Source organism: Doryrhamphus excisus, linkage group LG20, assembly GCF_037039965.1.
Source record: "Doryrhamphus excisus strain RoL-2023G ecotype Guam linkage group LG20, RoL_Dexc_Guam_v1.1, whole genome shotgun sequence".
NCBI classification, from domain to species: Eukaryota; Metazoa; Chordata; class Actinopteri; order Syngnathiformes; family Syngnathidae; genus Doryrhamphus; species Doryrhamphus excisus.
The window spans coordinates 10,701,259-10,773,347 of NC_136376.1; the positions used below are offsets into that span (position 1 = coordinate 10,701,259).

The 72,089-nt window shown below is 40.1% G+C and overlaps 2 protein-coding genes across 4 annotated transcripts; both read left to right on the forward strand.

The window, feature by feature from the left end:
• Positions 1-10,379: 10,379 nt before the first annotated feature.
• On the forward strand, positions 10,380-35,028 carry klhdc3 (kelch domain containing 3). 2 transcript variants are annotated; one of them, XM_078787207.1, is made up of 11 exons: positions 10,380-10,459; positions 11,749-11,994; positions 13,441-13,617; positions 14,528-14,643; positions 14,728-14,799; positions 15,901-16,114; positions 16,241-16,327; positions 18,633-18,741; positions 29,717-29,790; positions 30,809-30,926; positions 31,981-35,028. In XM_078787207.1, exons 2-11 carry the CDS (start codon positions 11,841-11,843, stop codon positions 32,045-32,047), a joined length of 1,188 nt encoding a protein of 395 aa, XP_078643333.1. In that variant the 5' UTR covers positions 10,380-10,459; positions 11,749-11,840; the 3' UTR covers positions 32,048-35,028. The 2 variants fall into 2 exon arrangements, with proteins under 2 accessions (XP_078643333.1, XP_057914145.1); XM_058058162.2 differs by having other exon boundaries at positions 30,809-30,887.
• Positions 35,029-41,162: 6,134 nt separating this feature from the next.
• Positions 41,163-48,774, forward strand: npas4l (neuronal PAS domain protein 4 like). 2 transcript variants are annotated; one of them, XM_078787205.1, is made up of 9 exons: positions 41,163-41,893; positions 42,298-42,461; positions 42,557-42,696; positions 42,780-42,885; positions 43,702-43,960; positions 44,048-44,157; positions 45,132-45,273; positions 46,448-47,580; positions 47,658-48,774. In XM_078787205.1, the coding sequence occupies exons 1-9, from the start codon at positions 41,769-41,771 to the stop codon at positions 47,684-47,686; spliced, it is 2,208 nt and encodes a 735-aa protein (XP_078643331.1). In that variant the 5' UTR covers positions 41,163-41,768; the 3' UTR covers positions 47,687-48,774. The 2 variants fall into 2 exon arrangements, with proteins under 2 accessions (XP_078643331.1, XP_057914144.2); XM_058058161.2 differs by having other exon boundaries at positions 41,163-42,461; positions 47,658-48,773.
• The last annotated feature ends 23,315 nt before the right edge of the window (positions 48,775-72,089 follow it).

Consider the following 72,089-nt stretch of genomic DNA (forward strand, 5'->3'; position numbering starts at 1 on the left):
ATGTTGATACCAAATCAAAAGGGAAAGTTTAACAAACATAATAAAGCAATATCCAAACTACAAAAATCCATCAACCAACGATAAAACCTCATTTTCGGCGGAATCCCCACTCTCTCAACCCGACATAAAATAAATCTTAAGGAATAAGCACTCGTAATGCACAATATAATCATCAAACTGATTTATATAGATCACACAGAGTAATGAAAAACTTCATTACTTCATTTTGCTCTGACAATGTGAGGCATTCAGGTGCACTCGTAATTGTGAGTGTTTTTCATTTTTATTCACAAACCCCCCCTGGGGTGTACATAGCCCGCTTTGGGAAGCTGGACTCTCAAGGACACACACAAACACACACAAACACACACACATACTTTGTTGGAGCTGAGTTCCAAGCAACCCTCAGGTGGCGCTTCATGCAGGCGGTATGAGATCATACCATCATGTAACAGCATCGGTTCCCATGGTAACAGTGTTCCAGCAGCAGGAAGCAATCTGCTCATATCAAAAGGTTGAATAACAGAAGACGGCTGTGTCTCAGTTTTTGCCTTCTCCAAAGGTATCAATCACCGTGAGAGGGAGGCTTAACCTTTGACCTGTGATGTCATTCCAGCGGAAGGTTAGCGGCCTCCAAGCCTTACAATGTGGAAGCTGCTCTGGTGTGATGTATTCAACACATTTACTGTGATCTCCTTTGTATCGCCACACTTTGCAAAGGAATGGAATATTCATTTAAAAACAGAAAATTAATGCATTTATGTTGACAAAATTACTAAACATGATGGAGGTAATTCTTCTTTGTCATTTTTTATGTAGGAGTAAATTAAAAAAATGAGTATGCCTCATAATTAACACACCCTTTTTGAAATGTAGTCAAATTTGACCTCACCGCAGAAGACAACTTTGAAGTTCATCTCATCACAGCCTGGGTTTAATTTAAAATACAAGGTGGCCTCGGGGGCATTACATAACACGTTGGACCCACCTGAGAGTCGGGCTTTATTGTTTGCCTCGCTCATGTCGCCTCCCGTTAGAGGAATGGATGAGCTCATTGCTGACAGCAGGTTGAGCTATGCAGCCTTGTCGATGCAAAACGTCAGTTGACAACGGAATATTTGTGACAAAGAAACAAACAAAAAACAACACATAAAATGTGTTACTAAATAAAACAGTTATTTTCACAAAGTTCTAATACAATAACATTTTATTATCATTAAGTGACCAAGTGCGTCTGCTTCTTCAAGTACACTTTCATTATTTTCCATCTTGGTTAAGTCATAAGTATTCTGTGTAAATAAATACATAAATAAACATAGGCTTGTAAAAACATTACAACTCAACGGTAATTAATTTGACCTTCTTCTACCTAAACATTACTCACTGTCTCGGTTTGAGTCATTTGTGTTTATGCAGCTTACACTTTAGAACCATTAAAAGCAAAATGTTTCAAATTTCAACGCATAATTATCTTCAGTTTATGCCCGTGCTGAGTACTGTTTAACCATGAACCCTTGACTGCAATATTACAATAGTGATGGCGATGTCCAAAATGTACTTAAATAGGTATTGGCTGCACTGAGGACGAGTGGTTGGGGCCGCAGACCTCACAGCTAAGAGACCTGAGTTCAATCCCACTCTCTGCCATCTCTGCGTGGAGTTTGCATGTTCTCCCCGTGCATGCGTGGGTTTTCTCCGGATACTCCGGTTTCCTCCCACATTCCAAAAACATGCTAGGTTAATTAGCGACTCCAAATTGTCCATAGGTATGAATGTGAGTGTGAATGGTTGTTTGTCTATATGTGCCCTGTGAATGGCTGGCCACCAGTCCAGGGTGTACCCCGCCTCTTGCCAGATAGCTGGGCTAGGCTCCAGCACCCCCGCGACCCTCATGAGGATAAGTGGTAGAAAATGAATGAAAGGGCTCGGTATCGACCATGCATGGGAAAGAACTAGTACACTACTAATTTGTCAATTAAACAGTTTAATGTACTGTAAACCTAGCCAACTTTTGTACGTTAAATTGGTTCCAGACCGTGATAAGTGAATTTCTGTGAAGTAGGATTCAATATTAATAAACTGAATATTTATATTATATAATATTTAGAAAACTTCTTTATGACTTTCCAAATCAGTTTTTACCATTATTAGAGCGCTGTAGATATGAGAAATAACACCCCTATAGTCACCTTTACACTTTGTGCAGGCTACGGGATCACTGCAGGGACACAAGAGATGGCCTCGGCTTTAAGCATAGCATGCTAGTGAGCTAAATAGTTAGCCTCAAATTAGTTTATACTAAACTTAAGAGAGTTTCAAGCAGAGTGGGGAAGAAGGACAACATAAGAGAGAAAAACTTACCACTTTCACACTGAATGGGAGGAGATCTGTTTCACACTCACCATGTTGGACATACTGTGGTTGGGACGTAAGCAGCACTTTTGTAATAGTAATAATAACACAGTGAAGTGTGGCTTGACTTTTCAGACAAAGAAAATATACCAAAATACCAAAATATTTTGGTATTGATCCACCCATGAATGTAGCATTAATGCAGCAAGAAAGGACAGCAGAAGCATGGGCAAGTGTCTTGAAAGCACACTTGGAATAACAATTGGGTTTCAAACAGTTGTCATGCAATCATGTAGCAATGTCCCAACTGTTTCGGGGGAAGGAGGGTGAGGTGCGGCTGCCTTTGGGCAAAAATAGAAAGTGAGCCACATAATTAAAGCGGTTCAGGAGAAAATGCTACCAGTTGTCTCTCCTGTTGCAGTCAATCTGAAGGGCTGGTACGTGTCGAATGTATACAGTGGGGTTTAAAGTCTGCATTTTATTACAGTTGTAAATATAAAATGGGTCTTAAAACGTTGAGGAAATGTAAAAAGATCATTGTAAAGAAAAAAGTGTCACATTTTGAAGGGTGAGTACAGTTTAATGATAATGCACACGTGGCAACAGCAACATTATGTCTAATTTAGCTAAAAGCTCTTGCACACCTGAACATTTTTTGCACAAATTAAACACAAAAAGGAGCTTTTTTTCTTTGAAAGTCGGTTAGCAGGAGCCAGAAAGGCACCACTTGCACTAAACAACTTCTCCCTGGGATGTCTAACAGTGGAATAAACTCCAAAGAAGACAAGCCACAGAGCCGCATTTGTATGGTAAAAAGTAAATGGAGTTTTTTTTCAATGTATTTTTATTATTTTAATTTTCCACCTCTGTGGTGCTTTTCAATGCCTCATTGTAATTACGGGTAGTCACACACATACAGTATTCATACACTGACAGGGACATTTAAGGGGACTTTGGATAAAGTGTTGAAACATGTTTCTCACTGTAGTATTGTTAGCATGTGTGGTTTACTACTTAAAAATGGATTTGGGCAGCTATCCCCTCAACTGACCCCAATCTTTTAGAACCAATATGGAAATCATTATACACTGACTTAGTCAATTGTTAAAATTTTTTGTTGAATAAATAAAAAAAGGTATGATTTTCTTATAAAGCACAGCCTGTTAGTTCATCGATAATTGGACACACAGCAGGGTCAATAAAAACCTGATACAAAGTACTAATTTTTTCTTCATTTTAAGGAATTTAAGTGAGCCGCAAGTAAGAAAATGACCCAAAGCGCATACCGATCCTCATCTGAAGAAACTCACAAAGAGCTCTGTTCATTTAATAAGCCCCGAATTAAAGGAAAATGCATGATTCAATCATCTGGCCACAGAATTAGATCATCTTCTATGACATCATTCTGGACTGCTCGTAGCTGTTGACTTTATCCAGCTATTGCGGAAGTCAAATCAGAGTCTTTAACATCTTGGGAATATGCATGCACTCTCGTAGTGCACATTTTGTAGCGCTGGTTCCTTCAGTGTGATCGTATAAGCAGACACGTTGACTGTGTTCTGCAGCAGGACGGCTTACCTTATTTTGGGATTATGCAATGGAAACGACGCATATTTGGAAGTAATCTCAGGAGAGGATCAATCATGATGTAGAATTTGAACATAAATGAATCAGTCAAGTTCAATAGAGCTTGCAGGTTCGTAAAGATTGTGCAACAGTGAATACAGATAAAGCATTTCACAAAGCTGCTTTTGCTTCTTATAGCAAGATTTATATATAAGATTTATATAACGAGTGCTGAAGAAAAAAGTGAAGCAACTGAGCCAAGCTATATTTCTCTCTCTGCCCAAAAGCATTGCAAAGCTCTTCTCATCTTGGTTCCTACCCATAAAATACCAAACAGCAGTTGGTTCTAGCAGTTGTTGTTGACATGGAGCTGTTCTGCAGTTGGACAACTCCTGTTCTCCATGTCATACCTAACAACAGACACCACATGTGTTGGCGGCTGTAAAGTTTGTAAAACACACAGCTAAGCAAATGTGTCAGAGTGGCTCAGCAGGATCAGATGGATGACGCAATGTGTGCAAACGCTGACAGGTGGGATGAGAGGCCAAACCCTTTAAATCGGTTGGAAACTAAACTTTCACTGACCACCTCAATAAGGCAACGTCCACACAAACATGGATATTCTTAAAATAACAGATAATTTTCAGATAATGAGGTTGCGCATTTGGAAGTGAGCCCTGAAAGAAGTATGGGATGGCTCAGAATGCTCAGTTTCAAAAGGCGTGGTAAAACGGACCCTTTGTGATGTCACAGAGGGGAGGGACGGGCTGCGGGTGGAATTTGTCAGGAAGCACAAATCATACGCGCTCTCCCCACATGAGACTAGTGGTGAGCGATACTGCATAATTTGGTGTCGGATACCAAGTACTGTACAGCTCAACTATTGCCTATGGCGATACGTTACTTCAACAACTGATTGAATGATATTGTGACTTTTTTATTCCTTTGTTGAATTATATTATATTATAAACAGAACACAAAACATGGCAAACATTTTAGGCAAACAAAAAACATATAATCAACTTAATTGCGAAAAGTTGACATGCATGACATGCTGGCGTGGTAAAACTGCCACTTTGTGATGTCACACAGGGGAGGACTTCCTTATATGGTTCATAGTTAGGAAGCACAGCGGAGTGGGCATGCTCGTAGACGGACCATGGGTGGAATTTGTCAGGAAGCACAAATCAAAGAAAATACAGCTTGAATAGGTGCAGATTCTGGAAAATCTAAAACGTTTTATATGTGTAGCTGCTCTATAGGAGATCACAACTCAATACAAAGGGTCGAAAAATCCAAGCCAACTGTGACAAATTAAATTGAACTTTACATTTTGGTGGAAATTGTACAGTAAAGTCTCGTTATATCGATATTGTCGGGAGTCGGAAAAAATATCGATATAACCGGACTGTCGATATATCCGATCCTGCGCCAAACTGCATTAAAAGTGGGCAATAATGCACTTAATCAATCTTTGCTTAAGGATTTCAATACCAAAAAAGAACACGGCGAACGGCTGCTTCCAGTCAACTTTATTTTTCACATTTCCACCACCAGAGCGCAGCACACACACCGATTCCCACACTTCCTGGTTCACAGGTCATGCTCAACCCGCCCCACATAGCTGGCCAAACACATGCCTGCAACAGAAGAACCAACTGCGTTCGTGGTTTCTCTCGTGTGTATAGAATCTATACACACGAGAGAAACCACGAACGCCAGCATGTACATATGAAAAACAGTGATTATTGCAAGCGATAAAAAGATATCTGAATACAACACAATTAAATACATGTATTTGTACTCTTGTGTCTTCGTTGGAATAGGTGTGTATGCTATATCAGTTGGTTCTTCTGTTGCAGGCATGTGTTTGGCCAGCTATGTGGGGCGGGTTGAGCATGACCTGTGAATCAGGAAGTGCGGGAATCGGTGTGTGTGCTGTGCTCTGGTGGTGGAAGTGTGAAAAATAAAGTTGACTGGAAGCAGCCGTTCGCCGTGTTCTTTTTTGGTATTGAAATCCTTAAGCAAAGATTGATTTAAGCTGCTTTTGTATCGATATAAGCAGACCAAATTGGCTGGCAGGAGATGAAAAGGGCATCGTAGTAACCGGATTATCATAATAACCGGGTATCGTACTAACGGAACTAATTATATCATAAAAGACTAGAAATTTGTCGGGAAATTAAAATAGTATCGTAATAAGCAGTAATTCGTTATAACCAATATCGATATAACGAGACTTTACTGTATATATTAAAATGAATGGGAAAATCCATAAGATGTCCTATAGGGTATACTGTGATTATCTGTAACTGTGCCTTAATAGTCTGTAAGAGAGAGGTTGATTCAATATAAATGTGGGAACAACAGTGTGTGAATGCCTCGGTATCAATTCCCATTTCCCAGCTCATTGAGTTAAATGAGGCTTGCGTGTACCAGGTCACAAGCAAAACAAGCGACCCAGACACATTCATTACACTTGCCCAAGTCACATCCAAAAATTCTTGGGACTCCCTCCAGGCAATAACATCATCTAACTGCAATTGTGTAATACCAACAGTGTGAGAAAGTACTGCTGTGTGGACAGGTTTTGGGGAGTTTGAGTGATCATGGTTTGTATAAGCTTCTTTGTGTGTATTTTAGCAGTCACGATTGAGAAATATTAGAGAGAAAACCCATTATTTATTTATCTAGATTGAGTTTCATTCGCCTAAGATCCTTTCGGGTTTGTATAGTTTTTGTTTGCTTTTGTCCATCTCAAGTATGTAATCACCTATGAGAGATCCAAATGGCAACTACTGGCAGCTGTCACTTTGCACAGTCCTGCTATTGTGCATGACAAGCAGCTGGCACGGGGATGGAATGCCTGCAATACAATGGATCAATCAAAGCGCCCCTAAAGAGGATCAAACCTGGCTAGTGATGCAGGCAGCTCCTTGGCAGCTGTAACTTGTTTTCTCAGTGGCATAATCCTTTGACAAGTCTCTACTTTCACTTTGACCTGAACATCTGAGACCTGGTTGATCAGTGTAAACCCAACCCTTGCAACTTAATGCTTCATGAAGTGAAAGCACTAAATGCAGTATGTGTTATGTACTCTATAACAGGTTCTCAACCTGTCTGAGACATTTTCCCATGGTTATGAAGTTATAGAAGTCAATCCAAGTACACCCAATATCTTTATTTCTTTCCCCTTTCTGTGCATTCTAAAGTGAGTAAATGAGTTAACATGATGGCACCAACAATGGACGTCATGGGAGCCAACTATTTTGACGATAAAGCCCTCTAAAAAAAACCCTAACAACATTTTATCACTTTATATCCAGGCTGTGATCATGTATGAACATGTACATTCTTTCGTCAAAATAGGTGGGTCCCATGAAGTTGTTTTGTCTTCTTCGAACACACAGACAAGGGAAGGAATATGTTTCACATAAGGATTGAAATTCCCAAACTGTTTTGGCAAATATTCCTTTAAGTTACCAATAGTGGCTGCACTCAATATTTTTCACAATTACAAATTAAACTGCATAAAAATTGTTGTTAATTTTTGTTAGGCCTAAATAAAATAACTGCAAATCAAGGCCACCGTCACTCATATACAGTGGAACCTTGGTTTGCCCATACCTCAATTATTGTGTTTTTTAAATTAAACATTGAAAATGTACACTCAAATTTGTAACTTACTGGTTTGCGTACAATATGTGCACATCTTGTGTTATTAACTCATTCGCTACATGTTTTTTTTTCAACCTGAACACCCGAGCCCCAAGACATATGGATATATATATAGAGATATAGATAATAGATATGTATAGATATATATAGAGAGATATAAAAAGTAGAAGATCAGGTCGTTTGTAAGAAGATGACACTTGTTAAAAGTTGCATCAAACTATGTACACCTTTAAAAAATATCAAAAAGTTGTATTAAAAGACAATATATATATATATACAGTAAAGTCTCGTTATATTGATATCGGTTATATCAAAGTACTGCTTATTACGATACTATTTTCATTTCCCGGCAAATTTCTAGTCTTTTATGATATAATTAGTTCCGTTAGTACGATACCCGGTTATTATGATAATCCGGTTACTACGATGCCCTTTTCATCTCCCGCCAGCCAATTTGGTCTGCTTATATCGATACAAAAGCAGCTTAAATCAATCTTTGCTTAAGGATTTCAATACCAAAAAAGAACACGGCGAACGGCTGCTTCCAGTCAACTTTATTTTTCACACTTCCACCACCAGAGCACAGCACACACACCGATTCCCGCACTTCCTGGTTCACAGGTCATGCTCCACCCGCCCCACATAGCTGGCCAAACACATGCCTGCAACAGAAGAACCAACTGACATAGCATACACACCTATTCCAACGAAGACACAAGCGTACAAATACATGTATTTAATTGTGTTGTATTCAGGTATCTTTTTATCGCTTGCAATAATCACTGTTTTTCATATGTACATGCTGGCGTTCGTGGTTTCTCTCGTGTGCATAGAACAATGTCGAGTGCATTATTGCCCACTTTTAATGCAGTTCGGCGCAGGATCGGATATATCGACAGTCTGGTTATATCGATATTTTTTCCGACTCCCGACAATATCGATACAACGAGACTTTACTGTATATGTCTTAGCCAAAATGGAATGGAATGGAATGGCCTTTATTGTCATTATACAAGATGTACAACGCGATTGGAGAGCTTCTCCTTTCAGTGCAGTAGTCAAGTTAAAAAAAAAAAAAGTAGAAGAAAAGTAGTAAAAAAGTAGAGTAAAAAAGACAATTTAACAAGGTATATACAAGATATATACAAGATATCCAAAATATACACATAGTATTGCACAGGAGCATATGCAGGAGCAGACATATTGCAGATATATTAATTTTAGTGCAATGATAAATGGGTCATAGTGCAAATAATGACTGGTGTATACAGATGAGTAAAGTCACATATGAGTGTATTGTATTGGGTTGTTAAATAAATAAATATGATTGAGAGTATGATGCAAGTGCACAAAAGCAGAGTGAATTAAATTAAAGAAGTACAATACATTAGTCCAAGAAATAAAGCAACATTTGAAATAATAACAGAGCTATGGAATGGGATGAAATGCAACAAACGCTAAAGCCAGTATGTTTAAGTACATACTCTATATGAACATGAAACTTCTCCAAAGACTGTCCAACTGTTACTTAGAGGAAAACAACCCCCCATGAGACCACTCTTAAATAAAGTCATGCTTAATTGACTTGTTGACTGACAGCTCCAGGCATGATGCTGCAAATGGATATAGCTCCAAGTGAAATGTCCAACAGTAAGATATGATCCAACTAGCTTTTCTGTTCCTGTTATATGTACAGTATGTTCAATACTAACTAGTGTAACAATATATTACAGCTACATACTACGTATTTTTGAGCCACTGTCATTCTGCTATTGAATGATAAATTGGAGGGCGCCATCTACTGATGCAAACGAGAGACAGCCTTTTCACTTCATTTGAATTTTTGCACTTATGACCAATTCCCTGACATAGACCATGACTGTCACTAATCTACCTAACACTGCTTTTGTAATTCTGTTTTTTTTGCATTGACGTTATTGAACTTCAGTCTAAGCTGAGCTGAGTTGCCTCCTTTTGTAATCACTTAATGTATTTACTTATTTATTTATAATACACCGTGTTATGGAATGTGCCAATGTTTTGCTGTATTTTACATGTTTCATTTTATTTGTATGTTTTTCTTATAGCTGTGTATCACCGCTTAACAGCTTAATTCTCGGCAATGTCTCAGTTCGCTATTATATACTATTACACTATTATATTTAAAATTATAAATAGTATACTCAACTAACTAAGTAACAAGCAAATCAAAAGTATTCCTCTCTTGACGAAACCAACACGTTAGACAGGTACGACACCGGTATTGCACGTTGGGGGCTTGCCGTGACGCTCATAGGAATGTGGCAGAACTTCCTTCAGGTTGACACCGTCGATAGGGGGCGCTCTCTCGTTACGCGAGACTAGTGGTGGGCGATACTGCATATTTTGGTGTCGATTGGATACCAAGTACTGTACAGCTCAACTATTGCCTATAGCGATGCATTACTTCAACAACTGATTGAATGATATTGTGACTTTTTTTTATTTCTTTGTTGAATTATATTATATTATAAACAGAACACAAAACATGGCGAACATTTTAGGCAAACAAAAAACATATAATCGACTTAATTGTGAAGAGTTGACATGCACAATTTTGCTGTATAGCCATTGTTCAATGTAACACTATCCCACATTTTGTAACAGTATGACCATATATAAAAATATCAATAGTGCAACAATATGAACATCGCACCTAAAAACAGGTATTCGGATAACTTACACACTTATATCGGTGCAGCACCGACATCATCTTTGTTATCGTAACTATAGAAATGTGGATCGCCCTCCAGCCGACACGTCACGAGGTCGCTGCCAGTGTCTGAAAACATCAGTACTGAACCACCTCCGACTCTGCTCCAAGGTAGCTATACTCTACTACTAATTGTTCATTAATTGCCGATAGCTTTCCACTAACCAAGTTGCCCAGTTTTAAAAATGACATACCGTTGTTTTATCCCGTGTCATTTCCTATCCGGCTCAGGCATTTCGCTGACGCTAAATAAGGTATCGCCAGATTAGCTTTAGCATAGCATACTGGGCAACACTGTTCAGTTCCAGTGTGCTAAAATTGCAAGTCTACCGAAAATGGTTCTGATAAAGTTGAGGGTGTGATGTGAAACCCCATGCGGGCGTTGTCCCACAGAGACGTGACATAAAACCGACTCCTTTTAAAAGCTAACGCGGATTTAGCTAGAGTGTGAGGCTGTAAGAAGGTTGCAGGAGTAACTGCTCAGTACCACATCTAAATTAGCATGAGTTGGCGATATCTATCTATATTCCTATATAAACTCTAGCTACTTTTTGTATACACTTTGGTCTGTGCATTGAGAAGGGGAAGAGTATGCCCTCTACTCGGTAAACCTCACCCCTAAGGTTGTACTTAGAAAACACGCTGCAAATATACATGCTGATTGCCTACTCGTAGTGACTTGCCTTGCATCAAGATATACTAAACACATTGAAGAACAATATGGCATAGTAAAAGGAGTACTTGAATACATCAGATTGTTTGATATTGCCAAGTCGTGTTGAGAAATGTGGGCTTGAAATAGATATGTCTATGTGAAATCTCTCACAGGGTCTCTTAGGGATTTATTTTTAAGAGCAAACATAGGTTGGAGGTCAATAAGAAAGTGGGTCAATGAAATAAGATCAGGAAGGGCAAATGTTTTGCTCAAATGTGGCTGACCCTTGGTGTATAAGGTCAGCATTAATCTGTTAAATTAGCATTGTGTTAGTTTGATTTACTCATATTTTTCCACATTTTGCATGACAATGAAATAATTTAAAGTTCAGGTGGTATTGTTTATTTGCCAATACAATGAATTCTATATCATTATACTGTGCAATGGAGTCAATACAGTATACGACTTAAATGTAAGCAAAATGAAACATGTGAAACATTTCCGGGGGGGGGGGGGGGGGTATCAGTGAGCAGACAGAAAGAGGAGTGGTAGGTGTCGGTTTAATCACATCTTAAAATACACCACTAAGATAATACAGGGGCTTGTGAGCTTGTCAACAGAGCTAAGCACCTCCAAGTCCAGGACGACAACGACCAGTTCTCCACCATGACCTGCATTCGCCTTTCTCATTTAACCCTACTGCTGCCCTGAGTGTATTATTTCACTCATCTTTTTGTGGTCACAGGTTTTGCTGGTGGTGGTTGGCTTGATGGGGTCCAAACAGGTGACAAAGTGATGGTCTAAGGACTCACAGTCACAGAGGTGCTGCTGAGTGGAATGTTGCGTTGGTCGGTGCACCTTGAAGGAGGGCCACGGAGAGTCAACCATGCTGCTGTGGCTGTGGGGCACAAGGTGTACACCTTCGGGGGATACTGCTCCGGGGAGGATTACGAGACATTACGTCAGATTGATGTGCATGTTTTCAACACAGGTATGTTGAAACTGATATCCATACATTCCATTGGTTTCACTTTTTTTTTATTTTTTTGCACTTTAAGTCTCAACACCTCAGGCGCCAGAGTTTTTTTTTGTCCAGTTTTGACTTACTATTTCAAAAGGTTGTAGCTTGAAAATGGTTAGAGATAATGGCATACTGTAAATTAGAAATAGGGTTGGGCGATATGGACCCCAGCATATATCACAATTTTTTTGCCGTGTATTATGATTTGATGATTCAAAACAATATAACATTTAAATTCAGCTGAGTCTATAAAAGCTACACACCTTAAGCCATATAATGACATACACTTGTCTCAAATTATAAAGCACATTTACTTATTGGTACCAAACTCGCTAACTTTTCTAATGGGATGTCATCCTCTGCATACATTGCTACTAAATCTTTAATGCTCATGGGTTGCAGACCTCTGCAATATTTTTTGAAATAGGAGTTTAGAACATTCAGAAAGAGATTCTCCCAACCCAGTAAAAATAAGATTTAGTAAAAAACTTAATTAATTACTATAATGACCCGAATATAAGACAACTCTGTCTACATTCACACTGCAAGGTATGATGCACAATTCAGATGAAAAAAATAATGAGATCATTTTATATAGTCATTCACATGACCAAAAACAAAGTGACTTGTATATGTGTGTAATGTGAACCCACTGTGTTTGGGAAGTGACGCACATGCGCATAAAACACAACATACACTGTGCTGTGTGTTTGTGAAAGTAAACATGGCCGCTCATTGTAGTTCTGTCACATGTGTGGCAATTTCAAGGATTTCAACATTTTCTTCCATCCACCCGTAAGCCTTTGACTGAAGACCTTGTTTTTTTAGACTTTTATTTGGTTCAATAAGGTGTCAGTTCAAGGTAATTTCTCTGCTTTCCATACTTGTAAGTCGGTTGCTTTTCTCTTGCCATTTATCGTGTAAAAGTAGAGCCACAACACTTGCATAATACATCTTCCATTTCTCTCAGTGTACCTACATTTATATCGTTTGTGTGAATGTGTGGCCTTCCTGGAGTACTTTAGTGCTTTAGAGCTGTGCCATGGATGCAGATCTTCAAATAGATGATCACTTTGCTATTGTTTCAATATTTTATCAGGTCCCCAGGCACTGTGCATCTCGCTTTTGATGTTAGTTTTACAGCTGTGCTTGCAGTGTTTTGGTTTTTAATTCATTTTTAAAACTTTTTACCCTAGTCATAAACAAATTCAATAAGTAAGTAGTTGTGGGTTCTTGAAACTATAAAAGAAACAGAAATACTGATGAAAGTGTACATTTTAGTTTGATCTATTACAGTCTTGTCATATAAGAAAAGTATAAACTTTAATATGTAAAACAAATATAAATTATGCATCCATTCATTCTGTATACTGGTTGTTGATAAATAAATAATTGTTACACTGTTATGTATCCTAGTGTCCCTACGCTGGATGAAATTACCCCCAGTGAGGCCTGTGGGACATGAGCGTGCTCGTGAAGTGCCCTATATGCGCTACGGTCACACAGCAGTACTCCTGGATGACACCATTTTCTTGTGGGGGGGACGCAATGACACAGAGGGGGCCTGCAATGTGCTGTATGCTTTTGATGTCAGTAAGTAGACGCACACTCGCTGAACACCTAAGAATATGTTTACAACTTCCATCCCTCCATCAAAAGTGGGGTATGATATTTTAGTAATGATGCTCATCCTGTTAACAATGGGGAACAAAGATATTTGGCCCCCTGCTGATCTTGTAAACTTCCACCTTACAAAGATATAAGCAGTGCACAATTTTCATAATCAGTCCACCATTTTCATTGTAGGTTTAATGCAACAGAGAGAAACAGAATGTAAAAAAAAAAATAATGGCTGGGGGGGCAAACAGCCCCAAAACAGCAGAATGTCTACCTTTATCTGCATCCAAACGTGTCCAGTCAAGTTGATAAGTTGATGCCAAATAGCTTACTTCTAGTCTTATCTGACCGAATCCCATGCCATCCTAAGCCCAAACCTTGTGTGAGTCATTCAGGTGTTCATTGGCTGCAAGGGGAACTTGCGGGCACTGCAGGATCTCAGTTTATAACAGCAGCCTATAGCAGTAAACCTACAATAACAATTCTGGACTGTTTGTATCTCTTTAGCCGGGTAAACTTACAAAATCAGCAGTGTACCGAATACTTGTATTTGACCGATGATTTTGACCTTGTATACCAGCGTGTCATTTGTCCAGCCCGAAGCTTCAAATCCAAAATTAAATTGAGAATTAACCATCAGTCATGGGTGACAATCTTGACGTCCTTTCTTAAACGTAGATGAAGGTCAGTTACCGTTTTGCATGCCAATTTGTTTACTCCCACAAATTGTCCTTGTTGTTGGAATATTTCCAGACATTTTGGCAGGCTCGGCACATCTTAGCTGTCCATAATGAAGTGTGTAATCTGTTATCAGTGTCTGCTCACTTGTTACCAGAGGTTTGACATAAAGTGGCCACAATTAATGTCAGCTCTTTCCTCATTATAGATACGCACAGATGGTTCACACCCAAAATTTCTGGGACAGTTCCAGGGGCAAGAGATGGCCACTCTGCCTGCGTTCTGTGGAAGGCGATGTATATATTTGGAGGGTATGAGCAGCTGGTGAGTCTTTGCCATTGTTTTCCCTGTTGATATGGCACTGGGGAACATTCAGGCATTTAATTAATTTTCTTTGCTGCTGTGTAGGCTGACTGCTTTTCCAATGACATCCACAAGCTGGACACCACCACCATGATTTGGTCTTTAATTAATGCCAGAGTGAGTATCAACAAACATTTTATTTTTATTTAACACTTCTAAATCGCAAATGACAAAAAATTAAATTGTAGTCTTCAGCATACGTACATATATCATAGCTTCAGTTATATCATTTAACTCCAATGCTATTTTCTAAATAAACACAGCTGTCATTCCAAAGATGGTATCAGAGCATCAACCACACATACACACACTTAACAGAATCTATTAATACTTCAAATATATTTCTTATCTCATCTGCAATGACTTCTGCACCAGTAGATTAGAGAAAGCGATTGCAACAACACAACCACTTACACATAAACCAGAAGCGGAAGTAACAGTTTCAAAGTAAAAGGTTTCAAAACAGGAGTCATGGAGAATTCTTAATAGGTGGTGCAAAATTGGACCGCGCCGTCACAATCAAATGAATGTATGAAAAAAAAATGAACTTGAAGTAATAATTTTAACATGTCTAATGCCAGATCATAAAGATGCAAAGAGCATAGCTATTGTTCCCTGGTGGTGGATCACAATAGAAGGTCACTCAAAAAGCATTGGCCTGCTTATTACTGGACTCTCTCCCAGACCTCTTTCTAACAATAAACCACACCATATAGACTGACCTTTTACCTTTGTGTCCAGTCCGTGAAGCCCCTGTGCAATAACATCCTCGTTGATCAGCATTTGGAATGTCTCAGCCATTGCGTGGGCTGATTTCAAGCAAAAGAAATCCACAATGTGGTGAAAATGAGTTATTTTTGATGAATTCAAATTGTATAATCGCTATGAAGTGGTATTGTCATTCATGTAGTTAAGTAGTGTTTGAAGATTGAACTACCACCTGACATTTTTGTTTAGATTTCACCCAAAAAATTTCACCAAGGTTTCTTGAGTCACACAGATTTCAACATTTCAACTGCTCCAAATATTTGACATTCTACCTTTGGTGTTTGTCTTGTGAACCGAGTCCACTAGATGGCAGTATTTGCTTGTGATTGGTAATGAAGGAGTTGTTCAAATACCACTGATGCTGGATGTTGAAAGTTGTGAAAGCTAATTGATAATCAGGCTATTAATGTATTTCGTCTGAAGTTTTTTTTTTTTTTTTCTCCCTTCCAGGGTATTCCAGCAAGCTGGCGGGACTTCCACTCAGCAACCATCATCGGCACAAAGATGTTTGTATTTGGAGGGCGAGGAGACCGTTTTGGTCCGTTCCACTCCAACAATGAGATCTACTGCAACAAGATAGAAGTTTTTGACACACAGACTAACTGCTGGCTGAGCACTCCATTAACACAACCTTTGCCTGAGGGACGCAGGAGTCATTCAGCCTGTAAGGACATAAAGCCCAGGAAATTTCAATGGCTTTCATATTTTGACATGCTATTCTGCCATTTTTATTGGTCATCACATGCAAACAGTTAAATGATGACCCTCTTTTGTTCTCATACATGTGCAGTTTCCTACAAGGGAGAGTTGTACATATTTGGAGGATATAATGCTCATTTGGACCAGCACTTCAACGATCTCTGGAAATTCAGTCCAGGTAAGGTGTTTTTATTTTTTATATAATGTTATTGCATTTATTTAAAATTTTGAAAATTAGAATTGTGGCTCATCTTGCAGGTATCATTTCCAAAAGGTGCCACTGCAGACTTATGTTGACCTACTTTTCATTTTCATAGTTGTAAGCAAGACACTGTGGGCATTTTACGATATTGTACTGCATAAACTGATGGGCGAACGGTAGAACAACCAACTATAAATGCTTTTTAGTGCAAGCAACAACATTTTGCGGGAATTACAGGAAATTAAAGTGGGATTACATTCAAATTTCTTCCACTAGATGGCAGCACCAAACTTCGAATCCCTCTTATCTAAGTGTTGCAATAGAGATGCAATGATGTTGTTGGCAGTGTGCCTTTTGAAGACATTACATCTTTCCATCCATTTTCTATGCTGCTTGTCCTCATTAGGGTTGCGAGGGTTTGCTGGAGCCTATCCCAGCTGACTTTGGGCGGGAGGCGGGACTGGTCGCCAGCCAATCGCAGCATTCTGATATAGAAAAATAGAGCATCAACATTGTCACCCTGCCACAGAGCAGCTTACATTAATGAAATATTAAGGTTTGTGTTGAAATATAGGTTAGATACGGGTCCTGCTGTAAGCAGGAGGATGAATTAACTGAAGGTAATTGAATGAATTCCAGACACGTCTTAACTGTGATAAAGCCACAGTTTATGTTAAGCTATTTTATGCAGTAAACTAATTATTTTATTTTATTTTTTCCCCGAGTTGTATCTCTCAATGCAGTCTCTTCTCCAGGATTTATCTCAGCAGTACAGACACTTTTTGTGTAAATGGGTAGAAATGTTTTCTGGTAATTTAGTTAAGGCAAGTGGTCATTTTAAAATATGGAATATAAAGATAATTCACTTCAGACATTTCATTAAATACTCAACTTGATATCTTTTTGGACATGTTTCAATTTACTCATAATGCCTCAAAACCACTATTGTCCTCAATGTTAATATGGGCAACTAAAAAGCATTGTACACTCAAAAATAGACATTTTGAGAAAAAACATTCATCCATCCATTTATTTTCTATACCGCTTATCCTCACTGGGGTGGGTGGGCATGCTGGAGCCTATCTCAGCTGTCTTCGGCCCACAGGCAAGCTACACCCTGGACTGGTCGCCATCCAATCACAGGGCACATATAGACATACAACCACTCATATTCATACCTATGAACAATTTGGAGTCGGCAATTAACCTAGTTTTTTTTTTAATGTTGGGGGAAATCGGAGTACCAAATATACTGAGTATGGTGCAAAATTATGCAGCAGCAGAAGTTGTATTAATGGCAACAAGTATTTGATTTATTATTAGGCACTGCGCTGCTCACGAAAGTGTGCTGGCCACACCCCATTGGCGTGCGGTAGTGTGCCTGGTCTACACAATTAGAGCTCATTATATCTAAAACTGTTGGTCTTACATAAAAATGCACACATTTTATTGCATTCAATGTTTAAAAAAATGTATATGGCTCTCACAGATACACATTTTAAAATATCTGGCCTTCATGGCTCTCGTAGCCAAAAGGTTCCCGACCCCTGGTCTAGAGGGCTTTAAATATAAAAAAATCCCAAAAATTTCAAGATTGTAGACCGTTTTTTTATGCTCAATGAAAATATATGCTTTATGAATAAGGAATCCTACTTGGCAGTAATTCACATATCACTGTCTGGTGTCAAAGCAGTTAACCATGATCAATAGATTGATACCCAAATGGCTATTTTTCCATGTTCTTCCTATGCAGGGTACAGAAATGCTTGCAAGCCTGTTGCCAGATCTAATGTGTGATTGATGTATTGCTGTACTCCATAGACAGATGGGTAGCCTATCACTTTTTAACAGAAGGAAACATGATTGTTGCTTCAAAAAATTCTATAACAACAAGAGGACATGCCTGAAGCCTTCTTTATAACATGTTCCCATTTGATTCTGCGATAAGATGTAAACAGCACTGTGTGTGCTCACTCAAGATTGCTGTGGCTCGGTCTGCAAATTCAAAGGGTTGACTCTCGATACGCTTGTTCACAGGTTGTCATCTCCAGACACCTAGATAAATTCAGAAATTGCAACGTAATAATACCTAGTGGCAACATTCATCAATATTTTGAAGCAGCAGTTGTAGATTTGTCACACTATCAAAAGACAGTAATTCAGATGTCAGGAGAAAATATGGACAAAATATAATTAATGTGTACATTTTGGAAGGTAAGATTTTACCTTGCAAAATTATGTAATTAAGTAATTAAATTTGTCATGTGTTTATACCGTACAGAAGCCTTTTCTTGGAAGAAAGTGGAACCCAAGGGGAAAGGCCCATGTCCCCGGAGACGACAATGCTGCTGCATGGTTGGAGATCGAATCATCCTCTTTGGAGGAACCAGGTGAAATGCCTATTCTAAATTAAAAATGAATTGGATACAAAACATTTGCTGTTGTGGCATTGTCATAACTAATAATGCTTTGATGTATTGTATACTCGCGGTGTATATAGTTTTAGAATTAATATATACGTATTTTAGTGCTGTCATATTAACATTTTAATCATTTGTCAATTCTAATTCATTCATTTGAACAGTTCGAGAATTTCTAATTTCATACATTCATTCATGCATTCATACAGTGCACACAAATATTTGGTGAATATTAGCTGTCACACACATTCTTCCTGCAACTTTTACTGTACAACGTTTTGTTAGATTCAAATTATTTCGTACTATTGATTTTGGTAGCTTTTAAGCCCTTCTGGCAGTAGAGCCTGTGATTGTTATTTTTAAGTTGCCCTATAAACTCATTAAGGATAACTGCACTTTTTCGGAGTCATCCACAATCCTTATGTGAGACGCGAACACATGTCTTTCTCTTTCCTGTGCATTCTAAAGATATACCACCAGATAGAAAGAGACGGCTCACAACTGCATGTAATGGGACACACCTATGCCACCGACAAAGACCGCTATCAAAAAACCTCGAACAAGGTTTTATAGTTTTGTATACATGCTATTTGTAGTAACAGGTACAAACATAATGACATGTAATACTTACATCTTTTTGCTGTATTTTGGTCCTTAAAACATTACCAGAACTTTCTTCAGTAGTGGCGTTGTGAATGTGGTGCTGATGTGCTGCAGACAAGTGTGGTGAAGCTAGTCGTGAACCAGCTAGTAGCTAGAAATGCATAATTGTTCAGGTCTCACATAAAGATGATGGGCAAAATAAATTTTTAAAAAGCACACTTTTCCTTTTAATTTCTTCACCATGAGAAGAAAAAAAAGTGTCTTACTTGAACATTCATGACTGTGCTCATTCTTGTACATGCAAAGTGGTGGTCTGGCTCCTGTAGACGGTAGTCTGGGATGATTACATTGGTGGTCATAAGGCAGTAATGATAACTGGTACCTGCTAAGATGCCGCTGGGCTTTGGATAGGCCAGTAGCCATTGGAGTAATGAGGTAGCTAACGGCATTAAGATTGCCCAGCTTAGCCAGGGCCCAGGCTACTGTTATCAATGAGGCAGAGTTATCAGCCACAACCCCACTGGGAAAACCTGATAGGGAAGATCGGGACGTTGTGGATAAGAGTCCTCTCAGCCCCACGTCTACATGCCTTAATGTCCATCAGACCTGATTTCTCGTAATCATACCCGTCCATCTACTATATTGCAGCTGTATCATAAGGCTACTTATTGTACCACTTGGACTTTAAGAGTCAACATAGCCTACATTTTTTTAATTAAATAATTTTTTAATTTTTGATGTTCTCCATCGACAGTAAATTGTTATATAAACCTGGTTCCAATTCAGTTTGTGATGACAGTCTACTCTTGGTTGGTCATGAAAATGACCAACCAAACAAGGATACAAATTAAAGCTACAGAAACTGAAATAAGTCATACTTGTTGAAGTATATGGGTACAATTAAACATAACTGTTTAATAATTCCAGATTGCTCTGGAAGGTGACACTTGGTACGTAAGCCTGGAATTATACATACATATTATATATCCATATACAGCAATTTAGATATCAATGACATGCAAACCAGCTATTAAAAATAATTCACTACATAGCAGACAGTTTCTATTTTCTTAACGTATTCTACCCCAATGACAATTTCTTTCTGTGCGTCTCAGGAGCACCACAATCATATGAAGCAAAGCAGATGAGTCATTTAAACACACATAAAATCATTACCAACCACCTGAAGAGCTGTAATACTTTAGATTATCCGGAAATCGTCCGATACTGACGGGTGGCCAATCGATTGGAGCACCCCAAATATATTTTAACACAATTTTTCTAGAAATATATAGGGCTGGGTTTGGTTGAGGTTGACCACTATTGTCATGTTGAAGTTAGTAAAATGCTCAACATTTAATAATGAGTGACGAGTGGCAAGAGTTGTGAAGTGAATAAATTAGTAATTACCGAAAAACAAATTCTCATTTCAAGTCTTTTTAGTAGAAAGAACGCACCATGTGTTTTTGCAGCTTTTAAATTTAACATGCCTGGCAATTTGTGTTCAAAACAGTTGAGCACGTTTTTTTTTCTCACGTCCCCAGGATTAGCCCATGGTGGATTTCAAGGAGTCATGATTTCCTGTTGAGTGCTCATAGGTCTCAGGTTGGGAAAATTAGTGAGTGTCATTGAAATCCTCTCAATGGTAGAGTGTGTTCAGCAGAGCGGAGAAAGAGATCAAACACCATAATATTACCAACATCCTGGTCAAAGCGGTAAAGGGGAATGTGTTGTTTTCAAATCAGGGACATTCACAGAGGTTGCCAGGCTTTTCAATACAGCCAGTGTAATGAACATTATATATTTACTTTATATAGTATATCTAGGTGTGTCACATGATCTTGTGTAACTTGATCTAGCAACATTATAACGCGATGTTACGCGATGAATATTAATAACGAGCAAGGTGAGCCTGTCAACACAAATAAGAAAATATGGCTATCACAACTTTGCACAGTGAAAGATGACGTGCATTTTTATGATATATTACAGAATTATCATAACATTTGTGGTTTATTTGGTCTCAAAAAATGTTGACAATAATGCCGTTCAGTGTTACTTTGTGGGACAAGAAACATTTCAAAACGCACCAGCATTATATGAATCAGTTAAAAAAGTTTGACCAGACACAATCTTGTGCATCGCTTTGTCTCGTTGGGTGTCTTGGGACACCCCTAGTGTATAGGTATACATTTGCTTAAGAATAATTCATGTCACTTTTCCAAGGTTGTCATCGTTGCATCACCCGCCCCTCCTGTTGTCTCAGTCCACTTCTATTTTATTTTAAGTCTACCCAAAGGAAGCTGTTGTTTCCTGTTACTGTATGAATTAGTGTGATCCTTGCAGTTACTAAACAAGCTGACCACACAACGTCTGACTGGCATTGCATGTTTTGTTATTTACATGAGCGCACTTAAGCTACTTACGCACAGGAACTCCCATAAGCACAAGCACATACGTCCTAAGACACACAAACACACACTAAGTGGCTTCTTGGTCTCTCAATTGTTGTCTTTGTCCTATTACTCGCTTTAACGGTTAGCATTGAATGTAATGTCATATTTGGTATTATATTAACATACACACTAATACAAAGATCTCTGATTGAGTTGGTGTGTTTTACAATATGTGCAACTACTTCAGCATTGTGTTTAAAAGCAGCTATGACTCTGTGTTTATTTTTCATGACCTAACAACATGAGGTCAGTTAACAGGCCTAAAAAGTTATTGGTATCTGTCTGCATGCAGCTGACGAATGCATGCACAGGCCACCATGAATTATTTGCTGGACACCTTGCTTGTGGTTTTTGTGGGTCTCCTCATTTAGTTGGTCTGCCCAAGGAAATTGTGTTCAAATTTATGGCTCACATTTTGTTTTCCTGTGTTGGTTGTCCTTTCAAACTGATCTTAAACAGAACCCCTCTGTTGATATTTATCCCCAGTGCAAGATTTGTGTGGGCATAATTTATTACTTAAGTGAAGTACAATAAAACTCTTCAACTCCCCAATTCCCCTGTTTGCAAATGGGTTTCACTGTTGAGATCAGAGGTCTGTGCTTATAACTAAATGCACAATAGAGCGACTCTATAGATTGCAATTAATAAAAACAAATCGGCTGTTGTATGATTGAATTATGCTTACTTCGATTATGGCTGTTTACCGAGTTTGGAGCAGCTGTACTTTGTGTGCTTTAAACACGGGATGTACAAAATATAATAGGCTAAATGTGCATTTTCTCTATGAGGAAACTGACTGGCCAGACATTAGTGGCAGTCAATATTGAGTGCCACTTACGTCAGTGTAAACAAGCCTGCTGAGTATAAGAGAGGCGCGAAATTCTGCCCCATCGCTGATTTATGACCTTAGGGAGCATTCTTTCTCACGGATGCAATTTGATATGCCCTCAGCGCCTCTGCTACACTCATTTACTGAGACCTGCTCGTTGCCCCACGAAGGATGACCCGTGCATGACCAACTCCACCTGCACCGACCTTCACCTACGCAAGCAATTAGCAACAAAGTAAAACAACCAATATTCTATACCTTGGAGGGATTGAATGAACTGATTTTATAGTGTGTTAAAGTTGTTGTTTGTCACAACAATCTTGAGGTGCGCTAAAACACAAATTATTTTGGGCTGCGAGTAGGGCATCCTCAGAGGGGCGTAACATGAACAAGGACATGACAGATTGGCATGCTGAGAGCAGACAGCTTGGAATCTATGAGGGAGAATCTCGTGCTGGTCCTTTGACTTTTTGGTCATAATGAAGTCTATTTATATTATGATTCATCACAAAGTCTTCTTACAGTCATTCCTTCAAGTTTAGTCCATTTTTCACTGCCTGTATTTAGTTGGAAGTACAAGATCCGACACTTATTTTAAGATCTTTGAGGTAGTATGTTGATGAATGGTGTTTTTCCCAATAGATCTTTTCAATGCATGGAAGGAGCCCATAGTGTTGTAGTATTATTGTGTTCGATGTAGTTTGAACTCCATGCAACATTGATTTTACATTGAAAATTGAAGTTGTTGGACCACCACTACGCTTGGATTGCTTAAGACTCTCGAGCTTGAGGGAGCCTACAAAGCAGGTAATCTCACTGGTAGCCAAAACATCCCTGCCCAAAATCTCTTGTTTATTCCACCAAAATCTCACCATGATATTTAATATGGGTGGAATTTTACTAGAGATTTAAAAACAGCAATTTGCTGAGGCAGAGATTTTCTTCAGCGTCTTTTCTTCTTGTTAGCTGATCAGGAGGTCAAAAGCCTGGTGCCTCGATATCACCTATAATGCCATTTAGCACCTTATCAATGGCTGAAAGGGCTGCTGTTTTGATAGTCCAGCTGGCTAAAGTGTAGCTTATCACCATTGAACATGATAGTTCAAATGTTAGACTAAACACTACGTGGAACTGACTCAGAGTTTACCGTTGAACCGTTGCTTTTTTTTGTTTTTTGCAAGGTATTACATTAACCAAGGACTTATTTTGAAATCGAACTGTTAAATGATTGTCAAAGCGCAGCCATTACATCGAATAACCAGCCATTACAGCTGCACTTGCTGTTCAATAGAGGCTCCCGAGACAATTGGCTCCATGTGAACACGATTATCAACACTTTAGTTATACACGTTGTCATTTGCTCAGTGTCAAAGGGCAGGCCACAGACGTTTCCTTTTATTAATTGTCTGTCTGCTTGTGTGTGTGTGTTTCATATGTCCGAGATAAACCCTGTCAAACAGTGAAGGTGACCTGGGATGGATTTGGGGCATCTCGCACGCGCAGCTCGAGACCTTTTGGGCAGCATAGCAACTCAGTGATTTACTCTTCAAAGCCACGACCATGATAGTATTTCATCTCCATCTTAACCCTCCTTAACCCACTAACAGCCTGTATATGTTTCGGTGTCATGGGGTGAGTGCTACACAGCAGCTCAAATAAACAACAGACGTAGGTGTCACTTTGTAATGTCGTTCAAGTAAACTGACTTGTAAAATAGGAGTGTTTACAACTCGGACAACTATTGCAATATAAGAATTCACTGATTGCTTTACTTTGCTAGAAGATGAAATTTCTAATCTTCAAGAGGGAAATATTTCATTGTTCATAGTGATTAACCGTGAAAAGAACAGCCCTACTGCTTTACAATATTCAGTGTTATCTTCTTTTCGTGTCCTCCGTCAGCTGGCCTTGACACTCGTTTTAAGAATTATAGCTAAAGAGTGTGGCAGCAATTTTTCAAACTGTAATATTCCATCTCACCCACCACCTTCACAGTAACCAGATGTGTTCAAGGTCCCAAATATAAATTAATGTCTTCCTTCCTCGTTTTCATAGGCCCCAGGTTTATGACTATACACCCTGATAAAAAGACAATTTATCCCGATTAATGTGAATGCAAAAGAGGCTCTGTGTGCCCTTTAGTTCCGAGGCAACGTACATTTTGTTGATAAGGATTGGAATTTGAGAAGTAAGTTTGATTAGCAACTGACGTCTAGTCTAAAGACGGGTATCTTTGGTAGCCAATGGTAGGTAGTGTCTCACTCTCATCGTGGGCCTACAGGTCTTAATCCACCTTTCAGCCACCACACAGGAGGGGGCACAGATATGTTGGTAAGACTAGACGAGACAGCAGAGCTTAAGGCAGAAAAAAATCTACGAATCAGTGATAACAAATAGGGTGTGTTACAAGGTTTTAATACCTTAATTAATGCATTGTATAACGATTCATAGACATATCATGTCACAGTAAATATTACTAGGGCTTTTACAATGGTGAACAATATAACAAGCCTGGACTCAGTTGCACATTGTCATGCTTAAATGTTATATTGAGAATCCGAATTACTGTCCCAGCAATGAAAGGCACAAGTCCTTCTGTCCACATTCTAGGTTTATTATAAATCTGGTTATACCCAAGTGACACAAATGTTTTTAAACTTACCATACTCGATGCAAAGTCACAGCTCACAATTGAAACGGACATACAAAGACACAACCTTCATACTCATTCATTAAGGATGGGTACCGTGCAGGGAAAAGCTTTGTTTTAAAATGACTGATGACCAAATTTCAAATCCAGCAGCAATTCAACCAATCGTCCTACGACCAGTGGCCAATCGTTCATTTCACCTGTAGACATACATATATACGTATATACGTCTGTGATCATCCAGCTGACTCTGAATCAGTCTTAAATGGGGTATATTTTGCACTGTGTGGTACCCCTTGTCCATCACAGGAACTCTACCCTCAAACTATGCATATTTGTATCACAGGCAACTGAAGTTTGCGGCCATTTTGGAAGAGCCAACCCATGTTTGTGCATACGCCAAATACAATGGGCCACAGAAACCTTTTAGTTTGGGATCAGGAAAAAAGTCGAAAGAAACGAACAAAGAACTATAGCTAGCTAAGTTCCTGGCCATTTTGTGGGAACGGGGCTGATTGCCCAGTTTAAGACAGTGTCTCCTATGGTTTTAACTTTCAGCTCTTGGCTCTTCCTGTGAGCTAATTTTAATACATTGGGACTTCTCTGAAATCATTTGATACGTGTCTGGAAACCCTGATAAGGTGTTCTGCAGGAAGTTGTAGTGTTTGATAAGTTCCTGTGTGGTTGATGCTTCTGAAGGACCAAAGTTCAATAGGATGTAGCGAAAGGAAGAGGATGCAGATGGTATCACTCCAAGAATGAGGATATGGCCAATGAAATCACTGAAATCACTTCAATTGGCATCCACATTTTTACTTTCAAACATTAGATTAAAAAAAAGTTTCATTTTTATTTCCTTAACAATGTAATTTATTTTGCTGGTGCCGCTTAGTTTGCTATCTCAGAAACGTCATAAGTGGAGTGTTCCCAGGATCTGCGGTGTTCATTCATTTTAGGACAGTAGTCGAGTGTCTACTGGTTTGGAGGTCTTGTTTCAAAGATAATGATATGGAGTAGCTAGTGCGAGTGCATTGTTTGAGGGGGCGGCAATTGGGTGATTAGACACCCTCATTGAGTGTTGTTTGAAATAGCAACCACTGTTTTTTTTAGTGGGGGAGCAGCATCACTCTGGCTTCTTTTAGACTGGGAACCGCCATTACTTTGGAGGGTGGGGACCACTTTCACACATTGTGATACTTTGCTGATCGAGTAACAAAGTGAACCATCAAACACCAGGACGCCACATAAAGTCGAACACTGTGACCTTCCCTCATCCAACAACCCCTCTTTTCCTTCCCCTGCTTGATCCCTTTCTGTTTTACAAACGGCAATAAAACATTAATTTGCTGCTGGATTTCACACCCAGGCTAATATTATCCATGAGTATGCGAGAAAGCTGTGTCCCAGCAATACAGTTGTCACTTCTCTTGCTGCTCCTCTTATCTCTACCTTTTCACGCATCAGCATCCAAGGCTTAGGCTCTCTCCTAGTGTGAGTTGTTGACAGCTACCACGCTGAATTGTACTCTCTAGATAGTGGAGGAACTTTTCATTTCTTGTGGGATGATGGCAGTATGTTGGTGTTTGTGTCATTCCCACGCACGGAAGATAAGGAAATCCTCCGCTCTCTTTATGGGGTTTTTCCAACAAAGAATCAAGCCAAACGTCTGGTAACATTAAACAGCCTTGGGTGATGGTTGAAAAATAGTAAGGTGACAAATTGGACTGGTGATGAATGGGTCACGGTAACCTTGTTTTCTTCCTCTAACTACTGGTTGGGGATACCTGTAATTCTAATGAAATGTTATTTATGCATACCAATAACACACTTCCAGTCTTTACATCAAAAGCAGTGTGCATTACATACTGTGCATTACATACTGTGCATTACATACAGCTACAGTACTTTTCTGAGACTCGCAGTACAGTCTCAGAAAAGTACTGTAGCTTCCAACAACATCAAATTAAGAGCACAAAATGAATACAGACTCACCATAGGTATGGGAGTTTCTTTTCCAAGAGTGGTAATGATCATGTATTTTGATGGGTAACAGCCAGTGTGTTAGGTTGAATTAACTTTGCTATTTTTATGCATTCAAACCCAGAATCAGCATTTGGGAATAATGGTAAGGTGAAAGAAGAATGGGGAAAATATGAGTCTGTGTTGCAGCAAATTGTGAAGCGCATTTACTTATTGCTAACAAACTGGCTAACTTTTCCAATGGGATGTCAGCCTTTGTACGCATTGCCACAAAATCTTCAACAAACTGCAATGCCTGTGCTTGTGATTAAGGAAGATGTATTCACCCATGCAATTTCAATTGCATATGTAAGATATATAAATTTTTTACCACACTCTCTTTTTGTTTATGCAGACATTTTTGTTAGATGGTCATGGAAGTGTGTTCCGCGTGGAGAATGTATTTACAGCTAAGACGAACTAGGTTAAAAAAATTAACGTGCTTCTTATATTTTTTTCCCCACTCAGAACATGGGGCACTGTAAAGCTTTCCTTACATTAAAACCGTAAAACACAACATGGTGAAAATATATGAGCCTGAGTCGCAGACACACAAGCTAACCCTTGCTAGCTTCCATTTCTGTAAGAGGAGATTCAGCCAATGTTCACCGGTGTTTATCGCCATTTCAACCTGTTTTGGTCAGGAGGGGATTTTTCAGTGTTTATAATGCTTCTGTGTGACAATAGAGTGGCCTGCAGAGTAACCTGCCGGTGCCTGACTGGTACCAGGCCACGGGCTGGTGGTTGGTGACGCCTGATTTATGCAACTCTTCATCCTCGGCATGGTTAATGTTGTATCCCCCTCTCATGTCATCAATGATAGGGGCAGTCTTCTCATTAATTTAATCAAAGCCCATAATCATTCAGTGCCAAGTGAGAGGCATGAGGTAGGATACCAAGAGTCCCACAACTCTATCATGCACCACGGTAAATGTTTCATTTTATAGGTTGGGATATCAGTTAAGCTTTCGTATTTGAATTCCCCCCAATGATGGTCTTGCAAGTACCCTGTATAAAGTGCGAGAATTAGAGATAAGAGTCTACACTCCTTGTGGTGATGGGACTTGGGTAGATGAAAGTATTCGGTTGAAGGCTCCTTATAAGCCTGGGCGAATCGCCTCCTGGGGGGCCAGGGAACGTAATGACTTCCACAGCTGGCCCTCTGGGACGACTGTGCTCGTGCTCTGCACCTCTCCTGGCTGCTTTAAGCCCCAACCGTGTTTGTTTAGGAAAGATTAGCAACGTAAACCCCTTACAACATCCTGAACACGCAGCGAAAGGGAGACTTGATGGAGGAAACAACGGGAAAGAGAAATAGAGATTGATGAGCAGGAGGGTGGGGGCATCCTGGAATGATTTAATCAGCTCCCAAGTAGGGATGCACCGATCCCACCTAATGTGTCCCAAAGCATGCCTGAGCTTCTCCAGATTTTAATTTAGCCTATTTCCCCACTTTGTGTTAAAATTACATTAAAATGCTCAATTAAAACTTTAATGTTATGGTGATAATAGCCCCGTTGGTGTAAATATACACACACCTGCCTTTTAATGTTTTGAACTCTCAGTGTAACCTGCGGGGTCAGCTCTGTATTCTGCCAGAGCGCTGGCCATCGAGCCAAAAATCAACTCAACATCCATAACGACTCTTAAGGTGTTAGAGAGTGAGGTTTGCAAACATACAACTGCACACCAGCCACTGGAGATGTCCAGGTACAAAAATTAAGCCAAATTAAACATTACCTGCTGTGGTGAAAGATTAATAAATTATAACCAACATTCAATCCAGCTGTTTGTCAATATTAAAATCATATCATCGCCGTCCATTTCTTTTTATTGAGGCTTGACTTAACTGTGCCAGTTCGTCAATTGCGTTTTATTGTAGTGTCCCAGTGTCATTGCATTTTAATTTTTTTCGTCAAAAGGTAAGGTTTCAGGAATTAACCACGTAAAGAAAATCTGAATTTGTTTTGACTGTGGGCACCTTGTTTGTTGCAGGTGTGTGTGTGTGTGTGTGTGTATATGTGAGTATGTCGTGCCATGGCAGGAAACAGATGTTCAGTGATATGTAAACAGCAGCACATGTCTGCGAGGCTATCTGCATAGGCCAGCCGGCCTTACTGCACTGTTCTATTTCCTGTGGGCTTAAATCACACTGGTCATGATAAGGATAGCCAAACGATGTGCGACCAGCTTACTTTTGAATATTTTTTTTTTTAATCATCTATGCCTGACTTTAACCTTCATGATAAAATATGGTAATAAATTGTTGGGTAATGTGAATGTTTCATGAGCATGACTTAATGCAGTATTATGTCACGCTCATGAAGATAGGAAGTTGTCTTTTACTTGATGCTGATCACTATAAATCCTTGTCTGTTCTTCTTTCAGTCCCTGTCCTGAGCAAGGAATGGGCGATGAATTCAACCTCATGGATCATTCAGACCTTTACGTCTTAGATTTCAGTGAGTATTTCTGTCATTCCTGGAGGATTTTAAAGTGATGGTTGACATGAAAAACACCTTTTGGGACTGTGTAGTTGCGAATAGAGTTAGGTGATGGTTACAAAAAAAAAAAATGCAAATTTGTCCTTAGACGAACACCTATTTCCTCACTTAATGTGCTGGGCTTGCTTCAGGGTAGCCTGTGATGACGTGTGCTAGCAGTTGTTGAGTAGGTGGCATGACACATGGACCTTGCAGGCCTGGTAGTGCCAAGTGGAATCCCGCATGGCATGCACGGGCACGTGCACTTCACGTGTGCTTTTTGTCATGACCATATGGTGGAAGTGACATGACATCGGCTCAAATGCCAAGGGACTATGTGATAAAGTAATGTATGATGTACTATGATGACCTCCAGTGCAGATACTTAAGTCCACTTCCTTCACTGATTTTTCTTTCCTTAAAATTCATTACCCTTTTTTGATACAAATAACATTTCAGTAAAGAATAGCAAGTTGTCAACATAAGACAGCTCATTGCTGTTCATTGTAAACATAGAGTTATTAGGTTTTTTTGTTAGTTGTTTTCCCATTTTCTCGTAAGGCTTTTACATTCAAGATTCTTTTCTTGTTTCATTTTCATGCAAATTGACTTGGCCAGGATATAAATAATGTTGTGATTTACTGTAACTGTGCGTCACAGCAGGTGATTCATTTTGTTTCATGGTGATTTGGTGCAATTTTCCACTTTTTCAGATTATTTCAACGTGTAATATGGTCTGTTTGGCGCTATTTATCACTTTTCCGATTATTTCAACATATAATATGGTCTCTGTTTTCAAAGGTTTTAAATAGTTTGCATCTTTCAGTAAATCACAGAAAGATGACTGGCTGCATGGATAGATACAGTAGATAAGAAACTGCTTTGTCACACATCTAACCACGTTTATTTGCTGATTTGAAAACCTGACATGGCCTCAGTTCTGAAAAATGTTTTGCTTTTGTCATCATCCTGTGATTCATCCTCTCTTCTTTTCCAGGTCCTAATTTGAAGACATTATGCAAAATAGCTGTAATTCAATACAGTCTGGAGCAGTCGGGCCTCCCGCATGATATCAGGTCAAACAAACATTTCTGCTATTTCCTCACTGAATTGAGGTATTTTGTTATCTGTGTTGCCACCATTTACTATTCTTCCCAGATAATGACACTCATTATGCCTCATTTATTTCATACGTTTAATGTTGTTTGGCACTGTCACAGTCTTTGAAGTTAAGTTGAGTTGCAGAACAAATAGATTAAAACAGACAGCAAAGTTGACATAATTTGGAACAATAAAGTTATTAATGCTATGTAATTAAAGGCTACGGTTATACAATACTTTCATATATTTCCTCAAAGCACATCTGGATGAGAGCAATTAATGTGAAGTCAACAAGGACAAGAGGTATAATTGCTTTGTTTAACATTTCTTTGAAATTTACACATCCTTGCTGACATTTTATGTATAATATAAGATATATATTTATTTAAATGAGATACCAGATCGTCTCGTGTTTTTTCTGAAAATAATGATATCAGCGTTTGATGAGTGTGACCTCATCAAACTGTACTTTGGAACATTACATAACTATATTTACTAATAAACTAAACTTTTACAGTGTGTAACATGACAGTAGTCTGCCTCTCGTTTCTGCATCATCATTACCACCTTGCACAAGCTCCATTTTGGGCTTGTTTGAAATTGTTCCTAACTCGTAAAGTTTTTTTCTTCTCCGTGAGGTCACAAAAGTCTGGGTAACTCCCTTTGCCCCTCAGTGGCATCCTCTGCTTTGGTGCCAATCTCCCCTCTTCAACACACACGGCACTCCAAAAAACGAACAAAGCAATTGACAGGGAGTGAGTGTTGAAACCAAAGCCAGTGATAACAATCAGGAGCTCAACCTCTGACCTGTCATCAGGTCAGCACTAGACCCTGTTGTCAGCCTCTGCTCCTGGTTCTCATGTTACATCACAGCCTTCCCTTCATCCTCATAATTAAACTCACGCAATTACTTAATTGAATGCTGACACACTCACTAGAATCAAATGTATCAATTAGAATTAAAAAAAATCAAATTTCATGACATTACCAAATTGAATGTAAAAGTTTATTCAGTATTCATCATTTGACCCGGATTTAGCTTTTTATTCCATCTCTTGCTCTCTCCAGGTGGGAGCTGTCTGCCATGACCACCAACAGCAACATCAGCAGGCCCATCTTCTCCTCACATGGCTGAAAGGAGCAGAATTTATTTTTCAGATCCATTGCTGACGGAGGGACTTTTTTTTTTTTCAAGATGGATCTGTGGTGGATTTATTCTATTCATCCAAAATGTCCTGTATAGGATGTGCTCAGGATGTTTCACAAGAAGAGAAAAATGGCTGACACCTGCTCACCTTTTGTCTTTTTATCTTTCTAGAAATCCAATCAGCCTATGATAATCATAGACTCCGAACCCTAAGCACAGGAGGACTTGAGCAAAAAACAAAACAAAAAAAGACCATGATAGCTAACACTGAGAGACAAACTGTAACACAATCTCAACATTAAGAGACTTAAAGGGTCATGGATATGTACATTTACGTATACATCATGTCCATTTGCAGCTAATGGGTCAATAGACTAACTTACTTGTGTTTTTTTTTTTTTTTTGGTGTGCAGGGAGGTTGATTATTGGGTACTGTGCTGGTGAACTTTCCTGTTTGATCATCTTGCAACGCTTCACTTGTACTCCACTTCATCTCCACCTGGCGACCCCACAGCCACCCGATGCCCTTTTGATGATTCAACGCTCATTTCCAAGCAGCCTAGCTGTGTGTTGTCTTAAAACCCATCTACCTCCCCCAACATCATGCATCATTGTCTTGGATAACGTTTCCTCAATCAAAAAAAAGGTTGTCGTTGCTGTCACACACCTGACATTACCTTCCCCCTCCGACCCTACCACACCTTTTTGTGCCAAATACACATCATGTACACATGATTCATCATGCAAATGTGTAGTGTGTTAAGAATATGGTTGTCATCCGCACATAATCACAACCCAGTAGCTGCAGGCTACCTTAAGTCCAGGTAACAACTGGTCATACGGGCTCCTGCGGACTTGAGTGTCGTGCGTCAGACATGCCCCCCACATACGTAATTGGTGCGGCCAATGCATGTTCAGATATTTTGTATGTCCTCCATGCTTGACGAGACCCCCTTTGACCTTCAGGGTCACCATAATTACATTCTCCACAAACACAAACAAAAAAATCGCATGACCAACAAAACATGCATCTGGTCGTGACATGGACTTTATAGGTAGCACCGACGTGCATCACATGACTTGTTCATTTAAGCCTGTTCTACACTGTACAATTTTGGCTGTCTCAGAATTTTAAAAAAGGTCAATCATGAGCAGTGTTTCCCACAGGGCTGCAGTCCATTTGTGGTGGTGTAATGGCATCATCGTCTAATTTGCATACTTGGCCTTGAGGCAACGGCATGTAATTGTAATGGAGGCTGTCAGAGAACACTGGAGACGAAATTATAAAAAAAAAACACACAAAAAGCATAACAAATATGTCCAGAACTACAAATGAACTTTCTTCTGTCACCTCTTTTTGTCATTTGTCATGGTTTCGGATGGGGGAGAGGCCCTGAGCATCCCTGGCTGATCGATAAGAGTAGTATGTGCTTTCATGTCATGAATCTGTTAGAAAACGTGCAATTTTTATACGTGTATATCTTAGTTTTCGCTCTAATATTTTTTTGGCAAGCATTAAGATTTTGCACTTTGGCGTTTTTTGAACAATTGTATCCTATTAGAAGCAAAAGCAGTACCTGAATGAATAACATTTTCCAGCTACATTGGAATACAATACAATTGCATGTGTTCTTTAACTTGAACATACACGCACTAAGTTGATTGAGAGCCTCTCCGTTTTAGTCTCTTCACTAGTTGTGAAGATAGAGCAGAGTAGTCGCTAAATGTAAGGACGGTGTCGCTAAGTCACATACTGATCCCTCCTGCTACGTCGTCTTATTCTCTGACAGACCATATGAGTACTGTATCAATTAGCAACAGCGAACAGGTAGCGTAGTCCAAATTCATTTGTGGCAGGCTGTCACAAATGAATGAATGTATGGGAAACACTGATGGAAAAAAACAATCAAAAATGATATATGGCTGTATAGCTCATAATGCAATACCAACATAGGCATTCATCTATTTTCTACACTGCTTATCCTCTCATTAGGGTCGTAGGGGTATGCTGGAGCCTATCCCAGCTAACTTTGGGCAGAAGGCGGGGTACATCCTGGAATGGCCACCAGCCAATCACAGGGCACATATAGACAAACATTCATTTACACTCACATTCATACCTATGGACAATTTGGAGTCACCAATTAACCTAACATGTTTAACATGCATGTTTTTGGAATGTGTATGAAACATACAGTGTAAAACAGGCTTTAGACAATCCAAGCCGTGTCAAGATGCTTAACTGTCTGAAAAACCAGGAGAGCATGCCATGCTTCTAGCCACTACAAGCAACATTGATACCAATACATAAGGGCTCTCTCTAGATTTCACACTGTAAAATGCAAATCTTCACGTAAATCACACTTATGAATCCATCCATGTCAAATTTAAAGCTAAAGGCTGCCAATATTCTAATATTCATGATTGCTTCAGCAATGGCTTGTTTGTTCCAATGCATGAAATATGACAGTATTTATAGAGGACACATATGCAAGGGGTCATTTTACAAACTGCCAACATAACTCAGACTCGGAATGGATGAAGTGCTTCTGTTGGATCAGGGTCATCGTGTGTCATCTTTCATCTTGATGCAAGAAACACGCCAACCGCTCATTGATGTGGTGGTAATTGGTTTTTGGGTAACAACAGACTTATGGAGGTTTTGAAGAACAGGCTCGGTGAGGCTTTGATTACACAAGCAGTAGGATCGATACATTGCGGAGCTGGGTGATTTCTCTCTCGGAGGAAGTAATTGGAACCCAACATAACTGCGTTAATGAGGTGGAGAGAATGAGTCGCTGTGTTGCCTTTATTGCAGCCTTTGAGCCATACACTTCAGTTGTATCTAATGCTGAGCATTACAATACAAATGTCGGAATCATATTGTTGGTTGCATAAGTGCTTTTCTGCCTTGGTTTCTGGGATCAAGACACGTGGAAGACAAAAAAAATAGCCTGTGGTACACGGATTTGGCTTGCACCGCAAATGTTTACAAGTGTGTGTATGTTCAATTGCAGGTTTTTAGACACCAGATTGCTGCACTTAAGCATATCAGGACATTCTGGCTAGATGATGCTGCTCTATGATCAAGTATAGACACAAACCATGTCGGGAGTAGTGAAGCTCTCACTAACAAACAAATAGTTCACTTCAGTCCCCTAGTCGGTGTACATCAGCCAAACAACTCATGCTGATTTGACACAAAACGCCATCAGCAAAACTGATACTGCATGTTCTAAAGTCTAGTTGTGGGTGATGGATTATATGGGTGATGGAACTCTTCAGGGATAACCACACATATGGTAAAATACAGTGTCGGCAACACATTTTCTCTGACAATGATGCATACACGTTCAGTGCTAATCACACTGGAGACCAGTGTGTTTGTTGACACATGTTGGCATTACATTCTTAATGGCTGTGATTAAACCCACTCTGTTTAATGGAGGCTAAATACAATTTTAAGAGGTGTGCCTTGCTTTCCAAATATGATAAATGCTTTCGGAATACAGTGCCAGAAGACGCATTGTGGCTTGTGACATTGTATCAATAGGATGAATAATTCCTTCCTACCAAATACCTAGATATAACCGAACAAGTATTGAGTGTATTAACATTCAATTATCCACAGACAAACACTTGGCTATTGTTTTATTTCTTTTTTTTTTTACTTTTCTTAGTAGATTGTTCAAGTTGGTCAGGACTTCCTGTGCAATATGCTTCATAACTATACCAGTAATAAATCAGAAACAATTTCACTTGACTGTCCCTCATGACTTTGCTGGGTTGAACTATTAATGTGTATCCATCCGCTGAGTAATGTCATCATGGAGGAGTGCAACAGGATTCCACTAACAACATATGCAGCTCTGGTGAATTTCATGCCCAAGAGGATTAAGGCATTGCACAAAAAGATGGTGCTCACACTGAATATTGACACTTGGGACACATGTTCACACAGAGATGGCCGAGGGCGGAATTGAACCCTGGTCTCCTAGCTGTGAGGTCTGCACGCCAACCACTCGACAGCCGTGTAGCCGACTTATTTTCAGTGAACAATAAACTAAAAATAAATCTATACTGCTGTCCAAAGAGATAACTCAAAACATATATCTAGTATACTATCTCAAGGAAAAATATAATAAAATAAAAGGGGTACACACATGCACCCATTCACATTCATATTTACACCTATGAGTAATTTAACCTATAGCATGCATGCGTTTTTGGGCTGTAGCAGGGAATCCAAAGTCAACCCATGCAAACGGAGAGAATGCAATGAGAGTGTTGACTTTCCACAGAGAGGTCTGAGCTTCGATTTGAACCCAAAATCACCAAAGGCTTGTGTCGTGAGACGACACCCCATAATACACCATAACCCAAGGATTGTTGATATGTTTTTGTTGATATACCTACTTTCTGAAGTACTTCAGTGATGCGCTAGACCAGTGTTTTTCAACCTTTTTTTATCCACGGCACGTTTTTTTTACATTGAAAAAAATCACTAAGTCTATAAGAGGAACAAGGTAGGTGTTGCCACACGGACCAATATTACATTGCTCTGCTACACCACAGACACTCCACAGTAGCCATGTTTACATGAGGAGTTTTTCCTTCCGAATGACTTTTCAGGAAACAATGGTATACATGGAAAGGAATATTCCAATCTCTTGTCTACATGCGTCGCTATAATCAACCAGAATAGTCAATGGGGCATGCCCAGTAAAACGTAAACATCAACATCACATGATACCGACTTCCCAGAGTTTTTCTTTCACTTGTTGGAATAACTCCGTATTGCTACTTTTTCGTTTGCCCAGTCTTGAAATTTAGTTTTGATCAATAAGAAACTTTCCGTAACAGTCCAGTGCCGATTGCTGGCCTCCATTTTTAAAACTGAAGAACGTCTGGAGCTGCGTGTTACGTCATATCTGAGCATGCGATATGATAAATTTAACCAGGAAAAGATCAAATTCAATCTTGCTAATATTTTATAATTCAAGCTGCTTGCCAACCGCCAATAAAAAACAGAAGAAGAAAAACGCACCCTGACAACTTTCCGTTTGAGCGGCTACAAGATACCTCAATCGGATTGGTTAAAGGAATATTCCACCCCTGTTAATCCGATTATATATTCATTCGGATTGGCACTATTCTCTCGGAATGATGCATATACAAAGGTTACATTCTTTCAGTTTGAGCAAATAAACCAAATGCAATTGGAATATTTGGGTCCACGTATACGTGGATATTGACATAATATTTGCAAATGATGATTAATAAATGTTAATTATAAAAAGTGATATTGGATAATTCCTCACGGCACACCTGACAATTTCTCAAGGCACACTAGTGTATCCTCCCTGACCATGGTTCCGGGGTGAACATGGCATCTTGTCCTCACTAGGGTCGCAGGTATGCTGGAGCCTATCCCAGCTGACTTCGGGCAAGATGCAGGAGCATGGAGCAAAGACCAAAGTTCATACTAAAATGCTATTTCAACCAGTATATAACAAATCCGATATGCATTTTTCCTTGAAATATGTTTAACTTCTTAGCATATTTACACATGTTGCTTTACAAAATCTGCATCTTTTCATTTATCAGTATGTTGCCCTGGGTGGAAAACGGTGGAAAACCTCCCTGTTCTGCTGTCGTATCACGGTCAAGGTTACACCATTCACTCATCACAATTGGAGACATTTAATAGCCTAAATGAATCCATTTTTCAATGCATAATTTGGGGGTCTTGTTCTTGTTTGAGACAAGCTTTATCTCATCACTGAAGTCTCATACGTTCCTGTTCCAGCTCCATTTGTATCACTTCAAAACCCCTCAGCTCCCCATTTTCCGCTTCCTGTTCAGCTCCAGAGAGTCGTATCTTCCCCAGTCAGGGTGTCTGATAGCCCTCAATGTCTACCGCATTGCACACCCCCACCTTCTTGACTTTCAGTGGGACCTGTGCGGCTGCTTTGTGGGGTGCCCGTTATTAGCGTGTGTGAACCCCAGCTCCAGTCATTGCCCCCTGCCACCAGTATCATCCTGGCAGTTTGTTCCTGTCTGTCACCAGCCCTCAGCTATAAAGTCACTGTTATCTCCACAGTTAAGTGCAGGCCACAGACGGAGCGTGAGCTCAAAGTGAGGCAGTAGAGACACCCTGTCCCGCCTGGCACCGCAGCACACAGGAAGCAGGGCTACGCCGTGTCCCCCTGTCTGGCCCCGGAGCCCTCCTCGCTCAAAAACGCAGGCGTTAATGCGGGGAAAGCCTCAGCCAAATTACTCTCTAATTTCCCTCTTGGACTCAGACGATCCCATCGGCCCTTGAGAATCAGCCTGAGGATTTGTTCAGAGTGGTTTGTTTTGTCTTGTCCCCTCACGTCCTGCTCCAATTCCATCACTCAAGTTCTAGTTTTCGGCTCATGGCCACTAAATTGGGGGATTTGAGAAAAGAGGTGTTTAAAGAGGCCCCGAGAGGATAGATACCGCAGCCTGAAACAACATCAGAATTTATGCTAAAGGGACTGATAGGAAGACACAGCTGCAGGACAGATCCAGATGGTTCCTTGGTGTTGTCCAACGTGAGGTCGCCTCATCATATTTTCATGTTGTGCGATACCATAATGTCATTATCTGGCAAAGACTCTCATTTGGAGTCACTGGTTGAGTTTCCAAAGCTCTTTGTAGCACAGACCTGTCTGTGGCTTCTATTAGGCAATTCACTTTGAAGACAAACTGACACAGCTGACTGACACATCAAACCAGTGGTGACCAAACTATCCACTAGGGGCCAAAAAATGAAAGAATGCAAGGGCCATTTTGATATTTTTTAAAATCACCTGCTAAAAAACTGCATTTCAGCTTTGTGACATATGTGAAAAAGCAGATTATTAGTATGAACTTCAGTTATTCATTCATTCATTTTCTACCGCTTATCCTCACGAGGGTCACAGGGGTGCTGGAGCCTATCCCAGCTGTCTTTGGGCGAGAGGCGGGGTACACCCTGGACTGGTCGCCAGCCAATCACAGGGCATTCAGTTGTTATTATTATGATTATTACACCCTTGACTGGTTGCCAGTTAATTACAGGCCACATACTGTATAGACCAGGGGTCAGCAACCTGCGGCTCCAGAGCCGCATGTGGCTCTTCAGCCTCTTTATTGTGGCTCCCTTTGCGATTCTTGAATATTTTTAACACCCGAGTGGGGAAAATGCACGTCTTTTGTAATGAGTTTTAAAAAATCCAACTTTGTCTGAGACCATGAATGCATCCTGAGTGAGTTCTGACTGCTATCCAGTTCAGTACATGAAGAAAAACAAGTAATACTTACCTACAAATCTAAAAAATAAATTCGAGATAATTTAAAAACAGCGGCATGGGAACTTGTTTTTACGTTTACAGTAGTTTACACATACATTTATGTAAGTTTATCTCCAAAACTAGCAAGAGTACTCCAACTCGTCTTTTCTTATCTGAACTACTTTGATACCCCCAAATTCCCTCCAATGTTGTTTTAAACATACTATATGTTTTGCGGCTCCAGGCTATTTTTCTTCAGTGGGCATTGGGTAAAATGGCTCTTTTCATAGTAAAGGTTGCCGACCCCTGGTATAGACAAACAACCATTCACACTCACATTTGCTTATCACAATGACAAATTAATTTTCCTCATAGATTTGTTCTCATAAAATTTTCCCACATTTTTTCTTCAGATTTTTCTTTTCATTCATTCATTTTTTACCGCTTATCCTCACGAGAGTCGCGGGGGGTGCTGGAGCCTATCCCAGCTGTCTTCGGGCGAGATACCTATGGACAATTTGGAGTCGCCAATTAACCTAGCATGTTTTTGGAATGTGGGAGGAAACCGGAGTACCCGGAGAAAACCCACACATGCACGGGGAGAACATGCAAACTCCACACAAAGATGGCCGAGGGTGGAATTGAACCCTGGTCTCCTAGCTGTGAGATCTGCGTGCTAACCACTCGACCGCCGTGCAGCCCCAGATGTTTCTTTTATTGCTGTTATTTTTAAGTTAGCTTGTTAAATTATATTTTGAAGGGCCAATAAGAAAACAGCTGTAGGCCGTAAATAGCAAATGCACTTAGGGACCCCTGCATGAAACAATCACGCACCCTGACGCTTTTCCGCAGACAATTGTACGTTAATAACCATGCAGTATTTGAAACCATCTAGCAGCAGGTGAAAATCATTTGACATTTGCATTTTCTCCATCTGGAGGTAGGATGTTTTTCATTGCTTCTATCGCCAGAGGGCTTGCTCATGTTGACTTTAGTTGGTTTTCTCCAATGCATCAGGAGCATGGATCTATACTATACGTAGAAGTCAAATTGGCTTGACTTAATGAAGTCTTTGCAGTTAAACCAAGCAAAATATTTTTTCATGCTGAAATTATCAAAGGGTAGGTTGTTATTACAGTCAAACCATCTCTTATCTGTAACAACAGTACCCTGTACAGTGACCTTGGCAACCCATTGGAAATTGCAGGAAGTCAATATAACAGTCCGACTCACGGTGTCATTTTTATCAAGAATGCTTAATTTATCACACAGCAACTTAACACTCAAAAACTGTAAAAAGTTTTCCTATAATGCATTTTGTCTGAGCAAAGCTATTCATTAGAGGACAAGCAGCATAGAAATTTGATTTATGGCGCTGCAATGCTGCCTTTGTCCACCAGATGGAATGAGAGGAGGCCAGAGCCCAGAGAGAGGCTGACGTCATTGCAGTGCGCCAACAAATGCAAAGGTAGGAGACAAAAATGTGGGGGGATTTTCTACCTTTTGGGGGGTATTAAAAGACAAAAAACTAAATTCCCAAAAAAATACCTACAGGCAGCATTTTAAAATGTGACAAAAATATCAAAGCCTGCATTCTTTTAGTATGTCACCCCTGGTGGAAAAAAGTTATGACACCCCATCAACTCATAAAAAATGTATTTTGTTTTGTAAGGAATAAATTAAACTAATGGGTTTTCTTTAGGTTTAAATGCAACATGTCAGTCAGTCCAAATCAGCCTTCTCCCTCTAGTGGCTGCAGGGTGAATAGCTACAACATTCATTCATTCATTTTCTACCGCTTTTTCCTCTCAAGGGTCGCGGGGGTGCTGGAGCCTATCCCAGCTGTCTTCGGGCGAGAGGCGGGGTACACCCTGGACTGGTCGCCAGCCAATCACAGGGCACATATAGACAAACAACCATTCACACTCACATTCATACCTATGGACAATTTGGAGTCGCTAATTAACCTAGCATGTTTTTTGGAATGTGGGAGGAAACCGGAGTACCCGGAGAAAACCCACGCATGCACGGGGAGAACATGCAAACTCCACACAGAGATGGCCGAGGGTGGGAATTGAACCCTGGTCTCCTAGCTGTGAGGTCTGCGCGCTAACCACTAGACCGCCGTGTCGCCCAACAGAAGTTGTAATTAACAGTTATGCTTTTAAAAAGATAATGCATTGTTATGTTTCTAAATACATATTTCTACATGCAACATATATAATAATATTGTGTGTAAGTATACTTAATGATGTGGACAGCATATTGTCTGCGTCATATCTGCCAGATGAATAAGTCCTGTGAAGCACACATTGTAACATGAAATATCGAAAATAACCTTCATCCGTGTTCCTGACTGAAAATTGTGCTTAGATAATTGCACCACATCCTCAAACACACTGTCCTCAATTATGTCATTATACGTGTCTTTAATGTTAGTTCCTGGTTTGAAAATGAATGTAATTCTCCTTTTGTGGCACTTTTTGTACGTCCCAGTGACGTGGGACACCCATTCCCTGTGCAGTCACTTTAAAAGGTAATTCAGCTCAAGCCCAGCCTCCCCTTTGAGTGTGACGCCCCCACACTGAAGCCCCGGCAGCTATAAAGAGGCTCAGGACAGATAGTAATCACACACACACACACACACACATACATACAAGCAGAGTCCACAGAGAGCTCTCATCCTCCACTGCAGACAGCTTCTCATCATAGCAGTTGCCATAGGAACCCTTCATGTTCAAAGCCTACTTTTGAATACAAGGAAAAGACACTAGCGCACTGTAACTTTAAAAAAAAAGTTGGATTTGTGAGGCAATTGGCTTTTTTTTTAACACACCAATAATGAATTTAAACCTCATTGTTGGGGTACAAGTGAGGCAGTGCTGAACTTTAGTTTCTACCATCCAAAGTCTTCAACTTGGCCACCATGGTTCCCCACAGATCCACTAAAGGAGCATCCAAAGCGCGACGGGACCACATCAATCACGAGATCAGGAATATGAGAGCTCTGCTTCCCATTCCCCAGGAGGACCAGGAACGCCTTTCCTACCTGCACTCCATGTCTGCCATCTGCACCTACATCAGGAAGTCGGTTCTCTTCCAGGGTGAGTCATCAATCTTTCATTTCTCATAGAGCGTTTGATCTACATTCAAATTGGAGAGCTGTGCTAAGGATTAACTGACATGTTTTACCCTTTAGGCATCCCCGCTAGTGAGCCTTGCTCTCTGCCATATGAGGCCTTTCTTCAAGCCCTGCATGGCTTCATCCTGGTCACTACCATCCAAGGGAGGCTGGTCTACGTGTCTGAAAATGTAACGGAATACCTCGGCCTTTCCATGGTGAGTCTAGCCTTCGGTGTAGTACAACAATGCCGCACCTTTTAGTTGAATATGTTTGGTGAAAGCTTTGATTCCATTTTTAGGTAGATGTGCTTCAAGGAGACACCATATATGACATGGTGGAACGCTCTGATATCGATGCTGTTGAGTCCACTCTTAAAGGATACAGTCAGCATAGCTCATCATCAGGTAATACTTTTAATACTTCATGGTGTTAAAAAATGAGCCGATATTGATTGTCTGAATGTGATAGTTTGTGTTCTTAGGTGCTTTATAGCCCAACATGAGCCAAACATTTTATCTTAATAATGATAAAAATGTAATAACTTGTGCACAACTGTCTTTTTTTGGCCCATGGAAGTAAATCAAATAGTTAATCAGTTAATTTAATCAAATGTAATTAAGTGTCCTTTAATAATATTCAATTAAATTAAAAAGTGTTATATTGTATGTTAATTTTTTATGTTATTATTTATCAAAATGTAGATATTTTGGGTCTTTATGACCAGTGTGAGGTTATTTAATTTAATAAAAAAAATGTTTAATATGCATCATTACATTTAACAAGCAATGATGTTAGTTCAAAGCTTGTTTTCGTGCCACAGGAAAGTGAATTTCACGTTCACAGGTTATGTATTTCCAACTTTTTAAGGTGTCACTTAACAGTTTTGCTCTCTTGTTGTTATTATACCTTGTCTGGATGTTTAATTAACATAAACTTATTGTGTGTTCGGCTGATGCTGATGCAATGACAGGAGGAGTTCACCAAAGGCTCAAAGAATATTTGCTTTATTCAGACTTTATTTCTTTTATGACAAGCGAGCACAAAACTAAATGTTTTTTTATCTGTAATATTTGCCTCACAGTGGCAATATTTGCCTTAAAACTGAAACTACTGTACATCTTGGCTAGAAAATCTAATAAAGCAGGTTTGATGTTGATGTGCTACCTATGAAAAGTACTTCCAGTACAACTGAACCCGTGTACTGTGTTTCCTTCCTGCAGAGAGGAGCTTTATATGTAGTATGCAGACCTCCAGGGCCTTCAAACAGCAGCATGGCAGCTGCTCCATGCTGGTCAGAGGCAGCTTCCAGTCCTTCCATCAGCCTTGTTTGTTCTCTACAGTCCATCCCACCAGCGAGCCGCTCTTCGTGGCCCTGTGCAGCCCCACAGTGGACCGCCTCAGGGACACAGAGTACCACTTGTGTCCCAGCTTCAACAGCATCCACTGCCTTGACATGAGCTTCACTGTGCTCTCACACAGGTACGTAGACTACACACCTCATCATGACTCGACATGATCCAAGTGTTTTATGATGTTTACTCACAAATATTTTATTGTTTTTTTCAGTGTTTTATATTTTTTGGGCTACTCAGCAGAAGAAATGATCGGGCGATCGTGGTACAGTCTAATCCACCCCGAAGATCTTTCTTCAAGTGTCATTGATCACAGAAAGATATGTAAGTATAATAGGATTGAATTATTCATAACCTCTAACAAGGCTAACGGTGTTTGTTTTCCGTCTCAGTAAACAATGTGAGCGGTTAGGTTCAGCCTTTGAAATATTGATTATTTTTAATAATATAACATCAAAACAGGAAAACTTTGCTTTGAGTTCATAAAGTGCTTATAAAGAATATTTATAAAAGTAAAAGTAAAAGATGTCTGGCCTTTGTACCGACACCTATGTAATTGTAATAATTAGAGTGTGACTGTGGGAATTTTTGTCCCATTCATCCAGAAGGGCATTTAAGGTCAAATGTCATTGACGAGAGGGCCTGCTGGCTCACACTATCTGTAGCATTTCATTCCAAAGGTGTTTGATGGCCTTGAGGTCAGGGCAAGTAAAGTTTCTTCCACACCAAACTCATCCAAGCATAGCTTTATGGACCTTGCTCTGTGCACTGGAGCACAAAAGTGGAGCTTCCCCAAACGGTTCCCACAGGTATATAAATGTCCAAAAGATCTAGCGTTTGGCGTTAGGTCTGAGTGTTTACATGCAGGGCCACCTCTACATAGTAATAAAAAAATGCATGTATTTAGATGTATTATAGAAACATCATTTTTGGTGCAAAATAAGAAATTACCAACCTAAACGGCAGCAGCTGTACCATTACACCATCAAGTTCTAAAATGAATGCAGGTGGAGTGAAACATTGTGGCAAAGATTGAGGTGTCAGATCATTTTTTTTCTGATTTGGGCATCCTTTGCGCAAATGTCAACAATGCACCCCTTGCACAAAATCCACCCCCCCCCCGGGTATTACATATTACAATTGTGAGTGTGTATGTGAAAAGTTTCTTTTTAAAAACAACCCCACAAAGTAAGTCTTGCATTGAAGTCAAGTTCAGTTTCATAGATTTATTTTCCTTTATGTTGGCGAGTGTCCATGACAATAACTATAAGCGCTTTTTCTTCTTTCCTGTCGAGCAGTTCAAGCAGAGGAGGGCCTCCAGGTGAGGATGGTGCTGAGACTTCAATGCAAGGATCTGTCATGGACTTGGTGCTACATTTGTGCTAACAAAGACTCCGACAGCCAGGCTACTTACATCTGCTGCACGAACTTCATCATCAGGTATGAACTTTTCTACTTTTCATAGGTTTTATCGTCTCAATGGACATTACTATAGACATGAAACCTGGATATAACTTGGTCAGCGTACAGCTTGTATAACAGCATAGATTTACTCTCTCTTATGAAAAAACTCAACACAGTCATTTCTCATACAGACCATTACACCATGACTAAGTCCACCACCATGACTGACTTAATGTAAACAAGGAAATAATCTTTTTGTCAATTTTGTTGTCAGATATGTAGACAATAATACAGTAACTCATTCATTCATTTTCTACCACTTACCCTCACGAGGGTCTGGGGGTGCTGGAGCCTATCCCAGCTGTCTTAGTGCGAGAGGCGGGGTACACCCTGGACTGGTGGCCAGCCAATCACAGGTCACATATAGACAAACAACCATTCACACTCACATTCATACCTATGGACAATTTGGAGTCACCAATTAACCTGTTTAACCACAGGTTAAGGTTAATTAACCACAAATTAACCATAACATCCAAAAACATGCTAGGTTAATTGGCCACTCCAAATTGTCCATAGGTATGAATGTGAGTGTGAATGGTTGTTTGTCTATATGTGCCCTGTGATTGGCTGGCGACCAGTCCAGGGTGTACCCCACCTCTCGCCCGAAGACAGCTGGGATAGGCTCCAGCAGCCCCCCGCGACCCTCATGAGGAAAAGCGGTAGAAAATGAATGAATGAATGTTTTTGGAATGTGGGAGGAAACCGGAGTACCCGGAGAAAACCCACGCATGCACGCGGAGAACATGCAAACTCCACACAGAGATGGGTCATTTTCAGTGTGTACTAAAACTATGACCGTTCTACAAGCTGGACACTGACTACTCTTGAGTACAATAGTCTTGGAATTTACTGCGAAAAACACATTTAAAATTTAGTTTCACACATTAAACGATTACAGACATACAGGATACAGTATTATACTTGCAAAATGTGCATTTGGAAAACATCTTGAGGTGTCTTCCTGCTGGAAAATGTTGAATGAATTGACTTGATTACCTAAATTACCCTAAAAATATCATCCAATACTTCTCTACAAGAGAGGAGAAATATGATCTCAGGGAAGAACTACATTTGTTTGACTTGTTGTCACTAGGGTCATGATGCATTGTTTAAAGGACCAAACACATTTTATGTTTTCCACATGTAGTGAAACAGAGGCCAGATTTCTGCAGAAGACAATCAACAATAATGCACTGAGCCTATCCTCATCATCACCATCATCATCATCAGTGGAAGGTCAGCAGATTGAGAGTTTTGCCTCCAGAGGCTGTAAGAGGCAAAGGATGTCCAACAGTCAGAGTGAGGAGACATCTTCCAGAGCCAGGATGGAGTCTGATGAAGACTTTCACTATCCAGTAGACGCCTCCTCCCAAGGCAATACCTCGACTATTCCTTTGGGGGGCAGCCCTGCTCTCTTCACCCCTCCCTACAGCCCTGCCTCCTCCTGCTCCCCCGTGCAGCAAAAGGTGCTCGGCCGTGACCTCCTGTTAGATGTGCACGGATACACGGATCAGCTGCTGTCCTCCCCGGAGGCTTCTCCCTCTTACTACTCCTACCCGGAAGCCGCACTCACCTGTCACCTTTCACCCCAGGACTCCCTGCCCCCGCAGCACACCTTTGAGCAGAGAGTCTTTGCCACGCTCGATCCCCAGTCTCCGCTCTCGCCTTCATCTCCGATGTATGATTTCCCAGCGTGTGCATCTGATGCCAGATTAGTTCCAGATGGCTTCTCGGTGTCTGACATGAGTGAGAGCTCAGTGGACTGTGCTCTGCATCAAGATGATTTCAGCCTTTTGGAGGAGCCACAAGAGGGCAGCCTTCACCAAGCGCACCATGTTCCCCAGTACGGGTTGCAATCAGCCCTCCCCACCCCCAATCAGTCCCCTCCATCTACAACATCTGACCAGTACAACGAAAATGAGCAGGCGGAGATCAGCATTCTGGCTCAGCAGATCTCCTCCTTGGCTTGCAGTTTCGACATGTTTGGACCTGTGAATCCTCTCCAAAGTGTCCAAACTGTTCCCCTGCAAGACTGCATGCCTTCTTCCTCGTCATATAACTGGCCTCTCCACTCTGACCTCCACGCTAAACGTGAACCGCTGAATGATGGCATGTTAGACAGCCTCCTCAAGGACCTGGACATGGGTCCGAACTTCCCGGAGAACACTCTGCCGACGGGTGGCGTTGCCTTAGATCCCTTCACTTTGCAGTTGGGATGCCATGACCTAAACACTGAGTTGCATCAACTCAACCACTTTATGCAAAGTAGCCTCCAACAAGGTAATTTCTATCCATGACAGTCATATTAAAAGACAAATGATTACACTCGGCTAATGATGTTTTCTACCTATTTGCAGATAGACTTGCTGAGGAAAACCTGTGTTGAAACAAGTCTGTGACTTACGGCACTCCCCTTTGTATGACATATTGTCAGGAAAATTGTCCCTCGCCAGGTTGAAAGAAGAGTACGAGCAAAGATATTTAAAGGACATCTTGTATTAAAAGACTATGTCTCCCCAGTGTACAGCTCTGAATTTTAACTAACTCTACAGTTAAGCTTTGTCTTCATTTTTGCAAAATGCTGCCATCTTTCTCTTTTTTTTTTTTCCCCTGCTGATATTTTTTCAATGTCTGACTACTATCTCACATCACAATGGAAATCTTTTCTTGTACTGAGCGACCACATCTCACCGTTGAGCACTTTATCGCTTTCAATAGCACCAGAATGTTCCATAGCTTTCCACACTATATTGAGCAGCGGTGTCCAAAGTACGGCCCCTGAGGCTATTTCAGACTCGCAGCTCTTTTTTTTTTTAAATTGTAAATATAAAATTACTAAAAAAAATGAGCAATCAAGGAGAACAGTATACATGATGCTAATAAAACAACTTGGATATGCAGGCTGCTTTTCACAGCATATTGGATTTATTTAAGCCTTTTTTTACAACAAGAAAAACATCCAAAATGGCCACCTGGTGGAAAAACAACCCTTGCATATATAACATCTACTGTCATTATGTTCCTGTGCCTTAAAAACAAAGTATTTTGTTACATTTTTGTCTTATTTTTGTTTTATGTTTTTTTTGTTTTGTTTTTTAAATTCCTCAGCTATGATACTGTGATGAAAAATAATGATTGTTTCCTCGAGCTACCTCAGTGGTACATCTGTCAAGACATTCCTATTCTGAAATGAAATGATTGTATAATATTTATTTTGACATGAACTAATAATTATGAAGCTATTTTTGCATTACATTCCAAAACATGAACTTCTGCCTCTTGTTTCATGTGTGTCTAAAATGTTACAATGAATGATTACTGCTTAATTGCATTATCTTTTTCCACACACTGTATTGGAAATATAAATAAATCACATTCAAACATAATGGGCTTTGCACTTTGATGGATTATTTCATTTATTTGTTGAGTATTTAATTTACATGGATTGATCTTTTGTGCCACAAAAATGCAATACAATCAACTTCTAACTATTCTGTATCAATATATCAACTGAGGATGAAATTATGTGTTAATGTGGCGCTCTCGGCAGATTTTATATGCAACCCCATCCCGACCTCTGATGAGAAAAAATGTAACTTTGACAGTTCTAATGGCTTCCATGGTTACTGACATGACAAGGGCAAAGGAGAACCATCAAGATCTGGGATGCACAAAATGGACCTCAATGTACAAAAAAAAACCCTGCACAATGTAGAACAAGTAGACATTAGTAAGGTAAACTGCCCATCACTCAAAAAAAATCTCACAAAATGTAATTGTCACTGACATAAAAAAAAAAAAATCTCACAAAATGTAATTGTCACTGACATAAAAAAAAAACCCCATCAACTAAATGAAACAAAAAAAGGTGTTACGGAAAATGAAGTGCTCATACATACACTCAAACCCTCTTTTCTTCACTTTTTCTTCAGTCTGGTAACTTCAGTATAGCGTGGTCTTGCAACATGCAGGTTTTATTCTATACTCTTTGACAAGCACAGCACTTAAAGCACAAATGTTACTAAGTTGCTCATAAATAATAATAATAATAATAATAAACCCCCTTGGAAGCCTTTACTGCCATCACATTGAGTGCCGTGTGTATGCTTGCTTACTTTGTTCCCACATACTAAGATGACATAAGCCCTTCAAATAGTTGTCTTTAGATATCGGTAATCCAAAATGTAGCTTGCAATTCAAAGCAAAAAAATCTGCCGAGAGACAGCTTGCATCTAAAAAACAGTTTTGGACACTGGTATGTCAACATAGCACTGTATAAATGACCATAAAAAGCAAGTGAGCACATTAATCGCACATAAAAATAAATAGCGTCATTAAAGGGAATTTCCTTTAACTTGTGTACTTTGACACCACTAATTGAAACATGCGAACCAACTGTGGTTCAATACAGTGTAGCGCTACACCACAGTAATACATACTGTAATACACAACATACTGTCAAATAAAAAAAGACGTAGAAAAAGCATATACAATCTGTCCTTGTTTAGCACGGTTAATTGGTTCTGGATGCGACTGCGTTAAGTGAATTTCCGCTAAGTAGGACTTTATTTTAAAATGTATTTTTTTTTTAATTTATTTTTAGTCTATTTTTAATTTTTTTTAAATTTATTTTTAGTCTATTTTTAATTTTTTTTAATTTATTTTTAGTCTATTTTTAATTTATTATTAAAAAATTGAACATTTTTAGAGCATAAAACTTTGTCTTACTGTAAGGGTTTAAAATAAAACGGCCCCAGTTCTACATATTGCGTGCATGTGGTGACGCTATGTCTGCCCCGGTTGATAAATGACCACTAGATGGCGTCAAGTGTCAATAACCTCCCATCAACATCCCATTAATGCAATTCCACTTAAGTGATACATAAAGTGGGTGTTTGTGTGTGTCTGTGGGAGTGAGCATTCCACATGAAGGGACATCATTCAGTCCAATGATGAGGCAACAGTCCAGCAGCTTGCTCGCATCCACGGAGACCTAATTAGGAGTGATGTCCTGTGAAGGGTAAAATAGCAAATAAAGTTATCCGCAACGAGTCTCCGCATCTGCTGCTGCTTGAGTCACTGCGAGGATCCCTTTGAGGCACACAGTGACACACTCTTCATGGAGAGAGCACACTGCACCAATCCACCAAACACACACACACTCCACACATGACCAGGAAAGAACAGCCCTACATGATAAAAATGACATGTGATTTGACGTTTTCTCACTTTGAGTGGCCAAAGAATAATTGGTGGTTATTTTAATTGATCCCTGATTTTCACAAGGGTTTGGTTGTGGTGCACAAGTGGAGTCGGCTCATAAAAATGCTCACTGCTCCTCTCCCGCCAAACCCTCCCGTCAGCTCGATGTTGACCTTCTCCTATGATTTCGGATAGGAGACATGAAAAAAAGGCAATAGTGATCCCCTGACAAAGCAAATGAGTGTAATATCTAAGTCATTAAGGTGAAGAAGCCTGTGCAGGTAGGATGGAACGGGTGGAGTAAAACTGTCAGGCGTGATGTGTGATAGAAGAGTTTCAGCTAAAATGAAAGGAAAAGTATACTAAACTGTGGTGAGACCAGCCATGTTGTTTGGTCTAGAGCAGGGGTCTCAAACTCAATTTACTTGGGGGCCACTGGAGCTAGGGTCTAGGTGAGGCTGGGCCGTATCAGGTTTTCCAAAAAAACCCCAAAAAAACGCATTTATTAAAAACAAAAAAAATTTAAAAACTTGGTTCCAATTTTCTACAAGAAAAGCTCTGATAAAACATTTCACTGTTCTCAAATATCTTTCTACACAAAATAAGATGAAAAATAAATAAACTAATCAAGAATAAAAAAAATCAATCAGTAATAAATAAATTAATATAATAATAATCATAAAACAGCAAATAATAAAAACTTAAGAAACCACATATAGTTGGTGGGTAGACAAATTATTTTTTTCAGATTAAAATGAACAAAGCATTATTAGAGCCCTGTAGACATGACAAAACACGACTATAGTCACATTTATACTCTTTTTATTTACAACATATTGCGCAACTGCAGGGTCTTGAGACACATGCTAACTCGCAAACTAGCCTTCAAGTTATTTCCTTTAAACTTAAATAGCCAAAAACTTACCACTTCCACACGGATAGGGAGGATAACTATTAACAGTTATTTAACCTTTAACATGAACATTAATCAAATGTAATAATTTTTTCTGGGTACATGATACCATACAGCATCCATATCAAACTTGCACGGGCCGCACTAACATTAAACTTTCATATCAAGGCGGGGGCCTCAAACTAGTGTCCTGCGGGCCACATTTGGCCCACGGGCCGCGTGTTTGAGACCCCTGGTCTAGAGACAGTGCCACTGAGGAAAAGACAGGAAGCAGAACTGGAGGTAGCAGGGATGAGGATGCTGAGGTTCACATTGGGAGTGACCAGGATGGATAGGATCAGGAACGAGTGACATTACATGTTAGAAGCCTTAAGAGAAAAGTCAGAGAGGCCAGACTGAGATGGTTGGGACATGTCCAGAGGAGAGATAGTGAATATATTAGTAGAAGGATGCTGCGTTTAAAGCTGCCAGGTAGGAGGCATAGAAAGACGAAAGGTTTATGGATGTAGTGAAGGAGGACATGAGGGTAGTTGGTGTGAGAGAAGACAGGATTGGATGGAGGAGATTGATTTGCTGTGGCGACCCCTGAAGGGAAAAGCCCAAAGAGAAAGAAGAAGATTTAAGTCAATCATACTGAATTCATTTTATTTTTGCAATATGCAAAGAGGGGCTGCACGGCGTTCATGTGGTTAGCACGCAGACCTCACAGCTAGAAGACCCAGGTTCAATCCCACCCTTGGCCATCTCTGTGTGGAGTTTGCATGTTCTCCCCGTGCATGCGTGGGTTTTCTCCGGGTACTCCGGTTTCCTCCTACATTCCAAAAACATGCTAGGTTAATTGGCGACTCCAAATTGTCCATAGGTATGAATGTGAGTGTGAATGGTTGTTTGTCTATATGTGCCCTGTGATTGGCTGGCGACCAGTCCAGGGTGTACCCTGCCTCTCGCCCGAAGACAGCTGGGATAGGCTCCAGCACCCCCGTGAGGATAAGCGGTAGAAAATGAATGAATGAATATGCAAAGGGATAATAAAACAAGTTAAGGCTGAAAACGGTCCCCGTGCCACACTTTGAACACCCCTTGTGTACTGTACATGATACAGAGATTAAAAAGCAAGCACTATAATGACAAGCTGGAACTAATATATCAGTTAATTCTGCAGGCAGGCCTCATGTCCCTGTGATATTAAACTCTGACTAGAGATTAAATTAGCAGCTCACAGGACTGCTAAAGTGAGCCAGTGGAAGTGTGTGATGAAAGGCATTTGGATGGCGATGGCGTGACTCATACCTGCGATGTGAGAGCAGCACTGGGGAGGAATATGATGGTGCACAGTTGAACTGACAAAACGAGAGAACGCAGCCAAGCTGTCATCAGCCCCACCTGAGCAGCTCCTAGTACTAGAAAGTAGAAAGTACTTTCTCAGGAGGACTGTTGGAGGGAAAAGTGCACGAGTGCAGTTTAAACACAGCTGCTCACTATTGGGATTTGTGACAAAGCTCAGCATCCCACCGGCAGCCAGGTTCATATCCTGCCTCATTGGTGACTACTCCAACACGACACGGGACCTCATCAGCTTTTTTTATTATCAAGGCTTGAGGCTCTACTGACAGCTTACCGGATAATATAAATGGTAGATGCAGAAGGAGGATAGGACAGAGCAAAGGGTGGCACTCCTCCCCTCATGTTATTGCATGACGTGTGTTACACCCGCAAACGTAATAACTGCCCACAAACATAATAGAAATCTGCAGCTGTGAATGTAATAATCCCGCAAATGTAATAAATTTCCCAAAAACAAAATAAAATTTGCCCGCTACTGAATTTGCAAAACTACACTACAATAACTATTACATTTGCAGGAAATTATTACATTTTGTTTGTGGGCGTACATGTGCGTTTTAATTACAGTATATTATTGTATGTGTGATTTTGTGTGTATATGGGGAAGAAATAATCAAAAGAAATAATAAAATATAATAAGAATAATAGCAATAATAATTTTATTAAAACAATTGCAATTATCTTTTTTAATTTAAAATAAATTATAATTTAATAATTAAAGATTCCTTTAATGTATTCAAATGATACTCTTTGAATGATATTTTTTTTCCACAAAAAAAAGAAAAAAAGAATGATCTTGTTAAAATCCTCAAAATGACATCTACACCTTCTCCCTCATTAAAAGAAGAAAGAACAAACAAAAACAACAACCACAAAGATTATTATTTTGTCTCATATTACATTTACAGATTTTCTGCAAATGTAATAATAATAAATGTGATAGTTATTACATTACAAACAGTATTACATTTGCAGTAGGCAAATTTTATTACGTTTGTGGGAAATGTATTATTATTTATTATTTATTATTTATTATTTATTATTTATTATTTATTATTTATTATTTATTATTTATTATTTATTATTTATTATTTATTATTTATTATTTATTATTTATTATTTATTATTTATTATTTATCATTTATTATTTATCATTTATTATTTATCATTTATTATTTATCATTTATTATTTATTATTTGTGGAAAAAATATTATTTAAAGAGTAACATTTGAATACATTAAAGGAATCTTTATTAATTAATATCAATTATTAATTATAATTTATTTTAAATTAAAACAGATAACACAATTGTGATACTTTTTTATTTTTTTTATTTTTTTTGTTCAATTTTTAGTTTAAAAAATACTATTACTCTTATTCTTATTATATTTTATTATTTCTTTTGATTATTTCTTCCCCATATTCACACAAAATCACACATACAATAATATACTGTAACTAAAACACACAAAATGTAATAATTCCCTGCAAATGTAATAGTTATTGTAATGTAGTTTTGCAAATTCAGTATTACGTTTGTAAGGGGAAATTTTATTACGTTTGTGGGAAATTTATTACATTTGCGGGATTATTAAATTCAAAGCTGCAGATTTGTATTACATTTGTGGTTTATTACGTTTGTGGGCAGTTATTACGTTTGCGTGTGTAACAGACGTGCCTCTCCACTGTCATTATTTTTCTCCGACCACCTTCTATTGTCTTAGCTGGATCACATTTCCATGTCTATTCTTCTTCTGTCCTACTTCTCAATCCGGCTGACTGCTGTTGGTTCATCCAGTGCACAAGGACTCTAATTGGGTTAAACAAAAAGAGCCAAAATAGGCTCCAGCCTCTTCCTGCGTGTCCCCTCTCGTTCCTCCTGTTGCCATGCTGAAAGCTGCTCAGCTCCGCATTCAGCTCCGGATTCCTGTCGTGCAGAGTCAACATTTCTTGTTCACAGGAGGGAGACGAATATAAACGACAGCCTACGTGGGCTCTTTACCTGCATATAAATCTTTGATGGATCTTCTGCTGTTGTGGGCTTGTAGCTTGATAGAAAGCTCTTGTCCACTAAGCATCTCTTTTTATAAACATGCCATCTTTGGTGTTGATGACTTACACATCCGTGCCACTGTGGTTTAAGACAACATCCGATACACCATCACTGATTTTTGCCCATATAGTACACATACGCCTCATCAAATTTGTCTTTAAACTTGGATCAGGAGTGTATTTCCCTTAAATAACGTGGAACTTTGCAGGTGAACATTAATGCTTGCAAATGGCATCTCAGAGTCAGAGATCCAAACCAGTGAAAAAACTGATCTGAATTAATTAAAATGAGAATTAATACAACACATGCATGTCCCAGTACACTTTAAAGAAAGTGGGAAATACTGTATACACTTATGAAACCACTGGAATTTGACAACAGATTCCATGACCCAATTTGCAAATGGATGAATAAACAGCTGAGCAGCTAATTGGCTCACAGCTTTCTGTGATAGAGGACAAACCCCACACATTGAAAAGCAAGGCAGAGAAAAATCAATGTGATGTGACTAAGCCTTCTGCGGATATATCACTGGAAATATTGCAAATGGTGATAAAAAAAAAACCAAGTGAGATCAAATAAAATAAATATGATATTTAATTAACAGTATGTTTTTATTGTGTTGCAATTCACAGCAAGAAGTTACTAATATTGCCCACACGTCAGTGTTTTGCTCACGATGTGGGTTGTTAGGTCTCACTTTCATCTGTATGCTCACTAAATCTTTTATAGGTTTTTACTTCTATGGCAGGGGTCTTAAACTCAATTTACTTGGGGTCCACTGGAGCTCGGGTCTGGGTGAGACTGGGCCGCATCAGGTTTTCCAAAAATTTATTAAAAACCAAAAAATTAAAAAAAAAACTTCGCTTTGGTTCCAATTTTCTACAAGAAAAGCTCTGATAAAACATTCCACTGTTCTCAAATATCTTACTTTTTATTTTTCTACACAAAATAAGATGAAAAATAAATAAACAAATCAAGAATAAAGAAAATCAATCAATAAATATAATAATAAATAAATAAATATAATAATAATAATAAAACGGCAAATAATAAAAAATTAAGAAACCACATATAGTTGGTGGGTAGACAAATTATTTTTTTCAGATTAAAATGAACAAAGCATTATTAGAGCCCTGTAGACATGACAAAACACGACTATAGTCACATTTATACTCTTTTTATTTACAACATATTGCGCAACTGCAGGGTCTTGAGACACATGCTAACTCGCAAACTAGAGAGCTAGCGACCTAAACGGTAGCCTTCAAGTTATTTGCTTTAAACTTAAGTAGCCAAAAACTTACCACTTCCACACGGATAGGGAGGATAACTATTAACAGTTATTTAACCTTTAACATGAACATTAATCAAACGTAATAATTTTTTCTGGGTACATGATACCATACAGCATCCATATCAAACTTGCGCGGGCCGCACTAACATTAAACTTTCATATCAAGGCGGGGGCCTCAGACTAGTGTCCTGCGGACCACATTTGGCCCACGGGCCGCGTGTTTGAGACCCCTGGTTTATGGTCTTGGTCTATGAATCAAATATGTGGTAACCTTAGCTGTTCTACAATACTGCTTTACTATGCCAGCTTCGTGGGGGGTATGCTGGAGCCTATCCTAGCTGACTTTGTTTGACACTAACAACTCATTTAAGATTGCATGCTTACGATTATTGGAGTACCTTGCCTCAGACGGCAATTAAGTGGGATGATAGCAAACACAGGAGCCGCGAGGCTTTGCCCTTCAAAGACATCATGCTGCTCTCAGAGATGCTTCACTCGGGTGAAACACTCCGCCTGATGGGGTTCATTGTGAGTGTGACCTCAATGCTGTTTAGAGGGTGAGGACAAATGAATGACATGCAGTGCATGAGCATCCCTTTGCGTTTCAATGACACTCCATTTCCTGCCATCACCGGGCTTTGGAATAAATAAGTACAAAGGACACTCTAGGATAGTACTGTTATACAGTAGGCACAGTTAATAGTCAGTATGAGGTGTGACTACCATTTACAACACATCTTCATAGTCACATTCATCATAGTCCAGAGCATCCCAAGCATGCCCAATGGTTGACATGTCTGGTCAGTATGTTGGCTATGCAAGAAATGGGATGTTTTCCTACACTTTCCAGAAATTGTGTACATTCATTCATTCTTTACCGCTTACCCTCACGGGGTATGCTAGAGCCTATCCCAGCTGTCTTTGGGGCTCCAGGCGGGGTACACCCTGGACTGGTCGCCAGCCAATCACAGGGCACATATAGACAAACAACCATTCACACTCACATTCATACCTATGGACAATTTGGAGTCGCCAATTAACCTAGCATGTTTTTGGAATGTGGGAGGAAACCGGAGTACCCGGAGAAAACCCACGCATGCACGGGGAGAACATGCAAACTCCACAAAGATGGCAGAGGGTGGAATTGAACTCGGGTCTCCTAGCTGTGAGGTCTGAGTGCTAACCACTCGTCCAGCCCTCGTCCAGCCCTCGTCCAGCCCTCGTCCAGCCCTCGTCCAGCCCTCGTCCAGCCCTCGTCCAGCCCTCGTCCAGCCCTCGTCCAGCCCTCGTCCAGCCCTCGTCCAGCCCTCGTCCAGCCCTCGTCCAGCCCTCGTCCAGCCCTCGTCCAGCCCTGTTGGGAAAATTAACTTCATTCATTCATTTTCTACCACTTTTTCCTCACAAGCGTCGCGGGGGTGCTGGAGCCTATCCCAGCGGTCAGTTTGGTTTTACCTTTTTTGGTTCTTTAGTAATCAGCAGTAGAACATAAGTAAGTTTCAGGGAAATATCAGTTCCCGACTACAAAAGGTAGTTTTTGCTTATCCTCACGAGGGTCGTGGGGGGTGCTGGAGCCTATCCCAGCTGTCTTCAGGCGAGAGGTGGGGTACACCCTGGACTGGTGGCCAGCCAATCACAGGGCACATATAGACAAACAACCATTCACACTCACATTCATACCTATTGACAATTTGGAGTCACCAATTAACCTAGCATGTTTTTGGAATGTGGGAGGAAACCGGAGTACCCGGAGAAAACCCACGCATGCACGGGGAGAACATGCAAACTCCACACAGAGATGGCCGAGGGTGGAATTGAACCCTGTTCTCCTAGCTGTGGGGTCTGCGTGCTCCCACATTCCAAAAACATGCTAGGTTAATTGGCCACTCCAAATTGTCCATAGGTATGAATGTGAGTGTGAATGGTTGTTTGTCTATACTATGTGCCCTGTGGTTGGCTGGCCACCAGTCCAGGGTGTACCCCGCCTCTCGCCCGAAGACAGCTGGGATAGGCTCCAGCAGCCCTCGCGACCCTCTTGAGAATAATCAGTAGAAAATGAATGAATGGTATTGTGAATGTACGCAGACAAAATGAACGGAGACAAAATTGTGGAGTAACTTTTCAACTTTAACCAAAACACAAAGTCAAACGAGGTTCTACTTGGGTATTCTTGGTTTTTCAGGAGTTTATCGAATTGTTGAGATATTGTTTATGGGATCATCCATAAAATGTCGGTTAGAGGTTTCTTTTCCCAAAGTATTTTAACAAGTTCTATGAGTTCTACGGATTTCAGTGGTGGTTTTTCTGAAATGTTTTTTTTGGTTAAAGCTGTCTATTAACTTCAGCTGATCCGACGGTTTCCTGGTTTCCTTTTTTTTATATGGAAGTCTCTTTTGCAGCCAATGAAGCAGGGCAGAAGAGACCGAGTTGTTGGTGGCGTCCTTGGATCTTCTTCAGCTGCCAACGTTTTATCGTTTTGTGATGAACTGGACTTGTATAAACTCTAAGCTGTTTCTGGGCTTTTCAACAGTTTTTCATTTGCTATTCGTTTTCTTCAATTGATCCACTGGTAAGCATTGATGTCAGGCTGACATCGCTTTGGTTACTTTCTTCACCTGATCTTCAAAGATATCTACGAGTTTGGGTTCGGACGATTTAATTAAATTGAACAATATTTTCAACTTCTAAGTACTCTTCAAGAGCTGATGTTTGATTTTCAACAAGTTGAGCTTATTCCAGTCAAGGAATCCGCCATGGTTACTACTGACGTCTGTGAATTCAGTTCCAAGAATGCTTAACCTTTGCCCCGTCCTGTTTTTTTCCTTTTAATGACCAGGTTAGTTTTCTTTGTGTAGGAACTTTCCATTCCTTTTTAAGGTTTTACGATTTTGTCTTCTATATTTACTTTTTTTTCTTGCATCAGCAGCTTTAGTTTGGATGTGTAAAGCTTTTTATCATTTTGTCCGATAACTGCTCTGCATGGTTATCAGCTGTCAAGTTCTTTGGTGATTTAGCCCGCCTGAACTTGAAGAGGTTAAGAAGATTGTAGAGGATGCTTCATCAACTCAACCCCAGTAGTCTTTATTGAAGTTGTGTTTCACAATTTAATGACTGTCTCAAGTATCAACATTAGGAAATCTAGCATACCGCTTATCCCCATTAGGTGTACGCTTCGGGTGAAAGGCGGGGTACACCTTGGACTGGTCGCCAGCCAATCGCATTGCACATATAGACAAACAACCACACAACGTTTACCTTGGACAAAGTACCAGGAGAGACACTCCAAACTGACTTAGACCATATATATATATATACGTATATTTGTTTTCCTTCTTTATTTTGAACATCATCCAAAGCACAACAAACCAAACATAAATCAACACAAATAAAAATACCCATGTATATATAAACGTACACATGTTCGAAAGGGAATGGGAAGAAGTCAAGACTTATCTAGTCCCACCCCCCCGTAACCACCCAGATTCCAACCTCATCCCAACAAAACATATATTATTCCTTGTCTACCAGAATGAAAACCCCACATCCAACCACCCTCACCCAGCTTGAGGCACCCAACTACGTGCCAAGAGCAACCAGTTCATTACTAGTCATGGTATCGTACATAGTCCAGTACAAAAGAAAAAAAAGAATGAAACCATTCCAACTATACAGTCACCACACCAGTCATCACAAGCTAACATGGATATAAAAACACCAATGTTATGGTATTGTTTCAGTGAGATTAAAAGATAAATGTGAGAGAAAAAACAAATATATTCTTTAAAATACCTCAAATTAAAAAATCACATTTGAGTTTTACTACTTCCCTTTTGTCACTGCTATCCCAACTACAGTGTTTTCCACTTTACTCTTTTATTTTTGTTTATTTATTAATTTATTTAATTGTATTTATCATCCTTCCTCTTTCCCCTCCCTACATAGTGTCATGCATCAAAAAGCCAGGGTGCAGAGTGGGCCTGTTGAGAGTGGACTGCAGCCCCAGTCAGCAAGCCCTCACCCGGCTGCCCTATCTACTTAACTTGAGTTCATCAGTGGTGTGTTGTCCTATGCTGTGTGTTGCATTAAAAAGATGGGACTGAGTCTGTTGGGATGGATAGACCCCACCCTTCCAGACTTCCATGTCTCGCCTACCCTAGTTCTCTTATTTAGTGTAAGTGGGAATAGCAGTAATAAGGTTAATTAAAGCAGTAATTAACCTGTAAACAAAACTAAATCCAATCACTAACCAAGCCTACCAAAAGGAAAATTTTTTTTTTTCAATATTCTGATTGAAAAAATATTGAAACCAGACCAGCTGCCTCTGTTGGAATCTCTCACTGAATTGACTGTGTTTGACTTTGGAGTTCATTAGTGTCTTTGTAAAGGTACACTCTTGCGTTTGATGTCATTAGATTGTGCAGTTGTACCCGATGTGTAATACGTAATCTGTTTTTAAAGAGCTCTAACAAGCGGAGATAAGACCCATCCCTTTAGCTGATCGCTATTACGTTCACTGCCGCCCTCGCTAATGACCATAATTAAAGACAACAGTGCCCGTGTATCACCGTGATAGCGCCTGCTCATTCATTTATTCATTTCATCTCAGATTAATGAACTCACTGTGACCCCAGTGACCTCATTGTTTGCAGGCACCCCGCCTCCATGTATTGTTTTGGCATCAAATCAACTTTATTTGTATAGCATTTTTCCTGCAAAGACATGCAACACAAAGTGCTTTACAGAATTAAAACCACAATTAAAAGGAAAAACAAATACTAAGAAAGCCCCTCCCTCCCACCCTCCATACTAGACACACACACACACACACACACACACACAAACACACACACACAAACACACACAGTAGGGAGACATGGCATGGCACTGAGGATCAAGGAAACGCCATCTTTGGGGCCGTCCACACTGGGAGGAGCCGCAGATGTGACCCCCACATCAAAGGGAGGAACCCCCATCCGGCCGGGTCGAAGCAACCCAAGGATGGCACCCCCTCAGCAGACCCGACACAGCCCCCAGTGTGGAGGACCCCCCCCCAGAGGAAATACTGCAGTTAAAAGATAAAAACTAAAAGCATAAAATAGGACTAAAAAGATAAAAACAAAAGAAAAGTTAAAAAATATTAAAAGCCTGATTAAAAAGGTGTGTCTTTAATTTTTTTTTCAAAATATCAACAGGTCATGCAGACCTTTTCAGTTCACTTTTCATGACTCAGCACTATATCCGTGAATTTAGAAAAACTGATTATGTCAGTCAAATGGAAACTAACGATGTCATTACATCAAGTGTAATATGAACAAATGTGTTACACATTGTTAACTGCAAAGTCGCATACACACTGATGTTGCCAAATGTTGCCATTTTGATCCAACAACATCCTGGAACTATGTTACGGATAATCAGACATGATCTTGTTAGGTTTAAATGTCGTCAAATAGCCACCGAGACAAAGGAAACATGGCAAGCATGCCCCACAACATGATATTCTCACCTTTTATTTCCTGATGTTTAGCTCCGATCCCTGCTTTAGGAGTCAGGTTGCTCGGATGCAGGTCTCTGGTAAGGAGTTGTCGGGGTGAATACTGAGACATTGACATGTCATGATTTATAGTCCTATCGGCACTAGAGGTGTTCTCGGCCAGCGCCACCCTGGGAGATGCTTTCCACTATGCAATTGCAATCACTCAATTTGTGGACTCAGTGAGTCATGTGCATATATTATATATATATATTATATACATGTGCTCTCCTTTAGCGTGTATGAGTAGTATAACATAGCGGAGGCAGAGCACAATAGATGACTTAAAATAGTACTCTCTCCTATAACAGTTATAATTAATTGTACGGTATCTCTATTTTTATCATTTCATATGGTAAAAAATAATAATTCAGTGGAAATATTTCTTTTGACTTGAGCATCCATTGTTGTATTTTTTGAAGGTCAAACTATTTTCCTTATTAATATAAAGGTACCTTACAATATGTAATAGATATTATGAGACCCTTTATACCAAGGGTGGGGAAACTACGGCCCCGGGGCCACATGCGGTCCACCAAGTGTTTGAATCTGGCCCGCCAGTTGCTTTCGAAATATTTCAACTTTTACCATACAAACTGGCAACATGACTTGCAAGTCGGATGTCTTATTCAGTAAAAAAAGAAACTGTAAAATGAAATTACAGTTTGATGTGGTTTGATGCTTAAAGCGCTCCTGATAAAAGGGACATGAGAACATAGTATAACACTTTCACAGATAAAATTAGGCAAACAGGGCTGCACGGCGGTCCAGTGGCTAGCCTCACAGCTAGAAGATCTGAGTTCAATCCCACCCTCGGCCATCTGTGTGGAGTTTGCATGTTCTCCCCGTGCATGCGTGGGTTTTCTCCGGGTACTCCGGTTTCCTCCCACATTCCAAAAACATGCTAGGTTAATTGGTGACTCCAAATTGTCCATAGGTATGAATGTGAGTGTGAATGGTTGTTTGTCTATATGTGCCCTGTGATTGGCTGGCGACCAGTCCAGGGTGTACTCCGCCTCTCGCCCGAAGACACCTCCAGACTCCAGCACCCCCGTGACCCTCGTGAGGATAAGCGGTAGAAAATGAATGAATGAATGAATTAGACAAATAATTCAAGGAAAATTATAAGCATTAAATAGCGTGTGTGTGTTAAATATATGTTCTGGCCCACCGGACAATTTTATTAACTCAATGGGGTCCACAAGTTAAAATATTTGCCCACCCCTGCTTTATACCTTTAGATTCAGTCCCATGGCTCAGTAGATTGTCAACCTAATAGCTTCTCGTGGAAGGCCTTCTTGACACACACAGAATCAGATATGTGCAAGAGCTAAATACGACTGATGGAAAAAGCAGACACACAATGCATTGATGAAAGCTGAACTCTCACTTTTACATAAACTTAAATTTCACTTTCGACATGGGGCTGGGGGTGGCACGACGGTCGAGTGGTTAGCGTGCAAACCTCACAGCTAGGAGGACCACGGTTGGATTCCACCCTCGGCCATCTCTGTTTGGAGTTTGCATGTTCTCCCCATGCATGCGTGGGTTTTCTCCGGGTACTCCGGTTTCCTCCCACATTCCAAAAAAAACATGCTAGGTTAATTGCCGACTCCAAATTGTCCACAGCCCTGTGATTGGCTGGCCACCAGTAAAGGGTGTACCCCGCCTCTCGCCTGAAGACAGCTGGGATAGGCTCCAACACCCCCACGACCCTCGTGAGGATAAGCAAAAAACTACCTTTTGTAGTCGGGAACTGATATTTCCCTGAAACTTACTTATGTTCTACTGCTGATTACTAAAGAACCAAAAAAGGTAAAACCAAACTGACAGTTGGGATAGGCTCCAGCACCCCCGCGACTCTTGTCAGGAAAAAGCGGTAGAAAATGAATGAATGAAGTTAATTTTCCCAACAGGGCTGTAGGGCTGGACGAGGGCTGGACGAGTGGTTAGCACACAGACCTCACAGCTAGGAGACCTGAGTTCAATTCCACCCTCGGCCATCTCTGTGTGGAGTTTGCATGTTCTCCCCGTGCATGCGTGGGTTTTCTCCGGGTACTCCGGTTTCCTCCCACATTCCAAAAACATGCTAGGTTAATTAGCGACTCCAAATTGTCCATAGGTATGAATGTGAGTGTGAATGGTTGTTTGTCTATATGTGCCCTGTGATTGGCTGGCGACCAGTCCAGGGTGTACCAGGGTGTCTCACCCAAAAACACAGCTGGGATAGGCTCTAGCCCCCCCCCCACGACCCTCATGAGGAAAAAGCAGTAAAAATGAAATGGCATGGGGCTGCAACTTTCATTCTGAGCTGTTCCTCAATCAAATATATTGCTTACCTTTAATACAATTTGATGACCTTTTAAATTGTGTGATTAATGACTACCTCTCCAATAGCAATGGGGTCCAAAGAACCGAATCGCCTGTACAACCTCAGTCTTTATTTACATGCTCGCTGGTGGTGATGTTGACATATTTTTTGGGGTAAAAAAAAAAAGTGATAGCGCTTTCTTCTCTCTTATGATGTCCACTGATATTGACATTGTGATTTATACCATGAAGCCATAGTCTGTGGAGTCAGTGACTTGTGGAAGAAAAGAGATTGAGATTCAATATTGTTGCCAAAAAAAAAAAAAAATGTCCTCCTTCAAGCTTTAATGGCTTCCAAATCAACAGCAAAAATATGACATTAAATGCACACAATATGATTTGATGATGTTAAGCATTCTTTATGTACAGGTTATTAAGTTTTAGGCTTCAGAATGATACGTAATTCATCGTATATGAGACAGTTTTATTGCTTTGATGCATGTCGGCCTTCATTTGTTTCTTCTTTCTGCACTAATACACCTCGTCTCAATGTTACACCGGCACATTTCTAAACTAAAGTACTTGTTTGGGATGTTTGAATGTCATATCCTCCTCAGATTATTATAAGAAGGGAAAAAGAAATAAAACTTGGGAAGAGAAAACAGATCGTGGCACGCTGTTTGTCAGATGACACATAACTCAGTGCTACCATGACTGGTGAAGCGTCTGTGATGTGGTGTGTGAAGCACCAAATGCGAAGAAGTCTTTCATACGACGCCAAATGCAAACCTCATTTCCTGCCCCTCTTCTGTTATCTCCTTTTTCAAATGTACCGCATCTTCCTCTCTGAATCAAGGTTGTTGTCAGTTTTGTTGTAGTTAAAAGCAACAAAGCGGAAGCTAACTTTTAATGGTGACAAATTGGCATTGAATGAAAATCGTTCCCTTGAACATACACAGAACTCCAACATCGTCAACATTACCTTTATCTGGTGCTTGTGTTTCTTGGCAGATACCTGAGAAGGTTCTGGATGTTTCAGCATCATCATAGAGTATAAATGAAACCTCAAAAGTCACTAAATCACAGCAAAAACATCCACAAGGTGTAAGAAAACGAAAGCAACTGGTTTCCTATGGATGTGGCTCCACCAGCAGGAAGTACTAGGTAGAGTACAGGAAGTACAAAAAAGGTGTCCAACCAGCCATTCAAACTCACACCATGTACAGTCCTCTTTTGTTACATCATGGTTAGAACATCGCACCCTTGCTCTTCGCGCATTAAAAAAAAATGTGTTAATAAATTATGACTTTTTTGTTTTGCTTTTGACGATGGCCTACTATTGTTTGAAAGACAAGCTACATGTAGTATTTTGTAGTGTTACATTGGTGAGACACATTCCAAAAACATGCTAGGTTAATTGGTGACTCCAAATTGTCCATAGGTATGAATGTGAGTGTGAATGGTTGTTTGTCTATATGTGCCCTTTGATTGGCTGGCCACCAGTCCAGGGTGTACCCCGCCTCTCGCCCGAAGACAGCTGGGATAGGCTCCAGCACCCCCGTGACCCTCATGAGGAAAAAGTGGTAGAAAATGAATGAATGAATACATTGGTGAGACATGATATTATATTACATTACCCACCAGTAATGTAGTAGTAGTCACCATGGTATAGCCGACATGTTCTCCTCCCGTTTCGTGTGGAAGTGGTACATTTTTGGCTTCTTTGTTCTGTTTGAAACAACTAAGTTTAGGATTATATTTCTGTAGTGGTCCTGTAGGCTGAGCAATGTGGTGTAAACCAAAAAAAATAAATAAATAGGAGTGTAAATGTGACCATTCATTAAACTTACTACTGCTCTGAGCTGTGTGGCCTCCGCACTAAACACTCCACCGCCATACAGCCTGTAAATGTAACTATAGGGGTGTTATTTCATGTCTATAGGGCTCTAATAATGTTAATACCTGTATTCAGAAAGACTATGGTAATGGTAATGGTTTTATTTCATTTGAACATGCATCAGATTACAATTGAGTGCATCCCATAATCAGTTCACAGTTCCACATGTCCAAAAGGAGTAGGAAGAAGCAAAGCTTATTAAATCCTACCCCTCCATCTGGTACTTTTACAATCAGTAACTGTTACATTTGTTCACTTCCTGCTTTCCATAATACAATTTAATGTTTTTAAAAAAATTTTTTAATAATGCACTTTGTACCGAAGTAGGAGGTGATATGAGCATCCAATGACATAATGGGTACCATAGTAAGTGTCAATATAGTGATATGTATAGCACATCATGACTGGTTCAAGACTCTTCATCCTTGTATTTAGCAAACATCAACTGCTTGTATTGTTTCTTGAATTGGCTCATCGTTGTGCATTGTTTGAGGTCCTTACTCAATCCATTCCATAGTTTGATTCCACATACTGAAATACTGAAATGCCATGCTAAGTCATAAACAGGTTTTCCATATGCTCTAACGACAAAAAAGTTTCAGTTTAAAAAGTATTCAGTTTTCAGTTTATTAATATGTAGTCCTACTTCAGAGAAACCTATCACAGTTGAGCCTGGAACCAATTAATCGTGCTTAATGAAGGACGGCTGTACTGCATTCTTTATTTTTATGCTACACATTTTAAGCAGTATCATCACATATTTATATATATACAATTACCATCTTCGGGTGAAGGAGATGTGATTTCTGCAAAAAAAAAAGTAGTAGATTATATTCGCTACTGTTTGACTGATAACCGTGCTTCTCTGATCACCATTATCTGAATTAAAACTGTCATAATAAACTGACACCTGGCTCCTTTTCAAAGGGGCCTCTGTGTCACGGCTGCATCTCTCCAGATGATGGGTGTGCATGAGTGACAGGGAGGGTGAGACGCTTCAGTCTGTTTTGCATGGATCAGTATAAACCAAGTCACTTTCTTGGGAAATACGGTAAATACGGTAATAAGAATGCTTGATATAGTTTAGTTATTGAAACACTTCACCATTAGTGTAAATACTGACTCTCTCTCACAGTGTATCGAGTTCTTCTTCTTCTTCTTCATTTATTTCAGACATGCATACTATGTTACATTATTGTTTCTCACATATAACTTACAATACAATACACTTACAATATATATTTATATTTAATATTTTTTTCAACACATATAATCCCAGAATCTTACATGAGACAAAACAACAAAAGAAGAGTGGGAACATCGGACACCCCAGCAAAACCCCAGGACATTGCCGAAGCACATCACCAACCCTGCCAGCCCCGACCGCCTGAGTGCCCCCACCTAGTGTCCAGCACCCCAGCAGTCCCCGCACACCCCGCTGCCCTATAATAAGAAGCCATTCATTCATTTTCTGCCACTTTTCCTCACGAGGGTCGCGGGGGCTGCTGGAGCCTATCCCAGCTGTCTTCGGGCGAGAGGCGGGGTACACCCTGGACTGGTGGCCAGCCAATCACAGGGCACATACAGTGAAGAAAATAAGTATTTGAACACCCTGCTATTTTGCTATTTCTCCCACTTAGAAATCATGGAGGGGTCTGAAATTTTCATCGTAGGTGCATGTCCATTGTGAGAGAGATAAACTAAAAAGAAAAATCCAGAAATCACAATGCATGATTTTTTAACAATTTATTTGTGTGATACAGCTGCAAATAAGTATTTGAACACCTGTGTATCATCTAGAATTCTGACCCTGAAAGACCTGTTAGTCTGCCCATTAGAAGTCCACCTGCACTCCATGTATCATCCTGAATCAGATGCACCTGTTTGAGGTCGTTAGCTGCATAAAGACACCTGTCCACCCCATACAATCAGTAAGACTTTAACTTGTAACATGGCGAAGACCAAAGAGCTGTCCAAAGACACCAGAGACAAAATTGTACACCTCCACAAGGCTGGAAAGGGCTACGGAGCAATTACCAAGCAGCTTGGTGAAAAAAGGTCCACTGTTGGAGCTATCATTAGAAAATGGAAGAAGCTAAACATGACGGTCAATCTCAATCGGAGTGGAGCCCCATGCAAGATATCACCTCGTGGGGTCTCAATGATTCTAAGAAAGGTGAGGAATCAGCCCAGAAGTACACGACAGGACTTGGTCAATGACCTGAAAAGAGCTGGGACCACCGTTTCCAAGGTTACTGTAGGTAATACACTAAGACGTCATGATGTGAAATCATGCATGGCACGAAAGGTTCCCCTGCTTAAACCAGCACATGTCAAGGCCCGTCTTAAGTTTGCATATGACCATTTGGATGATACAGAGGAGTCATGGGAGAAAGTTTTATGGTCAGATGAGACCAAAATAGAACTTTTTGGTCATAATTCCAATAAGCGTGTTTGGAGGAAGAAGAATGAAGAGTACAATCCGAAGAACACCATCCCTACTGTGAAGCATGGGGGTGGTAGCATCATGCTTTGGGGGTGTTTTTCTGCACATGGGACAGGACGAGTGCACTGCATTAAAGAGAGGATGACTGGGGCCGTGTATTGTGAGATTTTGGGGAACAACCTCCTTCCCTCTGTCAGAGCATTGAAGATGGGTCGTGGCTGGGTCTTCCAACACGACAACGACCCGAAGCACACAGCCAGGAAAACCAAGGAGTGGCTCCGTAAGAAGCATATCAAGGTTCTAGCATGGCCCAGCCAGTCTCCAGACCTGAACCCAATCGAAAATCTTTGGAGGGAGCTCAAACTCCGTGTTTCTCAGCGACAGCCCAGAAACCTGACTGATCTAGAGAAGATCTGTGTGGAGGAGTGGGCCAAGATCCCTCCTGCAGTGTGTGCAAACCTGGTGAAAAACTACAGGAAACGTTTGACCTCTGTAATAGCAAACAAAGGCTACTGTACCAAATATTAACATTCATTTTCTCAGGTGTTCAAATACTTATTTGCAGCTGTATCACACAAATAAATTGTTAAAAAATCATGCATTGTGATTTCTGGATTTTTCTTTTTAGTTTATCTCTCTCACAGTGGACATGCACCTACGATGAAAATTTCAGACCCCTCCATGATTTCTAAGTGGGAGAAATAGCAAAATAGCAGGGTGTTCAAATACTTATTTTCTTCACTGTATAGACAAACAACCATTCACACTCACATTCATACCTATGGACAATTTGGAGTCGCCAATTAACCTAGCATGTTTTTGGAATGTGGGAGAAAACCAGAGTACCTGGAGAAAACCCACGCATGCACGGGGAGAACATGCAAACTCCACACAGAGGGTGGAATTGAACCCTGGTCTCCTAGCTGTGAGGTCTGCGCGCTAACCACTCAACCACCGTGCCGCTTGTTTTGGTGTCATGAGCATGTTAAATAATCCCAAAGTGTTTCGGACCCTTGGTATTAACTTGGTATTGAATTAAATTCATCATTAACATGATGACTCCTTTAAGAGGTCATCTTGCACCTGAAGGAACACCTGAACACGTCATTATTATCACGAGTAGCTCACATTCATACCTATGGACAATTTGGAGTCGCCAATTAACCTAGCATGTTTTTGGAATGTGGGAGGAAACCGGAGTACCCGGAGAAAACCCACGCATGCACGGGGAGAACATGCAAACTCCACACAAAGATGGCCGAGGGTGAAGGGTCCAATAAGAAGCCATTTTGACAAAATTCCAATGTCTTTACTGGGTTGTACCGGGTTGTCAGGGCTCTACATTAAAAACAAAAATGACTTGCCCATGGGGAATACTTAAGGTGAGAACTACTTGCCCGAACTTGCCCCATGTAAAATGAAAAGACTGCCATAATGATATCATCTCATTTTTGTGGCATCACATGAGAATCTCAACTAAAGATGAAATGATTATCATTTCTTGTGGTTGTTTTCCTACATAGATCATGACGTTGCATGGAAATCTGGATTGTCAAGAGACTTCTAGGCACTTTGCCTTTTATAAGTTGTGCACCACAATGAAACATTATTGAATAGACACATTTGTGTACTAGTAAAGTGTTTTTAATCCAGAAAAAAAAATGCTCAATGGTCAAACAATAATTTGTGAAGCAAAGGTGAGAAAAATACACAGAGAAATGGAAGCGCTAGATTTTGTACCTTGGGCAAAATCAGCACTTGGTATTGGATCTAATCGGTGGTGTTTCATTGTGACCACTTCAAATTGTCACAGCAATGTGATTCACTCACCTGTGCCATCATTTGATTTGCTGCCGCTAATAAAATACTTGTTTAGGAGGCTCTGGTTCATCACTTTTTGCTGTTTTCCTTCACAAGTTGTTGAAGAATTAGACCATGTTGGCAGGGACGCCATGATAGATGTTTTCCTAGTCAAACCATCGCTGATTGGTTGATTGTGTCAGTAAAACGCGGACCGTGGTCTAAATAAACGATTCTGATTGGTCCATTTCAAGATTTGCAAGGATTGGTTTGCAAATTACCACCGGAATTACGCAGTCCGTGTTTTACCAACACCCAACAAGAACCGCTTTAAAAAAAAAACTCTTGGCAGTATGGCATTCCAAAGTACACTTGCCCGACGGGAATATCACTGATTGGATTTACTTGCCCGAATTTTGTGTTAACCATCGGTACATCGTTATTGTCGAGCCCTGGTTGTACTGGGTTACTCGATGCAAAGATGTGTTGCACTGCATGAGGCAAACGGCCATACCAGATACGGACTGGTTCTCTCCTAATACAGTTAAAGTGCACGTTTCGCAGTGGCCTTTAATGTGGCCAGCCTCAGGCATGACTTTGCAATAATCAGGCCGTCTAGTCAGCATCTTGATATGCCATACGTGTGTGCTGGATGGATTATCCTGGCAAATACCACGTGCTCAATAACACAGATTTAGACAGATTGCTGAATAATATTTTAGGGAAAATGTTTGATATTTAACTCATGAAATATGGGGGCAAAACAAAAGTGTTTGGTGGCGTGTTTATATTCCAGTTTGGGTGTATTTAGGTCAGAGATGTGTGTTAAATTGAGGCACCATACACTGAATGTAAACAAGGCTGTTTTTATTTGGTGTGTTTCCGTGGGATAGAAGAGCATGACTGACAGGTTTTGGGGGCAGTAAAGTGCGCGTCTCTGTGCAGGCTGCACCACTTTGGGCTTTTTCTTCTCCTCCCCATCAGACGCAGTTAGACCATGTGTGTCCCCAGGAAAGGACACAAGCTCTTTTCATGCCTCTGGTGTCACAGTCGACAAACACACCAGCCCACAGCAGCGAGACATGCAAAGAATGTTCACCATGCCAACTAATCTGGGGAATTAAATCTATCAGCGGCTTCAATAAGAAAACAGTTGAGCTAATATTCTGAGATGATGCTGTTCCCTCTCCTTGGCATGAGGAGTAATGTATTAATTACAGTTAATCAAAGTCTGCAGATTACAGAAGAGAGCAGCAAAGCTCAAAAATGAGATGACTGCACTCCAAGTGCTTGCAGGCTTCACTTGGGGCATGTTAATGTGTTTAAAGTGCTGAACGTCCTTTTGCTGAGGTTGAAAATTCAAAGAATTAGCATCTTATTAACTTCCCTTAATAGGAAAATCCCGCTCTTGGAATGCAAACGAGACGGCAGTGCAGTCGAGGTGAAAACCCGGCATAGCTACTCGTGATAATAATGACGTGTTCAGGTGTTCATTCAGGTGCAAGATGACCTCTTAAAGGAGTCATCATGTAAGTTAATACCAAGGGTCCGAAACACTTTTATTATTATTTAACATGCTCATGACACCAAAATGAGCGGCACGGCGGTCTAGTGGTTAGCGCACAGACCTCACAGCTAGGAGACCAGGGTTTGATTCCACCCTCGGCCATCTCTGTGTGGAGTTTGCATGTTTTCCCCGTGCATGCGTGGGTTTTCTCCGGGTACTCCGGTTTCCTCCCACATTCCAAAAACATGCTAGGTTAATTGGTGACTCCAAATTGTCCATAGGTATGAATGTGAGTGTGAATGGTTGTTTGTCTATATGTGCCCTGTGATTGGCTGGCGACCAGTCCAGGGTGTACCCCGCCTCTCGCCCAAAGACAGCTGTACTTTTCTTCCTTGAAGAAAAAACCATGCTTACACAAGAAATTCCCATTCATTTTGTTGTGTTTGTTTTTCACAAAATTACGGCTTTAAAAAACAAAATTTCTTTACT

Bases quoted from the DNA above. Each gene is read 5' to 3' on its own strand.
- klhdc3 (XM_078787207.1), top strand. From the start codon at position 11,841: ATGTTGCGTTGGTCGGTGCACCTTGAAGGAGGGCCACGGAGAGTCAAC. The intron at 16,115-16,240 runs GTAAGGACATAA...ATACATGTGCAG, and splicing joins ACGCAGGAGTCATTCAGCCT to TTTCCTACAAGGGAGAGTTG. The intron at 29,791-30,808 runs GTGAGTATTTCT...CTTCTTTTCCAG, and splicing joins CCTTTACGTCTTAGATTTCA to GTCCTAATTTGAAGACATTA.
- npas4l (XM_078787205.1), top strand. From the start codon at position 41,769: ATGTCATTATACGTGTCTTTAATGTTAGTTCCTGGTTTGAAAATGAAT. The intron at 41,894-42,297 runs GTAATTCAGCTC...GGTTCCCCACAG, and splicing joins CTGTGCAGTCACTTTAAAAG to ATCCACTAAAGGAGCATCCA. The intron at 44,158-45,131 runs GTAAGTATAATA...CCTGTCGAGCAG, and splicing joins CATTGATCACAGAAAGATAT to TTCAAGCAGAGGAGGGCCTC.